Below are 60948 nucleotides of genomic sequence, written 5' to 3'. Positions count from 1 at the left end.
TATAAAGAGGCCTGCTAAACTTCAAGAAATTGTCAGACTCTGAAACCAGCCTGGTGAATGACTCTGACCCTACTCAGCTGAATAGTATTGCATGACTCTGTCTGTTTGATTGTCAGCCCATTTGTTGGCCTGTATAATTGTTGACTGAACCTGTTCCTCATTAAATCATTTTAAACTCAGTCGACTTATATGTTTATTTCTCACCAGGAAAGTGTTCATTAAATTTCCACCACAGTAACGTGGGACGGAGAACATTTGGAGCTGTCCAATCAGCGTTGGTTTTGAGGCGGGTTTAACTGTGACGCAATGAGAGGCGACTATTCGGTGTAAACAACATGGGAGCTTCCATGGATAAGATGAGTGCAGCTATCCAGCAGTTTTATCAGAATTAGAGAGTATTCCCTCTCTAAAAGAAGAGCAAAGGGTTAGGGTTAGCAAGACTGTGGAACTATAACAATGGCAATCTCTTCCTGGCGGAATCTCAGCAGAACACCAATCAGTGAGGTGGTTAAGTCGGGCCCTTGTAGGAGTTCATTATTAAGTTATGTTCCCTTTAGGATGTACAGTCAAACCACAACTTTGAGCGTCTTTTTCCGTACTGGAGGCTTTTCTCTGTAGAAAAGATGGAAATATCCTTTACTGACATGTTGTTTACTTTTTGAGCTTTGCCTCGACACTCTGTTAGTAGTTCATACACTTCATCGATCTGATTGGATCTGCTGAGCAAATGTGAATCATGCACATCAATCCATCTGGCAGAGTGAGGTTAAAAAGCCACTATTATCAGAGCAGAACGCGACGTGTACTATCCTTGAATTGTTGTAGGCATGCTTGTGCAGCAAGTGCTAATTATATACATTTTAAATTCTCCTCAGAATAAAAGGGCTGTGGCGTGACGTGTGGTTAGCAGTCACCTGAAAATACGATGACACTTTATTTTGGAAGAACAGCGACTGATTGACCTGTCAGATGAGAGGCATCTCTTTTGTATGCATTGTGTGTTTCTCCCACACCTGAAGTCTGACCTGAAGTGCTTTCTGGGTAGCTGGAACAATCAACCTATCAGAACTGAAGGAAATTTCTCCCCTGAGCAGCTTTGGCACATTGGGATGCTCCAAACACCTGTGACTGAACCAGATGTTGAGGTACACTTGAAGTAATTTGCAAAGCACTGTACACTGTTATTGTTGGGTCTATGTAAATCATTAATAAGTCATAGAGTGTGGTCTTTACCTACTCTGTAAAGTGTCCTGAGATAACTTTTTTTATGATTTGACACTATAAATAAAATGTAATTGAATTGAACTCTCTTTAAAGTTCTGTCTCAAGCAAGTTTAATCTAAAATATTCACCAAGAATTTGGCAGGAATTATATTAAAGTGAAGGTCTAACAAAAAGCACTTCATTACTGGTGACCGATGGCAGGGGCCATGAGAATTCATAGGTTAACTGGGTTTTATTTATTTCACAGTATACAACTAATGCACTTTAATAATGGCACTTTACACTCTGATAGCAATATTTGCATTTATTAGAAAACTTTGCACAGAACAATGGCACATTGCATATTTGCGCATTTTACAGAAACTATTCATGACTATTTATGGTGTGTATTTATTTATTTTGAGAATAATAACCCGTGGTTGGTTGTGTTGTCCTCGGACAGATGCGGAGAGTGTCGCGCTATGCCTGGAAGAGAGAGCCCAGAAAACACTGTTCATGCGTCTGATGAATCCACAATTGAGAGAACAGTCGGTTATTAGTGCAAATATGTAACAAGTTAAAATGTTGTTGAAACTTGTGTGCCAGTTAAAAAGATGTATTGTTAAAGTTGTTATATCAATTTCCTGTTTTCTTTAGTGTTCGCGCCAGGGTGTTCAGCCAAAAGAGCCCCAGGTGGTTCAAGGACCGCTATAAAGGTTTCAGGCGGAACCAAGCAGCAGGATGGGGATAGGGGTGTTTGTGTTTGTTGTTTTAGCTTACTATCCGGGTGATTATATTATTTGGGTTACTTTCAAGTTAAACAGCAGTGTATTTATTCTAATTAACATATGTCAAAATATATATAAATTATTTGGTAGAGAATAGTTTAGCATGTAGTGATATAAATAATTGGTGAACCCGGTCTATAGTAGCATCCAGGTTTTCCTGCCTTATGCGGCAGCTTGTAGCCACAGCTCCCGTCGTGATTGTTATTTGTTGGTTTCAGTCTTGTGGTGTTTTTGAGGAATAATCACAATCCATGCAGAAATGTTGAGACAATGCCTGGACTAAGTATTGTTATTGTTCTTCGTGTTCTTCTGTAACTTTTTTTACTTTTTGGAACAGAGAACCTTGACGGTAGTAGTGGGGGCATTGTTTACACGCGTGAACAGCTGATTGTGCTGTGTAAGCCTGTGTTGCTGCCCAGAGACAGACCGGTGGGCCCAGCAGGAGTTACAGGGGAGACTCCCTGGTTGCAGGGCTTAAACCAAACAGAGAGAGAAAAGGAGAAGACACAAGCCAGCGGTCGCAGCGATTATAATGGGGAATATGTGGTCTTAGAACATAAATAAGGTGGACGAACTTTCAGTGCTGGTGAAGACCCAGAGGGAGTACAGTGAGTGTAGCTTATTTTGCTTCAGTAAAATTTGGCTGCACTCGCACATCCCGGACTGCAGCATTGAAGTTGCCGGTTACTGTTTGGTACCTGGAGACAGAGACTGTTCCAAAAGTTGGAAGAAGAAAAGGTGGTGGGCTTTCACTTTATGTGAGTGAGAGGTGGTGCAATCCTGGACATGTCTATGTGAAGGAATGTCTCTATACCCCGGACATTGAACTATTGACTATGGGAATGCGTCCGTATTATTTGCAGAGGGAATTCACGTCCACCATTGTTATCACTGTCTACACCCCCCCATCAGCTGATGCAGTGGTGGCCTGTGAAGTTATCAGCTCCGCCACCGTAAAACTGGAGACTGAACATCCGGATGCGTTCATGGTTATTACAGGTGATTTTAATCATGCCTCACTGACCAACACCTTAAAGAATTTCAGTATATCAGTATGTTGACTACCCCAAAGGAGACAATAAAACACTGAGGTCAGACCACAACCTGGTCATGATAACTCCCAAGTATGTCCTTCTTGGGAGAAGGCAGCCTGTGCACACCAGGACAGTGAGGAGGTGGACACGCTGAGGCACTGCAGTACTGCTTCAAGTCAACTGACTGGGATGTACTCTGTGAGCCACATGGGGAGGACATTGATAAGGTGACTGACTGCATTACAGATTATATATATAATATAATACATTCTGCGAGGACACCACCATGCCAGCCCGGACCGTTCACTACTTCTCCAATAACAAGCCCTGGATTACAGAGAGGAGCAGAGAAAGTGCAGTACGAACTCAGAGAGAAAGGCAGAGACCTGTAAAGACAACTACAGGAGGAAGCTGGAGGCCAAACTCCAACAGAACAGTGTGAGGGATGTGTGGGCAGGAATGAAGCACATCACAGGGATGAAGGGGAAAGACAGGCAGACATCTGGGAGTCTGATACAGCTAACCAGTAAAACAACTTTTTTAACAGGTTCAGCTCACCTCCTGCTTCCCCTTCAACATCCTAAGCCCCTACACACTCTTACGCTATCCCAAATGGCTCGACCCTCCCCCCAGCATTCTCCTATACAAAACCTGTACACCATCTGCCCCCCATCTTCCTCCTCCACTGATGAACTCCGCACCAACCCCCGCCAGACTGTGACTACAGGCGAGGTAAAGAGGCAGCTGGAAAGACCTCAATCAGCGAAAGGCTGCAGGCCCTGGTGGCATCTCACCCATGATCCTGAAGAACTGTGCCAGCCAGCTGTCGCCTGTACTTGGACAACTGTACAACCTGAGCCTCAGTCAGGAGAAAGTCCCGTTGCTGTGGAAGACCTCTCGCTTGGTCCCTGTCCCCAAGAAGTCGAGGCCATCCGACCCAGCAGCTTTTGATCCAACAGCTAAAGATGGAGAACCATTCTTGGATGGAAATTTTAACAGTGGATCAAAACCATGGGATGCATTGTTTGATACATAGTGTCCAACGATTATTCTGTTTTTCTTTATAGATGGTTCTGCGAGGAATCCATCTAACTGCTCTTTCTGTGTTTGCCTTTGAACTAAACTGCCAAATAACTCGTCTGCTAAGGCGACAGAGTTATTTGTATTAATCTGTGGTTTTCTTTCTAGGCGCAACAGATGATACAGTGTCAGAGTCACAATATGCTCTAATATTGTCCATAACTTTCACACTCTCGGAACAACTGTGGCATTCTCACTCCTACAGGAAACCCTTGTCCTTAACCTTTTGTCTCCAACACTTTTACCTGTTTACAGTTAAAAGAGTTCACGCTGACAACTGTAACAACTCAGTTTTCACAGGGCAACGCCATAGCAGATGATGGTGCTAAAGAAGAAAATAAATGAGACAGTGGTAAAGACTGGTTTCCGACGGTGTGTTAAGTGCTGGTAACCTCTGACACCAGAAGGACATGGAAGAGAGAAGAAAATAGCATCGAATGAGGCAAAATAAGGCAAAGAAACCTATATAGTTGCTTAGTTGATGATACGGTGTAAATAGAATTGTGTTTGTTTTAATGTTTTTCGTTGTTTTTATTTTTCCTTGTCATATTCGGAGAGTTAAAAGTGAACCTCTACTAATGTTTGCAGTGTGTAGTCAAAGAAGGAGTTAGTTGATGATATTGTGTTATTTCAAAAAAATTATTTGACACTTTGTGTCAAAAGGGGGGAATGTGAGAAATAAATAAAGAGTTACAAAAAAAGTTAGGTCAATCTTTGGTTATCTATGATGTAAATCCCTGTATGTTGATTAACATAACAGTCAAGCTGTGAATGAGTGCTGGGGGGGATTGTGGATAGGAGTCACATGGGTTGCAAATGGTGACATTTGTGGGTCGTAAAACACTGATAACATCCAATGGGGTCATATACATTGGGTAGTGTGATTTGGTTACTTTGATGTCCTTGTGTCTGTAAGGAGCTTTGATGTAACTGTATAAATGTTGAAGTGACTTGAAGACAGGGAGAGATGGTTTGAGACCCGGCGGTTGTGGTAGCATCTCTCCTGTATGCATGCAGTATTTAGTAAAGACATGATTTGAGAAACACTGAGGACTCCAGAGAATTTCTTTCACACTGTGGAGAGGGCTTTGAGGTTTGTACTGGAACATTAAAAAGGACACGTTCGGATTCCAGATGTCTCCTAAAACTACCAAACGTGCTGAGGAGGAGACCCAGGGGCTGCAAGGCCTGGGCTAAGCTAAAGGCAGAGCGAGCAGTGAATCAGAGGCCACCAATTCCCTCCGTAATCATGGGGAACGTGAATTAGCTACCGAACAAGATCGACGAGCTGTCCGCGTTGAACAACCAGCGAATCTACCGTTAGAGCAGCTTGTTCATCTTTACAGAGCCATGGCTAAACCACCTTGTACCAGGTGCTAACGTGGACCTGCCAGGATTCACTGTCGTGAGAGCTGACAGAGACACAAAAGCAAGCTGGTCCAAAAACAGCCGGTGACAACTCGCACCATCTGGCGGTGGTGTCGTGGAAACTTTTCTAGACTGGTCAGGATTACCGTTTCCACTGGTTCTTTTGCTGCACAACGAGAAATCTTCTTCGGAACAGAACTCCTTGAGACCTTGATGCAAGCACAATACTTCATTTACTGGGTATACCGCAGGGCATCATCCGCTTACATGTGCACAGGCAATGTTAGGTTATGGCGCACAGAGTACAAGAACAGGGCGTTTTTATAGGATTCTCATACATTGGTGTCTATGTGGAGTACACTTCAGATGTTCATGCGTTGTCAACATAACACCTTAAAGAGGAACTATGCTAGCAGGCGTATAACTGAACAGAATGTGGTTTTCATCTCTGCATATGCATATGTGCCTGGAACTGGAGAAGTGCAAAAACAGTTCATAAAGTCACAGTTTCATAAGTACAAGTCAAAGGTCATGCTATACGCACCTTTGTTCCATAGGATGTTCCACAGACATAACCATAAGGAAACATGGTTATTAGTTATTTTACCTTGCAACAAGCATCATATCTAGTAATAATTTTACCATGACATACAGTGCCTTGCGAAAGTATTCGGCCCCCTTGAACCTTTCAACATTTCGCCACATTTCAGGCTTCAAACAAAGATATAAAAGTGTAATTTTTTGTCAAGAATCAACAACAAGTAGGACACAATCGTGAAGTGGAACGAAATTTATTGGATACTTTAAACTTTTTTAAATAAAAAACTGAAAAGTGGGGCGTGCAATATTATTCGGCCCCCTTGCGCTTTTGTGAACAGCAGTCTTCAGCTCTTTCCACAGATTCTCGATTGGATTCAGGTCTGGACTTTGACTTGGCCATTCTAACACCTGGATATGTCTGTTTGTGAACCATTCCATTGTAGATTTGGCTTTATGTTTTGGATCATTGTCCTGTTGGAAGATAAATCTCCGTCCCAGTCTCAGGTCTTTTGCAGACTCCAACAGGTTTTCTTCCAGAATGGTCCTGTATTTGGCTCCATCCATCTTCCCATCAATTGTAGCCATCTTCCCTGTCTGTGCTGAAGAAAAGCAGGCCCAAACCATGATGCTGCCACCACCATGTTTGACAGTGGGGATGGTGTGTTCAGGGTGATGAGCTGTGTTGCTTTTACGCCAAACATATCGTTTTGCATTGTGGCCAAAAAGTTCGACTTTGGTTTCATCTGACCAGAGCACCTTCTTCCACATGTTTGGTGTGTCTCCCAGGTGGCTTGTGGCAAACTTTAAACGAGACTTTTTATGGATATCTTTGAGAAATGGCTTTCTTCTTGCCACTCTTCCATAAAGGCCAGATTTGTGCAGTGCACGACTGATTGTTGTCCTATGGACAGACTCTCCCACCTCAGCTGTAGTTATCTGCAGTTCATCCAGAGTGATCATGGGCCTCTTGGCTGCATCTCAAATCAGTCTTCTCCTTGTTTGAGATGAAAGTTTGGAGGGACGGCCGGGTCTTGGTAGATTTGCAGTGGTCTGATACTCCTTCCATTTCAATATAATTGCTTGCACAGTGCTCCTAGAGATGTTTAAAGCTTGGGAAATCTTTTTGTATCCAAATCCGGCTTTAAACTTCTCCACAACAGTATCTCGGACCTGCCTGGTGTGTTCCTTTGTCTTCATGGTTCTCTCTGCGCTTTAAACAGAACCCTGAGACTATCAAAGAGCAGGTGCATTTATACGGAGACTTGATTACACACAGGTGCATTCTATTTATCATCATCAGTCATTTAGGACAACATTGGATCATTCAAAGATCCTCACTGAACTTCTGGAGTGAGTTTGCTGCACTGAAAGTAAAGGGGCCGAATAATATTGCACGCCCCACTTTTCAGTTTTTTATTTGTTAAAAAAGTTTAAAGTATCCAATAAATTTCGTTCCACTTCACGATTGTGTCCTACTTGTTGTTGACTCTTGACAAAAAATTAAACTTTTATATCTTTATGTTTGAAGCCTGAAATGTGGCAAAATGTTGAAAGGTTAGAGGGGGCCGAATACTTTCGCAAGGCACTGTACCCCCCCTTTTGATCCTCTAGGATCAACTAAGTATAAAAACAAGTATCCCAGTTAATCAAGCATCAAGACTGAAACAGTTGTTTTTCAACACTTCACCAGGTATCAGCCAGTCAGTTTGTATTGAGTTCACCCGAGCAACTGACCCGTATGATGGAGTGATTTGTTTATGTTATCATCTAGGTTTCCACAAATCACTTACCACATCAGAGACACTGATACCAGTTAGACAAACATCAGACTTCAATCATAGGTTAACCGGACCAAATATAATGACTAGCGTGATTACAAGCCCTGCGACAAGGATCATAACAATATGACTTAATACATAACAGGTATAGTCTTTTTACTTCAGCAATTCATTTTCTTCCTTGTGGTGTCTGTGAGATAGGTGTGTTATAAAAGAGATGGTATGTGTTCTCTTGTGGACATCACATCCAACATCCTCTGCACTCGATGTCTTCTCCCTATAGCAGAGATGTGTTGAGAGCAGTGTAACTGTGTGCGCCAACTGGCGCTCGTGATGTCACAGGTGTGCTAGTCACAGATGTTAGTCACGACAGTCTCTGTGATTCTTTAGGAGCTTGTCACTGGTTCAGTTGGAGCTGGGACTTTCTTGCAGTGGTTCACGTGGATCCAGGTTGCTCTCGCAGGGACCTTCAGTGCTTACTCCACAAAGCAGTCCAAATGTTTTATAAGTTAAAAGAGGTAGATCACATTGAGCAGCTCTCACCTCCTTCACGTCTGTTAGTAAGATAATGCAAACAGATCTGCTCAGATATCAGTAGGGACAATTCTGTCCTCCCTACCATCCATATGCAGAGCTACTCCTTCATCTTCTGCGTCTTTCCACTGTCGACTTGGTAAGACATTCAAAGTTCCAACTGTGCCCCGCCCACCTCAAGCTTGTTAAAAAAAGCCTGATTACAGAAATCTCCCATGTGAAATAACCAAAATGGGTTTTTGAACTAAGTAACTACCTTTTGCAAACATGCAATAGGTTTGTTATGTCTTGTGTGATAATTGAATAAAATTAACAGAAAGATGGTTTCAAAGACTGAGTGCATCTGAAGTGGCTTCTGTAAGGTGAGGGTCGAGACCCATTTTTATTCGTCACCAATAAGCAGAGTAAAAAGCATAACAATGCTATGATAAGTAAATTATTGTTTTTTCTGGCTGAGGTAACATTAAGTGTGCTTTTATTATTCCCTCTCTTTTGATTGCATGAATGCATAGTGTATTTTTCCTGTGGAGACACCAAATTTTCTCTTGAGTCTCAAGTTGAAAAAGTTTGGGAACCCACGCTCTACAGTATCAACAGAGTCACTCAAAGCTACTAATCCTCTTCTTCTTCTCACTCACTCCATCTGCTGGTCTGTCATGGAAGCCCACTGTCTGGCCTGCATCAGTTGCTTGGTGAGAAGAAGGTGATTCTTGGAAGCTCTGCCCAGGCCCCAGAACCTGTCTGACAGTCACATTTACTCTGGAGCCCTGGGTGTACCTGGAGCACACCTCCCAGTCTTCCTCTGACACTGACTCCATCGCAGTGGTGTCCTGTAGAGATGAAGCCATGCTACAACCTTCCACCTCTAAAGCTGTATGTCCCTGGGGTGCTGAAATGATACGTGGGACAGCATGGTAAAGAAGGCGGCTCCGTCCTGACATCACCATCACGTCCCCACTGTGCATGTACATAGCAATAGGGGGGTCCTGTCTGTGGATTCCTCCCAGGAGGAAGATGGCTGACTGCCCAAAACTATCAAAAAAAGAAAGGAAGATATACAGTGAGGGTATTGGAATAGGTTTCTGTAGTTAACTTGGCAATGAGGTATTTTTATTTGCCATATTGCAACATCCTGAATTGCTGGCACGATAAAACAATTAAAAAATAAAGCTTCAAGCAGCAATAATCGGTGAGCAAGCAGATAGAACTCATAAGCACTTGAAACCATACCACATGCATGAATTGGTGACTTACTGGCTGCGCCACTGGTTTTCCTAACACCTTCTCACGTTGAGTCAATGATATTGGAGTATTTTTGTTTATTTAAACTTAAAACTCTTAGATCAGTCAAAATTTTTGTGATAAAATCATAAAAATAATCGCATATCATGCTGCTGATTTCTAGCCTCGTGAGACCATCCTGATCTTGTGAGCTCCATTGTATTTTACTCGCAGATCAGTCTGGTAATGTCCGGCGGAGAAAATCTGGATAAGTTTACCAAGTGACCGAACCAATCAGCGTTGGTTTTGAGGCGGATTTAAGTCTGGCAAAACGAGAAGCGAAGGTTCAGCTTTTTCCTCTGTGATCCTTCTGTTGGAATATGGACCAGGCACCTGAAATTGTGCCTTTTATCCATAAATTTGCATTACACAAATGGCAAATATCCTTTACCAACATGTTGTTCACTTTCTGAGTTTTGCCTCAACAGTGTTAGTACATCATACTTTTGTTACGTTGATCTGATTGGTTGATTTATTAGTGATAGACATATGGTTTATCCAATCAGCAACCAGTATTTTCGCCCCCGCTCCAAACGAGAACCCCCAGATGGATATGCTAAGCAAATGCAAATCATGTGAATTGATCCATCTTGGAAAGTCAGGTTTCAGGTATATTGTTAAACACTTTGTTGAAGTTTGATCAAACATTTGGTGAATTCAACAGTTTAGTTTAAGATGTTCTTCATACACTGGCTTCTGATTTATTTGATGTTTTTAAAGTTTAGATTGTGAGAATGTATGCATTGACTGAGACATGACCCTCACCGTTACAACCCATTGGCGTCACTTTTTAATGGTCTGGGAGTGGTTCCTAATGCCGTCAAATCGGCTGTTACCTCAAAGGGTGCATGAGTTTTATAAATTACCTATTTGTGATCAAAATTGCTTGTATCTTGTATTAGAACCCTAATAACTGCAAAGGCATTCTGAAACCCTACATGAGCAGAAGAATTCCTTCCTCTCAGCAGTGTTCTCCCCTCTTACCTGAATGACAGCAGCGGTTGGCTGTGATCCAGTTCGGATTCATCCACATGGATTCCCAAAGATGAATCAGACCGATAGTAGTTGAGGATTCCTGCCTCTGCATTGAACCCCGGAAACCCACAGGCAGCTGTTATTTGGGAGGACAGCAAGTGAAGATCAGCTGGGAAAGGAGTGTAATGGTTGGCTGAGTAATTCTGTGAATGGAACAACAAAGGAAACAATTTGAGCTTTGCACAGGAAGAGATATGTTGTTACAGGCCTGGGCCAAGACCGGGCCATATGGTCTAGAGATTTATTTTCTAGAAAACAAACTGACAAAATAATAAATGACAATAAAATGATTAACAAAAGCAAACAAAGATCCTTTTTTCGTATTGGGATTCACAGGATGCAAACCCAACTTTTCACCAAACTTTATTCCATACATTCCAGCATTCCTACACATCCTCAGGATATGGTTACAGATGATATCAGAAAGACTCTCTCCATATGTTTTAAAATAACTGTTAAATGAAGTGTAAACTGTATAATAATGTGAGTATTGTTAATCTGTAAAGAAATATGTTTGTTTCATGACTGATTGTCCTGAGATGAATGATTGCCCAAGTACAGAAATGCTTTAATGCTGTATTTTTTAATATAGGGTCACAGAAATTGTAGCAAGAGGAATCTGAGTATGGTATAAATACATACTTGGTGTCACATCATGAAGAAATGTAAAATCTCAAATAATGATTTTATTTCAAATTCTATGCTGTTTGAATGTGGTCATGTCATCATATTATCATAGAATGATTTTTAACATACTATCATGTATAAATTAGGTAACTATCACTGAAAATGATTCGACCATATTAATGTGTTGTTATTGTGTCATTGACAACTACTTCCACAGGCTATTTATTTAAGAGAAGATAGATGTTTTACATGTGCTTAACCTTTTAATTCATATTTTTCGATCTTTGTAGGTCAAATTTGCTCTATTCATCTGGATTTTGTTATTGGTTGTTTAATGAAAAATGGCAAAACCCCAAAAGTTTTATTAAGTTTCTGTTTTAGAACACACTAAGAAATATTATCTTTGAATTAGCGGTTTACCAGAGGGAACTCAAATAAAGCCTGACACAGGAGTGCCCGCACTTGCCTCTGCTAGAGACCTCCCGTGTCAGTCTCTACCCTCTAATAAATCCACTACCCGTTACAAAATGTTAATAAAATGACTCCCATTTCATCCCGTTACCGGAAAAAAATGTCAACATTGACCCCCCCTGCCGTTTATCTAGTAGCGTGTGCTGTTAGCCTAGCCCTGATATCATGGTATTCGCCATTGTGGCAGGGTCCCGTCAAACGCATTCTTTGTTTTTGTTGGCAGAGGCAGAACTCATTCACCTTGTATTCACAATGTTAATGGCTTTAGCCCAACAAGAACATTTACATCTTGCTCTGTCTCACACTCAGGGGTGAAAGTAAGCCGGTACTGGCCGGTATGGCGTACCGGAAAGAAAAATATACTGTTTCTGAAAAAAATTGCCAACACACCTGCTAACGTCAAATTACCAGGAGCAACACGTTTTCCCTAGTATAAATTGCATGTTACTCATTGTAAACTGTCTCTGAATTGTGTCTGAACCTTCCGTGCAGCGTTTCTCTCAACAGTCAGCGAGATAGTGCGCTTAACCATCCTGCGCCAACATGCGCAGCTGGTATCCAAAAGTGTTTTAGTAGACAGACATTCAGTGGTCAGTGGATTCTGATTCTGTCTCAGCCTATATTTTACAGTGTTGTGTGTTACCTAAAAACTATACAGCTATCCATGTTTAACATACTGGCAATTTAACTCAAGCTTTATTAATGATTTAGATAAAACATTTCCAGCTATCGTGTTGCTGCATTCGCTGTTTGACGAGCAGCGAACATGTTAGGGATGTTCCCAAAGCGAGGCTGATGCCAGACTGTCTCTTGTTTACTTTCAGCTTTCATCCATATCCATATCCACGTTCATTGAACTTTGACCCATTTTAACTAACTCAAAAGACTTCAACCATTCAGATGTGGACAAACCTCTAAACAACGTAGCAGTTAGTAATTTGTGTGCATATGTATAAAACATCCATGCATTATCATTATTTTAATTTAAAAATACTTATTTGAATTTAAAATAATGATAATGCACTGATTTCGCTCAGTGAGTAATGATGTTGATGTTGATTAAAATATGAAACTAATTATTTATTTGGTTTGATCTACTTTTAGTCCTAGTTTAGTAGTGTCTTGTGCAGGCCCTGCATCTTAAAATGTAGGCTATGAATCAGAAGGGATTTAGGATTTGCCAACGTCCAGTAGGTCACCCTAAAATGCAGGAAACCAAATCAAAGAAATTAAAAATTAACACCCCCCCCCCCCCCCCAGGGCTAAGCCCCAGAGGGTCACAATGTCTGGCTCCGCCCCTGGTGTAAAACACTTCCCTTTCCAATAATGATGCTCTGGTATTGCTTTTGGCATAATCGGAGGGGACAATGTCTTCACCCCCATGTAGTGGTAGTTGATCCTACGCATGCGCAGAGTTGCTAGATTTCACTGGATTTCCCGTCACTTCAGCTCCAGAAAATGTTTTTAACACAGATTCTCGTTTTTATCTTTGGAATCACTCGGGCCAAGCTTTTAACATAGACCAAAGCTTTTAACCATCAGGTCTGTGGTTGCCTCTGATTACACCAGAGAAGTAAAACACAGAAGTTGTGACGCCGAATCGCACTAGCGAGGCGCCACTTTTAAAATAACTTTTTGAACTCAGTGGAATCTAAAAGCAACTGGTGACATGGGCTGCTGGCGGATGGAGGACTGCCACTCAAAAGCCTCCTGGATCTCTCCACCATCGCCACGACCCAGGCGATCGCGCTCTTAAGTCCTAGACCCTGGCGAAGCTCGTCGCTCATCTTAGGGAGCCAAAGCCAAATTATCGGCACCCCTCACCTCCTGCCTTCGCCCTGCAGAGTTGCAGTTCTGCATCCTCCTGGATGGCGGATGGAGAACTGCCACTCAAAATCCTCCTGGATCTCTCCACCATCTCCATGACCCAGGCGATCGTGCTCTTAAGTCCCAGACCCAGGCGAAGCTCGTCGCTCATCTTAGGGAGCCAAAGCCAAGTCATCGGCACCCCTCACCTCCTGCCTTCGCCCTGCAGAGTGGGAGGATGGGGACCACCACCCTGCCGTGGACTGGCTTCATCACCACCGGATCGCTGGAATCAGCACACACGTGAGGGTACGCGGCGGCCAGACCTTCTGCCGCCCTTGAACCAGTGTCAGGGAGTTTGAGTCCTCTGCCCTCCAGCTGTGTTCACAGCATAGCTCGGCCTCCACACTACTCCTGTAGGCCGGTACCAACGATTTAAAGAATTGCCAGTCCGAGGTCCATGGTGAACCGCCGAAATGGTCCCTGGCACTGAAAGTGCGAGGAAAACTATTATTTTGGATGACATTTTTATTATTATTCTACTGCGCCATCACATTTTTGAGGGGCTAAGGATGCACGTTGGCTTACAGAAATTGGCACACAGGTCAGAAGTGGCGTAAATTGCAAAGTAAAAAAAATCATTGGGGTCGGAGTGGCCAGCGGGCTCCATAGCGCCCCCAAACGCACGCCATGGTCAGGATAAAGTTCTTTTGATGTTCATTAAATTTGGTGGGATCATTGCTCTCATCTTAAATAGCACATGTACAGTTTTGGAATTTTTGGAAGTCGGCCATTTTGGATTTTGGCGTCAATTTTCATTTTACACATGTTTAAGGACTTTAGGATGCACAAAACTAACAAAATGTTTCACCCACATTCATCACTTCAATTTGATGCCACAATTGGGCTTGGTCGTGGCACGTCGGCTCTATAGCGCCCCCTAATTACTTTTAGCATTTATGAGGTCCCCAGCTTTAAATGTGATGTAGATGAATGAAATTTGATAAGCAGATGTTAAGTATGGAGACTTTTAAAAAAGCCTCTTGGAGCCATACCCTAAGTCCAACAGAAAGTCAGCATGCAGTAAGTCAGGATGCTTTCTATGGAGCAACGATAGAATGACACCAAAAGTTCCGATTGTTATTCCTGAGATCTTTCAGGAAGTACAGTCACTGTTGTGCTTTCTTGATGGGGGATGAGGTGTTAATGTTCCAAGTTAAGTGCTCCAGTATGTGCACACCGAGAAACCGGAAATCCGTTACCCTTTCCACTTGTTTCCCCCGATGAATAGGGGTTGAGTGTCTGTTTTGGCTTTCCTCCTGAAGTCTATGACCGTCTCCTTGGTCCTGGAGGTGTTCAGGACGAGGTTATTGTCTGAACACCACATTGATAGCTGCTCCACCTCGTCCCGGTAAGCCAACTCAACTCCCCCAGAGATGAGCCCCAAAATTCAATTCAATTCAATTCAATTTTATTTATAGTGCCAAATCATAACAAAAGTTATCTCAGGACACTTTACAGACTGGGTATAGACCACACTCTATGACTTATTTATGATTTACATAGACCCAACAATTCCCCCGGAGAGTATGGCACCAGCACTCGCAAACTTGATGATGGTGTTGCTTGAGTGTGTAGGGGTGCAGTCATGCGTGTAGAGGGTGTAGAGTAGGGGGCTCAGCACACAGCCCTGAGGCGAGCCGATGTTTAGGCTAAGGGCTGTGGGGGCCTACCTTCACCCTTTGGGAGCGTACCGACAGGAAGTCCTTGATCCAAAGGCAGATGGAGTTGTATATTCCCAGTTCTAAAAGTTTGGTCATTAGTCTGTTGGGGAGTATGGTGTTAAATGCTGAGCTGAAATCCACAAATAGGAGCCGCGCAGAAAGTCAGCTTTATGTGTCAAACTTAGTCACATTTTGAGGGGCTTGGGATTCTCGAAAACTCACCAAAACTGGCACACAGGTCAGCAGGAGCAAAAATTGCAAAGTTCTGCAGTAATTGGACTTGTGGGTGGGCCAGTGGTATCCATAGCGCCCCAAAATGCATGCCATGGTTGGGAAAAAGTTATTTTGATGTTCATGGAATTTGGTGGGAACATTTCTCATCTTGAAGAATATATTGACATTTTTTTTGCCTAACAGAAAGTCGGATTTTGTGCATTCATTTAAATTTTTAATGAACACATATTTGAGGCCTTTATGATCAAAAAATGCACAAAAATGCACAAAACTGTGGACACATGTTCAAACCAATTATATCCTTTTTTATATGTTATAATTTGACCTGGGTGTGGCATGTCCGGTCTAAAGCGCCCCCCTAATTACTTTGAGCACATGAATGCATTTCTGGTGCACTTGTTATACTCAAAAGCGCTCAAAGCTTGGCAGACACATGAGAACCCTTAAACATTGTGAAAATATACAGGGATTGGGTCCATGTGTGTTAAGCTGGCGCAATGGCACCCCCTAAGGCCTGGAAGGCCTCAGTTGAAACAAAATTGCTCTGATATTCACAAAAATTTGGTAACCACATAGCTTTAATAATTTCAAATGTCATCAGAATCACAAGACCTTCACAATGACAAAATTTAAAGCTTTTGTGTTTTACTGTGTTTTTACTTTTCTGCCAGCGTCCTATTGTAATGGTATTGATGATGATTATTATTGTTACTACTATTATTATTATTATTATTATTATTATTATTATTATTAACAGGAACAGGAAAAATGACAAATAACCGATTTACATGAAACATATCGTGGGTTCTACACTTGATGTAGGGAAACACAATGCATGTTTTGTGTATGTTAGGTAATGGCATGGCAGGCATTTTGTGCCGCCCGCCATAAACAGGAAGTTGCTCTAACTTTAGCGTGAATTGCCCAAACTGCACCACATTTCCCAGAGATGATTGGTGTCGAGGCCTGAAGACAACTACATGCCAATATTGACAGACACAGCGCCATCTATTGGCAACAGGAAATGTGAGTTATATGAAAAAATGAATCAGAATTACATGAAATTCTCAATATCTAAAGCACACTGCGACCAGCCACCTCCCCGACATGCACCGGGTGCGAGGGCCCGTTCATCGCTGCTTGAAGCTTTAATTATTATTATTATTATTATTTTTCCTCCTCTTAAGTCGCGTTTTTGAGGGCCTAAACATGTTTAATTTACTTCTTTTTTTTTTTAAACTTTGCACACTGACTAGAAGTGGTGAAAAATTTGATATCTTATGGGTCTCAGTCTAGGGCGTGGCAAATTAGCTCAATATCACCCCCTTGAATATTGCCAAAGTCGAGGCCCTCAATGTGCTTTCACCTACATGTATGAAAATTGGAAGGCATGTGAAGAATGCAGAGACACACAAAAATCCTCTTGGAGGTATGCCCTAAACACAACAGGAAGTCCGCCATTTTGATTGGAACATGCATGTACTTGAACAAACTCCTCCTACAGATATCAACGGAATGACATCATAGTTGGTATGTACACCTTCAAGACATGGGCAACGCTATATTGCATACGCGTTTTCATCATTAACATGATCATACATTGTCCAATTTGCACCAAACGTATCAGGAATGATTGAAACTGCACAACAGGTGTTCAGATCTTTTCCAAACTTCACATGTTTAATAAGTCCGCCCTGAACACATATGTAGGACACATTTGAATCATAGTAATAGCGCCCCCTACTGGCAACAGGAAGTTACATTTTATATATTTTGATGTCCTGTTCCTAGCCGGTTGAAAACATCCACATCAAATCCGGTCAGCACAGACTTAAGACCTTCATGATACTTGATCATGTAGCTTTTGGCTTTTCATCGAATTCTGTTGTCGTGGTGACCATCCTTCGTCATGAAACAGGAAGTGGTTGTAACGTCAACATACATAGTCCAATATGCCCAAAATTTCTCATGATTCCGATTCATTACAGTCCAGGCCTGAACACATCTGCATCTCACCATTTAGTCATATGCATAGCGCCCCCTACTGGCAACAGGAAAAGTGACAAATATGTACCGATTTACATGAAACTTACATTGTGGGTTCTACACTTGATGTATAGAAACAAGATGCATGTTTTGTGTATGTTGGGCAATGGTATGGTACCCTTTTGTGCCCACCATCAACAGGAAGTCGCTCTAACTTTAGCATGAATTGCCCAAACTGCAACAAATTTCCAAGAGATGGTAAGAGTCACGGCTTGAGGACAACTACATGCCAATATCGTCTAACAGGCACAGCACCACCTACTAGCAACATGAAATCAGACTTATATGACAAAATTAATCAGATTTACATGAAATTCTCAATATAAAGCACACTGCCATGAGTGCCAGCAACCAGTCACCTCCCCGACATGCACCGGGTGCAAGGGCCAGTTCACTGCTGCTTGCAGCTTTAATTCACATTTACTTATGTAAACTGAATGTAATCTAACAAATACCTGAATTTCCCCTCTGGGTATGAAAAAAGGCTGATTTTATCTTATCTTAATACAGCAAATCTACACAACTCTTTTGGACATGCCCCTCATCTTCTTTTATTCAGTGAAATAACTGACAGCAATTAACCGATCCATTATTCATTAACATCCCTAGGATAAATCTTCATTTTGTTTAGTGTGGGTAGTCCCATGATAGATGAAGCAAGATATTTAAACAGTCTTTAAAATTTTAATGTTTAAGGTTTATTGAGTGTCACTGACAAGTAGCATCAGTGTATACCTCCATCCTACCCACAGGATCCTCAAGTAAAGCAGAACGTGTAGCATGTTGCTGCTTACCTTGGTATTCCAGTTGTAATGATATCCCAGAGTTACCCAGCGTAGCTTGTCTAGTAAAGTCTTTGGTTTTCTCTTTCCAGAGAGATGCAAACTGTGGAGGAAATCAAACACAGCTCACTTACAAAGGCAGGCTGTTGGGAAACTGGACCAGTATAATATCACTAATGCCAAGTTCCCACTATAAGTGTTAAACTACACAACTTGCTGTCTTGTGTCGAGAGTCACCAACTCCAAGATCTTTCACCAGAAGAAATCCCTGATGTCTTCAGCTCCAGATATTAAAACAGGAGAAATGAGAAACAGTGACACCAACGGCAGAAGGATGACACGCGAGAAACGGTGAGTAACTGAGACCTTTGTGTAAAATAAATCAAAATATTTCCTATCATTAATCATATCAAGAATTCATAAAAGCAATTCTTACAATGAATACACACAAAGCTGTTTGATGGATTCTCTCTACGGTACAAAAAAACTAAACAAGATGTGTAGTATCATAAATTCAAATGAAGTTATCTTTTTAATATGTTCTGTAATTATTAGGCCGCCCCTAAATAGAAATAAAAAATATATCATTACCGGAGACCAAACCCATCGGTTTTCGTTTTATTTTTTGCTAATGGAAAAACCCTCTAATCCGAGGTGGCAAGCCATTGACATGAGGCAGACAGCGGTGGGTGCAAGAGTGCGTGTCAGGCAGAGGGTTACTGAGAGATCTGATATCTGATAGGTTATAACAACTAATAGGATGCTCTTAAATGTGTTTTGTTTGTATCTTTCTTTGACAATAGCTGACAGTATATTCAGAACTGTGGTTTCACTTTCACGGCACTGTGTCGGATTGAACGTCTATAATGAAAAACAACAAATGTGCTAATATTCAAATGAAATGATGCTGATGAATAAACAGGAGCAGACTGTTGTATTTCTGACGCCCAGATAGATCTAAAGCCCAGCCAAGATGCCCTCTGACGGTGCCAGATCCTGAACTTAGTCTAAGAGGTGGAGGGGGTTATTCCTGCACACTAAGAGCCTACTCACACTGTCCTTTTGGCCGCGGCCAAAACCGTTTTTTCAGCTAAAAGAGGCCAAAGAGGTGGGGCGGCCAAAGAGGTGGGCTTTAGTGGAGCCGTTTGCACATGTACGAGCACGAGCGTGCGCACGTGTACGAGCACGAGCACGAGCACGAGCCCTACGGCAGTATCGTTATGTCCGCCTGTTCGGACATGTAAATAGGAGGACGGACCATGCGCGGACATTTAACAACAACAACAATGGCGGTGAAAGGTTCACGTTGGTGTGGTGCGGGGGTGGAGTGTTTAGTGCAGATTTGGTCGGATGAAAATATTCAAAAACAGTCGACAAGACGCACAAAAACTCCGAGGTCTATGGAAAGATTTGTAAACAAAGCCACACACACGCGATCAATGCGTGTGACGTGTTACGGTGTGATGGCGTATGGACAGCAAGAAGCATTGGCCGGCCCTGGCAGTGTGAGTACAAACGGGGCTGGGGCGCGGGGGGAGAGGGAGGGGGGACAAGTACCCTAAAGTCCGGGTCGCGGTCCGGGAGGACAGTGTGAGTACGCTCTAAGGACATAGATTAAAAGCACATGAGTTATTTTCACATTTTAAGCAACAGTATTTATTAATAGGCTTATATTTATACCCAAATAGGCCATTTATCACTGTTTATTGGGAGAAACCAAGCATCTATATGGTAAAATCAGACATTCAGCACCCCCATAGCCAGAATGGAATAATCAATTGTTTCGTAACCAATTTGGGTATATATATATATATATATATATATATATATATATATATGAACATGTATAGTTATTAATAAACCATATTTCTATTGCACCTTTCAAAACGTTTTTAAAACAAAAATAAAACTAAAGCTATAAAAATAAACACTGTATAAAAACCTATGATATAGCCTATGATAACCATATTAAAAAGATGTGCTCCTAACAATATCAGTGTAAACATTATTTGAGAATTATTTTTTGAGAATAAATTCCGACCAAGGATTTTCTTGCTCAACCAGTGGTCGTCATATGGAGCGATTAGTCGACTAATCAATGTATATAGTATGAACACTGACAGTGAGTCAGTGTCACGACTTCCTGTATCTGGCCCTTTAAATTAAAAGCCCTCCAGCCTTTTAGGCCGAATACTTACCGCCAGTCAATATAGATTTTCAGTTAACTTTTACAAGACAGGGCTCCAAATGTTTTTGTTCTTTTCCCTTCGACCAATCGACCAATGAAATTTTGGTCTCCGGTAATGATATATTTTTTATTTCTATTTAGGGGCGGCCTAATAATTACAGAACATATTAAAAAGATAACTTCATTTGAATTTATGATACTACACATCTTGTTTAGTTTTTTTGTACCGCAGAGAGAATCCATCAAACAGCTTTGTGTGTATTCATTGTAAGAATTGCATTTATGAATTCTTGATATGATTAATGAGAGGAAATATTTTGATTTATTTTACACAAAGGTCTCAGTTACTCACCGTTTATCGCGTGTCATCCTTCTGCCGTTGGTGTCACTGTTTCTCATTTCTCCTGTTTTAATATCTGGAGCTGAAGACATCAGGGATTCCTTCTGGTGAAAGATCTTGGAGTTGGTGACTCTCGACACAAGACAGCAAGTTGTGTAGTTTAACACTTGCAGTGGGAACTTGGCATTAGTGATATTATACTGGTCCAGTGAATGGATTCAGAATCTCCCACGTCCGCATCGCGATTCATCTAAGAATCAATATTTCCCCCATCCCTAATAAAAACGCTTGCCATCACAATGTGTAACGGGAGCAGGGGGAGGCAGCCGAGCAGGTTCTCTCACCAGATTAATTAATAGGCGTGTTTCCATTAGCCCTATAGAGTGGCCTCCCGGAAAGTTTCAGGGCACGCCCTCTCATATGGCCTTTCACTGGTATCATTTCCATTACAGAAAAAAGGCTGGAGAGGTATTTACAAGACTCCGGAGGTGACTTATCACTCTGAATAGGTTTGGGTCGCCGGTCATCAGCTGATCAGTGATACAGCGGCGCGTTCTTCCTCAAGAGAAATACAAAATAGTTGTAGTATGATTTAAAGTGGGCCGTATTATCCGACAGGGCCATTTTCTACCCGGTCAAACAGCCTCCTGAGCTACTCACATGCAAATTAGGGGCGTTTTTGGCGAGATAGACGCGCTACATTTTGGGTAGTCGACCATAGTGGAAATGCACCTAATGTGTAGTCCATACAGGACAGGGACATGTTAAGGAGGGGGCTCTGGCCCTGATCCTTGATGAAAGACATGTTCAGCCAAAAGGACTGCTGCCAGAATTCTCTTACCTAAGGGTATGAACACTCTTTCCCCAGATGTCCTGGGTGTCAGAGGGAGACATGTGCGTGTCCAGGTTGCAGACATTGGGCTTCTGAGGGTACGTCTTCAGACACTGCCTGACCCAGAAGGGTTGGGAGCCGAGCAGGAATGGATTGGAGATGAAGATGAACCCTGAGCAACACAAAGTACAGTAGTGGGTCATGAAAACAAAAATGAAAAGTCTTCTTTAAAATTTAACCTACTGTTTATTACCTATTTACCTAGTGCTTATTCTCAATCAAAACAGTCACATTTAGCCTTTAAGGATTAGGGCGCACTCGCACTGTCCATCAGTACCGGGCCCCAGCACGTTTCAAGGCTTAAGTCTAGTTCGTTTGACCAGTGTGAGTGCAACCGTACCGTGCCTAGGAGAGGTCCACAGCCTCCTCGTTTGGGAGAGGTGGGCTTTTGTAAAGCACGTTTGCAAATGTACGAGCACGAGCACGAGGCCAACGGCGGTTCTGACGTCATTTTATGTGCACCTGTTCGGACATTGAAAAAAGAGGGATGAACCATGTGCGGACATTTAAAACAATGGCGGCGAAAGGTTCACGTTTGTGCGATGCGGAGGTGGAGTGTTTACTGCAGATTTGGTTAGATGAAAATATTCCAAAACAGTTGGACGAGACGCACAAATACTCTGAGGTCTATGGAAAGATTTGTAAACAAAGTGACGCATCGCGATGACGTCAATCGCAATGACGTCAATCAATATATACATATACATATATACATATAGGCAGCAAGAAGCATTCCGCCGAGGCCCAGGCAGTGTGAGTACAAATGAGCCTGACCCGCAGGGGGAGAGGGAGGGGGGGACAAGTACCCTAAAGTACGGGGCACGGTAGGGATGGACAGTGTGAGTGCGCCCTAAATCCTTGTTCCCATTCTGTTAATGATCAGTCCTGCTGTGGAGAACAGGTGCTCCGCTGACAGACACAGAGGTGGCAGGTCTCAGCAGCTGCTTTGACACAACACTCAGTTTTTTGGACCAGTGGCTTGGACTTTCACCACTCCAATGGGTTTTGCTGAGGACTAATGCATGGCTCACTGAAACAAGCGACGTTGTGGCCCAGAGCATCACTACTTTCCCCCTCCATGTTATCTGGGCCTTGCACAGTAACCCCGTCATGTAGTTAACAGAACTTCTCTCAGATGGTGAGGCAAAGAGCTGGTTCCAAATATCAAAGGTGTTTGTGTCTCAGGTCGAGCGCAAAAGCAAGAGGTGCTACATGCGCATGCACAAAAAGTTTTGAGTGCCGTTGCGTACCAATGGAGTTAATTTGAAGCTACTCGATAAATAGTACACTGTTTTTGGTTGTCCTAACATTGAGCGATGCAGCTGAACTTTTATTTTCTTAATTTTTACAACAAAACCTAAAATATTTTTTTTGTAGCTCAACAGACCAGCTAGAGACTCGGAGGAAATGTGTGGCACTTGTGTGTGCCTGACTGTGTATATGTGACTGTATGAGTGTGTGTAACTGTGTGTATGGAAGGGGAGAGTCTGCGGTGCATGGGACATACCTGTTTTCCAGTCCCATATTTGACAGCTTGGTCCACACTATAGATAGAGCTTCATTGAGACGCGAGGTCTGGCGCTCATGTGCTGTTAGGACCTCTCCTTTTTAATTCAATAAAATAAGTATTTATGATTATAATAATTCAGCAGCAGCAATTCAATTCCTGAAGCAGCGCACCTCCGCTGCTGGACGCAGGAAACCCTGAGTTTTCCTTTCAATTGTCATCTTTATTTTTCGCAGTGTCAGTTTTCTCTCCAAGTAAATACTGCATTTTATTTTGGTATTTGAGTCTGGTTTTGGTAAATAACTATTGGTCCCTCCATATGTCATGCATTTACTGTACCTGGGCAGCCCTGCAAGCTGAATGATCTCCAGTGTCTGACAGGCTGTAATCCAACTCTGGCAGCCTCCACATCACTCACTGAGGAAGGGTCCAGTAAACCTGGAACTATCTATTAATCATACAGACACAGACAATATTTCTTGTTAAAATTAATAACATTACATCAGCTGAGGAGAAGAATACAAAGGACTTGTAGAGCCCTATTCTAAGTACTCAAAGACACTTGAAAACAATGGAATTAAAAAGAAAATGGCAGAAGCTCAGTCCATAGGTGACTTGGCTGGGAACCGGAGGGTCGCTGGTTCGAGTCCCTGTGTGGACCATGGACTGGTGGCTGGAGAGGTGCCAGTTCATCTCCTGGGCACTGCCGAGGTGCTGTTGAGCAAGGCTCCGAATCCCCAACTACTCGGGGCGCCGGTCACTGGCAGCCCCCTCGCTCTAACATCTCTCCATTAGTTGCATGTATATAGGTCCTTTCTGTGCATGTGTGTGTGTGTGTGTGTGTGTGTGTGTGTGTGTGTGTGTGTGTGTGTGTGTGTGTGTGTGTGTGTGTGTGTGTGTGTGTGTGTGTGTGTGTGTGTGTGTGTGTGTGTGTAAAATGAAAAAATAGAGTGAAAATTGAATTTCCCCATTGCGGAATAAAGTAATTCTTCTTCAAACAAACTTAGGCTTGGCCCATGTTCCTACAGTAGTTTGGAAATGACATGTTTTTTAAGTGATAAGCATATCTATATTTTCAGGAGCAGAGATCTCTGCACATTCACAAATGAGTGCGTTTACATGGACGTACATATCCAGTTTATGAGGCTTATGATCTTATTCAGGATGGTGTTTACATGAGCAGAGAGAATGCAGGTTATTCATATTCCCCTTACACTATAAATACCATTCTGTTTGCCGAGTTCAACCGCTGTCTCTTTTCACCTGCACATACCATCTAATGCAATCTACTGAGCTATCCTGAAATGAGCTACATAATAACTTCCTCTGCACAGCTGCCAGTCATTTCCAAAAGACAAAACTGAGTAAGTACCTCTGAGAAAGCTGGCCAGTGTGTCCTGCTGCTGCTGCCGCCATCTTTGAACCGCTGTCTTATGAGGCGAGGGATGCAGAACATCAACAAAGTCAAAAGTAGATAGCGCCATCCTATTCATTTTGGCAATGGCAAAGGCTCGGTCCCCCAGGGTGCAATATTTGGTTTTGGTGATGGGGTAAGAAGGTTGGCGTCAGCAGAGCGGAGGCGGCGAGTGGGGGAGTGGCGATGGGGGAGATCAGTCAGGTATGAGGGTGCAAGGTTGTTGAGGGCTTTGTAGGTGATCTTGAAGTTGATACGTTGTTGTATGGGAAGCCAGTGAAGTTCACGGAGGATGGGAGTGATGTGTGCTTTGAAGGGGGAGTGAGTGAGCAGTCGAGTTTTGTACATATTGCAGTTTTTGCAGTGGAGGGGAGGCCATAAAGGATGCTATTGCATTAGTAGAGTCTGGAGGTGATGATGGCATGGATAAGTGTTTCAGCGGCTGAGGAGGAGAGTGGAGCGAAGGTGTGCAATGTAGCAATGTCAAAAAACAGAAAACAATCTCAACTTGCCCAAATATTATTTTTACTTGCCACAGGCAAGCAGACAACCGTTAGTTGCCTGCATTGCCTTACGCTGTGGGCCACACAATCTCACACTATGCATTGTCTCAGGTCAAATATGTATTGACTAGCATCCAGGTAACATCCAGGTTGTTTTGATTTGATCTGAAATAATTGGTTACTTTGATCTCATCTTTAAAAATACCCAAACTATATTAAGATATGTTCTCCAAATGCTGCGGTAATATTGACCTCTACATTACGATTCCATAAATTTCAACACATTCTACACGCTCTGTTGTGAGTGAAGTGGTTGACATGTACAATTGCAGACCATATTTAGGCTCTTATAAACATTTTAAGTAATGCATATGTTGTCTTATGTATTAATCTTTACATTATATATAGTAGTATTTAGGTTTTTTTATTCGTTTCAGGTCCTGATTTCTGAGATCCATACACTGCGGTCCAACCAGGAGGAGACAGACAGCCGCATTGTCCTGTACCTCCACCAGGCTGTCAAATGAGAGTACAAGTCCTGTGTGGTGAGGACACCTCACACAAACATTTTGATGATCCTCCTCTAACATGCCAGCTCAGATCAACCTCTCAATGTACCTTGAGCAAGCATCTGGCAGACATTGCATACTCATCATATAAATGTGACAGAATTGTCTGAAATCAGTGGGCCCTGGCTACTTTAGCCACCTGCTGGGATTCTATGTCTTTACTGGGGAGGACTGTACCAGTTTTAAAAGCAAAGGAAAGGTGAATCCCCTGAAGAAACTACAGCAGACTCCTAAACTCCACAATGCTTTCAGGCAGCTTAGGTCGCGCTCACACTGTCCATCCGTACCATGCCCCAGGAGGTTTCACGGTTAAAGTCTAGTTCGTTTGACCAGTGTGAGTGCAACCGTCCACGGCCCGACTAAATAGACTTAGAAGATCTCTTCAGTGAAGATGAGTAGTTTAGGTCAACTTTTATTATTTATTTATCAATTATTTTAGTATTGATATGAAAAAAAAACATTTGCCAAATTATCGATTTATCGACAAATTTTCAAGAAGTCAATTTGTTGTCAAATGTTAAAAATAACCATTCCGTTAAATCCCTGGGGTCAGAATTCTAAATAAAAATGTGTCAATTTTTGTCTGTAAGTTGTTTACATCAAAAGTAATGCCACTTTTTTATCATATTTAGGTTTTTTAGGGGTTTGGTGTAAAGCAGGGGTGCTCAATACGTCGATCGCGATCTACCGGTCGATCGCAAAGGTAGTATTGGTAGATTGCGTGACATTAAAAAAAATTGACGTCAGCCTATCATCCATCCTGTCTTTTGATTGATATACAGGGCAGCCAGTCAGGTGACATCTGAATTTTGTCTGACACTTAGGTCACTGCGCATGAGCAAACAACTGCGCTAAGTGCTAACTAACTAGCAAGCTTGTCAGCGAGTCACCGCCAGTTTTCAGCCTTCAGTTTTTACTCTTAAACCTAAGAAAGGGTATAAAAATGAGTGCGGAAGCTGGACCAAGTAAGAAGAAAAAAACGTATCACTTTCATACGGAATGGGAGGAGGACTTTTTTTTCACGATGACATTTTCCAAGTGCGTTTGCCTCATCTGTCAGTCTACCATCGCAATACCAAAGAAGGGGAATGTGGAGCGGCATTTTCGGACTGTTCATGGAAAATACGACACCAACTTCCTGCCGAAAAGCGAGCTGAGAAAGAGAAAAGTGAAGGAACTGAAATCCCAGTTGTCCGGACAGCAGTCATTTTTCACGCAACAAACTTCGAAAGCGAAAACTGCCACCGAAGCATCGTTCCGGGTGAGTCACATCATCGTTAATAACAAGAAGTCCTTCCAAGACGGAGAGATGGTAAAAGAGGCATTCGTTGAAGCCGCTGACTCATTGTTCCGAGACTTTAAAAATAAGGCAGAAATATTATCTTCGATCAAAGCTCTCCAGCTGTCGAGAAGTACAGTTACACGGCGCTGTGAAGCCATGGCGGAAGATTTAACCCAGCAACTTTGGAAGGACATCGGAGATTGCGAGTGTTTCTCACTGGAGTTGGACGAATCTACGGACGTGAGTGACACAGCCCAGATGTGCATTTTCATTCATATGGTGTTTAGTGATATCTCTACAAAAGAAGAGCTATTAACAGTACTGCCCATGAAAGAACAGACGCGAGGGGAGGACATATTTCAGGCTTTTAAAAACTTTGTCGGGAAAACTCAGCTCCCAGTGTACAAATTGATGTCCATCACCACGGATGGAGCACCCGCAATGGTTGGCCGCTTGCATGGATTTATTGCAAAGTGCAGGCAGGACGATGCTTTCCCAGACTTCCTAAATTACCATTGCATAATCCACCAACAAGCGTTATGCGCTAAAATGCTCAACATGAAAGAGATCATGGATGTTGCAACGAAGATCGCCTGTTCTATTTGCGCCAGATCTCTTCAAAGAAGGCTATTCCGTGCACATCTGGAGAATGCTGACTGCGACCACTCTGAGTTGTTGCTACACACTGACGTCAGATGGCTTAGTCGAGGGAAATTCCTGCAAAGATTTCGAGAGCTTTGTCCGGAGATTAAGGAGTTCTTCCGTGTAGCTGGACATGCAGAATACACGCAACTAAATGACGGTCAGTGGCTGTTAGATTTGGCATTTTTAACCGATCTGACCAACTTGTTGAATGACCTTAATCTAGAGCTGCAAGGAAAAGACAAAACAGTGACCAATATGATCAGCTCAGTTAATGCTTTCAAACGAAAAATGCAACATCTCTCCTCAAAGCTGCAGCGCCATGATTTGGCAAACTTCCAGAACCTGGCGTCAGAGCTGGAGATGCAAGGGAAGGCCTGTGTGCAACTTGACAGTGCACGCTACCCAGAGCAGATTGACAATTGTCTGTCAGAGTTTGACAAACGCTTTCAAGACTTTTCTTTGCTCGAGCCAATTGCTACATTCATGTGCTATCCTTTTCGGGAAGATGCTGAGGTTGATTCACTCGCATCAAAAATTGCATCACTGTTTCACCTGAACTCTTCTGGAGTGGAAGATGAGATTTTGACACTACAAGCCGACATTGAGCTGAAGTCTAGAGCTCATGGACAGTTCTGGAACTTACTCACAGAGGTAAAGTACCCCAACATGAGGAAATGTGCTACCTCATTGACAGCATTATTCGGCTCCACTGATTTATGTGAGTCAGCCTTTTCCCACATGAAGATCATAAAGTCCAAGTACCGTTCTGCCATGACTGATGAACATTTGGAAGTGTGCTTGAGGCTGGCTGTCAGTAGTTACTGTCCGGACTATGCATCCCTGGCTGATTCAATTCAGTGCAAGTCATCAGAGTAAACTCGGGTAATGACAAAAAATGTACATAGTTAATTGTGTTGTGTTGTGTTATGCAATATTGGCTCATGCGGTTATGCATGTACATCAACATACATTGTAGATATAAAGAATCCTCATTATATTTATAAATAAATATATGTTTTGCATTTTTGTAGTAGGTAGATCATTTTGACTTGATCATTTTATAAGTAGCTCGTATGCTGAAAAAGTGTGAGCACCCCTCGTGTAAAGGGTTAAAAATAAAGCATTTTAGTCATTATTTTAGCTTGGTACAAAATATAATCTTAAAATAGACACTTTAATGATAAAGAAATAACAGGCTGTGAAAATAAAAACACCCTGCGCGCTTAAGAAAAACAAAGAGAATTGTTGGTCCTCAACACATCTTCATCTTTGACCATCCAGAAATAGGGTTAATGTGTTGTCAAATGTAAAAAATAACCCATCCATTAAATTTCTGGGGTCAGAATTGTATGGGAAAATGTATTCATTTGTCTCTGTATGTTGTTTACTCCAAATGTTATGCCACTTTCTGTATCATTTTTTTATTTTTCGGGTTCTGGACGGGTGCAGCAAAGGGTTAAGAATAAATCCTTTGAGACAATAGTTCAGCTTGGTACCTGGCAGATTTGGAAAATAGACACATTAAGGATTAAGAAAATTTGATGGCATAAAAAAAGCCAGGGGGGGGACGCACTTGGACACCATTTTTCTATCCAGAATATTGGAGGTACCTGACAAATTACCCAAGAAAATCGAGACAGTTTTCGATTTATATGGAAAAATAAATATCATTATATAAGAAGAAGTGAATTCTGCTGAGACAGGGGGTCTAAATACAATTGACTTTGATCCAATGAACTGTACCTTCATATTAAAACGGTTACAAAATTTCCTTGGAAAAGGTGAAATTTTTTGGTCTGATAATCCTTCTAAAATCGTCAGGAATTTTTCGTAGTATAGATTTTTAATTAAGATGTGACTTTGATATTTCCAAACTACCTATCAAGTTAAATTTCACCAATAAGTTCTCCATTAGTGGAAACTCATATACAAACACAACTTTACTCCACACACAGTCCCAATATGGAATAATGACAGCATACTAATTAAAAGAAAATCTTTTTTTAATTTATCCAATTCCACCTAAAGCTAAAAAAGTTCATTTTAAACTTATGAATGAGATTTACCGGTGAAACTTCTTACATCGAAGGTATAACTTGGATTAGAATATTTGTACCTTTTGTAACTCAGATATGGAAACTATGTAACATTTGTTTGTTTTCTATTGAAGATTAACTAAAACCTTTTGAAATGCTTTTCAGTATTGGATGATTTACTGTATAATGATCAAATAATTCCAGTTTTGACATATGAAAATATAAAGTTTGGTCTCCAACTGGAGGACAAAAAAGTAGAATTTGGATACAATAATCTCATTATCTTGGCGAAATGCTTCATACACAAATGCCGTTTCTATTTTTGACATATTTGTAAATGTGATGAAACTATATAAAAAATATGTAAAATGTAAAACTGCAAAAGCCCTACACAAGGTTTCAGACTAACTTTTTTCACTAGGAGCACTGTGGGCCCAAACTGAACATTTGAGGGGCGCAACCAGAAGTTTTAGGGGCATGCACGTTAAATCAATAATAGATGCAAAAATTACAATATGCTGTTTCAAATTCAGTGTCACATTTTTATTGTGCTCTTTTGAAGATCAAACATAGAAGGTAAACCGACAGCACCATCACTGTCATGACAGTACAATATTAAAAAATACACCATACATTCGGAATAAGGGGTGTGACGATATTAATAACCCACCATCACCACGCAGCAGGGTAAGACCTGCTAACTTAAAACCACAGAGAAAGATAACAAGAGGGCCTGAAAATCTGATTGTGGGTGACTTTTCTGTAAAAGATATGAAAAGCAATAACAACACCAAGTACTCTGCTTGCCGAAGGACACGGTGTCTGACTTGGAAAAAAGAATCCTGGAAATTGTGGCTGCACACCCAAATGTGAAAAATATCATTCTGCACATTGGTTTTAATGACATTGAAAAACAACAATCAAGGGAGCTGAGAGAGCACCTCAAACTCTTTGAAACAGTCAGCGCTGTGAATGCTGAGGGATCGGGAGAGGAGCTGAGAGATTCAGTCGACTTTACTCGCTGAATGAGTGGCTCTCCAGCGCTTTTCTTGCTCGTTCAATGCATTTTATTGACAATTTTAGCTTTTTCTGGGACCGCAGGCATCTTTTTAAGGCAGACGGACTTTGTCTAAATAAGCTGGGAGTAAAGCTTTTCATGACCAACATGTCTTACTTCCTGCGTCATCCATCTATCATCACTGCCAAGGACAAGAGACAAGAGGAACCAACGAAAAAGGAAGACACAACACAGCTTATCATGAACGTCGAAAGAGGACCGCCATTGCAAAAGGAGAGCGCTGACCATGAGAGACACCAGAGCAAAGAGGAGAGGTGTCCATCCCCCTCTACCGCCCCCTTCATTTCAAATGCGCGTGAAGATCCCTCCCCCACACCCTCCAAGCCTCCATCCAGGTCTCCATCCTTCTCCCTTCCTAAAGTAAGCCTTTCTCCCCCCTTGGAGTTCCGGGAGCTATCCCCACCCACTCCCTGCCCTACTTCTATTTTTACCCCCCTTGACCGACCTCAGCAATCCCCCCCCCCCCTCAGCGTCATCTCAGTGCCACCCCTCTCTCACCTCCTCCCTGCCCTCCACAAAGGCGTGCTTCACAAACCCACAACCCTACTTCGCCCCTCTCACGTCATCCCCTCTACGCCCTCAACGTCCACCTTCAGTAGTTCGTTCCAGCTTTGACGCTGCTCACTCCTCCTCCCCCTCATGGCCACCCCCGCCCCACCCTGACAGCAGTCCTGAATATTACTGATACAGAAAAGGGTTCAGCAGTAGACCACATTATCAGCTGGGCCCAAGGTTGCCTACGTCAAAGCTTGGCACCTTCTTTATTCCTGTTGTGACTACCAAGAGAGTGAACATTGGGAAACTTAGACACCCTGCTAACCTAAACAATCTCATTCCTATTCTCTCCAAATCAAAGTCAACATTGAAGCCTGTCAATAACACCATCAGGATGGGTCTGCTCAATGTTAGGTCTCTAAATAACAAATCATTTTTAGTCAATTTTATTACCACTTCCAAACTTGATTTTATGTTTTTATGTATGTAGATCTGGGAAAAGTGGGGGAGGGGTTGCTGCTATATTTAAAAACATATTTCAGGGGAAACAGATGTCACTTGGTGATTCTACATCATTCGAATACCTGTGTGCTGTGTTGAAATGCTCTCCCAAAATTCTCCTGGTAATTATTTACAGGCCACCTAAATACTCAGCAAATTTTTTCGATGATTTTACCGAATTATTGTCTAGCATCTCCACTGACTTTGACTGCCTAGTTATAACTGGTGACTTTAATTTTCATATTGACGATTTGAATGACAAGGGTGCAAAGGAACTTTTTACAATTTTAGATAGATCTGAACTGTCTCAACATGTGAAAGAGGCTACTCATTGTAAAGGACACACCCTGGACCTGATTATCACAAATGGTCTCAAGGTTTCTGATGTTCTTGTGACTGATCTTTCATTGTCTGATCACTTCTGTGTTTTCTTTAATATATCTTTAATTCCAGAGACACAAACAGAATCAAAGAATGTCAAAAAGCGCTACATCAATGAACATGCAAATGTACTCTTTAAAAATGCCATCTCCTCACTACCACCTCTGAACCCATTAATTCCAGAGACACAAACAGAATCAAAGAATGTCAAAAAGCGCTACATCAATGAACATGCAAATGTACTCTTTAAAAATGCCATCTCCTCACTACCACCTCTAAACCCATGCCATGTTGATGATCTTGTAGACAACCTTAATTCCAAAATTGTGAATATTATAGATGTCATTGCACCTGTTACAGTTAAAACGATTTCTGGTAAGCAAAAGGCACCCTGGAGAAAAGCTGCTGTTGTAACAGCCCAGAGAAGAGAGTGCAGGAAGGCTGAACGAATCTGGCGAAATACAAAACTTCATATTCACCATGACATCTATAAAGAGAGCCTCCAGGCCTACAACTTAGTCCTAAAAAATGCTAGAGAAACATTCTTCTCCAATATCATAAACAGCAACACTAATAAGGCCAAAACCCTATTTGCAACTGTCGACAGACTGACCAACCCCCCAACACAAATACCAGCCGAACTCCATTCCACACAGAAATGCAATGAGTTTGCATTCTTTCATACTGATAAAATTGAAGGCATCAGACGTGCCATCAATATCTCAAACAAAAAAGTTGGATCACCACCCCGTTTAGGCCAAAATCACACAGCAATGATGGCAAGCTTTAATGCCATAGACTCTAAAACTCTAGTGGAAACAGTGACAGATCTAAAGCCAACCACCTGCTGTCTTGATGCTTTACCTACCAACTTCTTTAAGAATGTTTTTGACTGCCTATCAACAAACGTATTGGAAATAGTTAATAACTCTATTCAATCGGGAAATTTCCCAAAGGCCTTCAAAACTGCAGTCATTAAACCTCTTCTAAAAAAGCGGAGCCTAGATGCCTCTATTATCAACAACTACAGACCAATTGCAAATCTACCATTCATAAGTAAAATAACTGAGAAAGTTGTACTCCAACAACAACTAAATCACTTCTTGGCTTCTACTGGCTGCCACAACAACCTCCAGTCAGGATTTCGACCTTTTCATAGCAACGAGATGGCCCTTATTAAAGTTATAAATTACATCCGTCTTAACAGAGACTCTGGCAAAACTTCAGTACTAATGCTATTGGACCTCAGTGCTGCATTTGACACTGTCGACCCCTCAATACTTTTAGACAGGTTGGAAAACTGGGTGGGGCTCTCAGGCACAGTCTGAAACTGGTTCAAGTCATATCTACAAGATAGGAACTATTTTGTTTCCATTGGCGACTTTGTATCAGAACAAACCAACGTAACGTGTGGAGTCCCCCAAGGTTCAATCTTGGGGCCAACTTTATTTAACATCTATATGCTCCCACTAGGACAAATCATGCAAAATAATAACATTGACCACCATTGTTATGCCGATGACACCCAAATCTATGTAGCGCTATCACCAAATGACTATCGCCCCCATAGATCTTCTGTGCCACTGCATAGAGCAAGTCAAACACTGGATGTGCCAAAATTTCCTTCAACTAAATAAGGATAAAACTGAGATAATTGTTTTTGGTGCTAAAAAAGAAAGGTTTAAACTCATCCAACACCTTCAATTACTGTCCCTGAAAACCTCAAATAAAGCAAGAAATCTTGGGGTTATTATGGATTCTGATTTACATTTCGACAGTCACATCAAATCAGTTACAAAATCAGCCTACTATCACCTTAAAAATGTAACAAGACTTGGGCTCATGTCAGCTCAAGACTTAGAAAAACTTGTCCATGCCTTTATTACCAGTAGGCTAGACCACTGTAATGGTCTTCTTGCAGGTCTTCCGAAAAAAACTGTCAGGCAGTTACAGCTTGTTCAGAACGCTGCTGCTAGAGTTCCAACAAAGACCAAAAAATGTGAGCACATCACACCAATTCTTAAATCATTACACTTGCTTCCTGTACGTCAGAGAATTGATTTCAAAATCCTCCTGCTCACATATAAATCACTACATGGTCTAGGGCCGAAGTATATCACTGATATGCTCCCACTACATAAGCCTTCTAGATCACTAAGGGCGCACTCACACTGTTCTTCCGTACCGGGCCAAAACCGTTTTTTCAGCTAAAGCCTAGTGCGTTTGAGCAGTGTGAGTGCACCCGCTCCGCGCATAACTGCGGACAGCGGGCCGTCCACGGCCCGCCTGAGATAGGTGGGCTTTTGTAGAGCCCGTTTGCACATGTACGAGCACTAGCGCGCGCACGTGCACAAGCACGATGCCTACAGCGGTTCTGACGTCATTTATGTGCGCCTGTTCGGACATAGAAGTTAGAAGGACGGACCATGCGCGGACATTTAACAACAACAACAACAATGGCGGCAAAAGGTTCACGTTGGTGTGATGCGGAGGTGGAGTGTTTACTGCAGATTTGGTCGGATGAAAATATTCAAAAACAGTCGGACAAGACGCACTAAAACTCTGAGGTCTATGGGAAGATTTGTAAACAAAGATACGCATCGCAATGACGTCAATCAATGCGTGTGACGTGTTACGGCGTGATGACGTATGGACAGCGAGAAGCATTTGCGCGAGGCCCAGGCAGTGTGAGTACAAACGGCCTAGGGCGCGGGGGGAGAGGGAGGGGGGACAAGTACCCTAAAGCCCGGGGCGCGGTGCGGAAGGACAGTGTGAGTGCGCCCTAAGAACCTCTGAGGCCATTCTGTTAGTGGTTCGCAGAGTAAACTCAAATCAAGGGAAAGCATCTTTCAGTCATTATGCAACAAACAGCTGGAATAAACTTCCTGAAGATGTAAGATTTTCACCCACTCCGACTACTTTTAAAACTAGACTGAAAACTTTTATGTTCACCTTAGCTTTCTGCTTAATCTTTGCACTTTTAACGTCCGCACTGTTTTTATTATTGTCTGTTTTTATTCTCTTTGTCTTTCTGTAATGCATTTTAATTCATGACATGTTGTGCTGTGAAGCACTTTGAGTCTGCCTTGTGTATGAAAAGTGCTATACAAATAAAGTTGCCTTGCCCTTGCCTTGCCTATTAAGTCCACGAAAAATGAGACGCATCAAGATTTTAACACAAAATGTCGGTACTTTCTTTACAGGAGGGTTTATTTTAGCAGAGAGCTGTGGTGGGGCTGCAGGTGTCTTTGCATAGTACCTGTGTTAGCGGTAAACTAAATAAAAGTAAAGTATAGTATTTTAAAAAAAAATTTAAAATATGAACCGTATCTACACTGACTGTTCAGATCAGTCTGTGTGTCACCTGCTGCCTCACTCACTGTGCTGGGCGGAGAAACAAAGTTAATAATTCAGTTAAACACTGTTGATTTCTTCTCATAGAGCAGACATGAAAACTATTTAGATTTTTTTTTGCTGTCACTCGGCTTAGCAGCTCGTTACATATGAGGCTTCGGGTCCGTCAGGTCCCGACACTGTGACTAGCTGCTTGAGCTCACGTGTTACTTGTTTGTGTGACTGTGCTGACGGCACTATCTTCTTACACTGCTTACATATTGTTCCTGTCTGTCACTATGTTGCTGTGTGGGGGCGCTACTCTGTGTGAGCGACTCCTGACATGGCTCAGCGTTTGCGTGTTTTACCGTGAAGTTTTTACCGTTCTACTGTATGTCATCTTTTACGTTTTGTTTGTCGAGATGTTGAGTGAAAACGCTTTCTACCTAGCCTATTTATGGCTAATGATCGCTAATCTAAAGCTTGTAAATGGACTTTGCATATAACCAGTGCAGTCTCTCACCGCAGCTCCAGATAGGCGCACCTACGCACGGAACTACCTAATGGAGCTGAGACACCAGCCGGGAACCGATGGATCCCTCCATACAAACAGCATTCCACTTGAAATACTCCGGGGGCACAAGCTAAAGCGGATACGAAGGAAAAGAGGCTCGAGAGGTGGGATACGGAACAGATTAAGGAGGAAAGGCAGTCGGCTACCGTTACCAGCCATAACCCTTTCGAACGTCAGATCACTACGGAACAAAGCCAAGGAACTTTGCACACTCATCAGATACGACCAAGATTATCGGCAAACCAGTCTCTTTTGCTTTACCGAGACATGGCTTACTGAGGATACAAGCTTCGAGCCAGATGGTTTTACCACCATCATTCGCTTTGACAGAGATGCGGTAAAAACACGGAAGTCAATTGGGGGCGGGCTCTGCATGGCTGTCAATGACAAGTGGGCGACAAACACTACGTTGCGGGAGACCTGCAAACACTACGAGACAATGACTGTGTCTTTTAGACCACACTATCTACCCCGGGAATTTTCCCAGATCACTGTCATCTTAGTATATGTTCCAGGGCACGACTTCAATCTAGCCGCTGAACACATAGTTGAGAGCTATAACAGAGCTGTCAATCAGACTGGAGACCAACCAGTGTTTATTCTGGATGACTTTAACAGGTGCGATATCACCTCCTACCTGCCAAATTTAGAGCAACATGTCACAATCCCCACCAGAATGCAGAATATACTAGATTTATGCTTCAGTAATATCCCAGACGCCTATTTTTCAAAATCACGCCCACCCCTTGGCCGTTCTGATCACAATGTTATTTTGTTACTGCCAAGATACAGGTCACGATTAAAAACAGGGGAACCCATAACACAACACGTTAGAGTCTGGAATAAAGAGGCAGCTGAATCCCTAAGGGGCTGTTTTGAATTAACAGACTGGGATTTGTTTTTTAACGACAGTGACAATGATTTTAACTTTTTAACAGACCTACTTACCTCCTACATTCTATTTTGTGAGGATACTGTAACACCCATCAAACAAATAAGCATCTTCCCAAACAATAAAAAATGAGTTAACAAGGACATGAAAATCTGCCTGGTCCAGAAGAAGAAGGCCTTCCTAGAAGGAGATAAACCCAGGGTGAGGGAACTGGAGAAGGAGTTTAGGAGGAAGGCCTAGTTGGCTAAAATTGACTATAAAAACAAGGTGGAGCAGAAATTAATTTCTGGGAATGCGAGGGAAGCATGGCAAGGCTTGAACATCATGATGGGCAGAACACCCAAACCTGCAGAGACTGCCTGCCCGGATCCAACTCTGGCAGAGAAATTAAATGTCTTCTTCACCCGCTTCAATGGGGACAGCACAACATCCACCCGGGCCCCCCTAGCCACTAGCGCCAGTCTCCAATCCCTCCTTATTGATGAAGAGCTGGTGACCTCCACACTGCACAGAGTCAACCCACACAAGGCCTCTGGCCCTGACAGGCTTAGAGGTAGGGCACTAAAGGAATGCCCCACTCAGTTAATTGGCGTTCTCACCAGGCTGTTCCAACACCTACTGGACTCTGGCTGTGTCCCTGACCAGTGGAGGGAAACCACCATCATTCCCATCCCCAAGCACTTGCTAAGGCCCTAAAGGACTACAGACCAGTGGCACTAACATCTGTGCTGTGCAAATGTATGGAAAAGGTGGTCTGTAACCTCCTATCAGGCATGGTGTCAGACAAGCTAGACCCATTCCAATTTGCCTACAGGGCAAGACGCTGGTGTGGAGGATGCAAGCCTCACACTTTTAGACACTGTCACCAAAAACCTGGACTCAGCACACCCACACACCAGGATTTTATTCATGGACTTTTCCTAAGCTTTTAACACAGTGAGCATCGACAAACTTTTCCATCACCTATCAGATCTTCAGGTTCACCCAACACTGACCCTGTGGATAAAACATTTTCTGCTGGACAGACCACAACAGGTGTCTTTTAATGGGGTTAAATCAACAAAGCTCATTTTAAACTCTGGACTCCCCCAAGGCTGTGTTTTATCCCCAATTCTCTTTTCGGTGTACACGGACAACATCCAGTGTAACAGTGAGGGTATGGCACTTTTTAAATATGCAGATGACATTACCTTGGTTGCACACATGTCCCACATTGATGCCCTAGCCCGATACCAGCAGGCAGTGGACAAGCTGTCTGATACTTTGTTGAGCTCTCCTTAGAGCTCAACATAGCAAAAACAAAGGAGCTATGCTGTGGGGGCAGAGACAAGGCATCACAGCTAGTGGAACAAGTGCAGGTATTTAGGTACCTGGGCACAGAAATAGACAGCTCCCTGTCCTTTTCACAACACACCAATACAATATTCAAGAAAGCACAACAACGTCTTCATCTGATCAGGAAACTCAGGACATTTCAGGTCAGCAAGGACGTGCTAACTTTGGTCTACCGCTCCCTCATTGAATTAGTACTCACTTTTAATATACCTTCCTGGTACAACCAACTCACCATCAAGCACAAAACAAGACTCTCCCAGATAGTAAACCATGCTGCCAAAATAACTGGTTCCCCCCATACCCCCCTATCTGAGCTGTACAGTCGCTCAGTGATCAGGAAAGCCAACCTGATCACAGAGGACCACTCTCACCCCCTCCATCACTCCTTCCAGCTACTACCATCAGGCAGGCGTTTCAATGTACCACTGGCCTGGAAGAACATTTACAAGAAATCCTTCATCCCTTCTGCAATAGCCATACTGAACAACACAAAATGACTACCACAGCTGATACCTCAACACCCCATGTCTTGTCCTTATATGTCTGTGTGAATGTTTCTTGTGATTGAAGCCTTGTCTAAGAACATTTTCTGTAACCCTTGTGTAACAGACAATAAAGTATTATCTTATCTTATCTTATCTAGTCACTTACATATTAATATGTGAAGACATCTGGTTGCGCATGTGGGACTAGACGTAAAATTCAGTCGCACACTCAAATTTTAGTCGCAGTCCAGAGCCCTGCTACATCTGTATGAATATCTATGTACCATATTTCCTAAATTACCTTGTTTAATTTGACTGATTTCTATTTAATCTTATTTTAGTATGGCATTTTTATTTATTTAGCCCTATTATTATTATTTATTTAGGCTTTCCGTAGTATTTCATTTATTACCATTTTCTCTATCCGTTAGCGATGTCACTTGCTTGGTTATTTATCTGTATATAACTTGTAATAACTTGAATATAATGTACTCTATGCCTGGTTGATTGTGAAATGAAAATAAAAATGTTGGTTACACCGGTTGACAATTCAGAAAATTAGCCTGACTGACAGGTTCCCCAAATTATTCAGATAAATACTAAAAAATAATGATTATAATTTATATGCTTACAATAACCTCTAATTCAGGGTCATGCCACAGTAGAAATTCACCAAAAACTTTAGTATAGTGTCTCTGTATCTATAAAAGAATGTAAACAAGTAAGGTTTTTCAACTTTTAACATTTTTAAATTTAACCCTATAGACACAAAAAATGGGAGTCACATAATTGAACCAGATATAGTGGTACAATTAATTAATGCATCATTTATGTGTATTTCGAATTTTCTGTCAAATTAATTTGATTCGGAAACATCTTGTCTTTGATCCTTTAATCTCTGGTGATTTTTCAGGCTATTCAAAAATGCTGCTGCTGTAATAGTTTTTTTCTTCCTGCAGCTGTCCATATGAGTAAAATACATATACACAATAAACTAAAGTTCAGACAGGTGAGGAAACGCTGAAAATTATTTCCAGTGCTCATAATGTTTGTTTTTTTAATTACGTTATTTCTGTAGGCTACTTTTACCTGCGCACAATGCCGTCTTGTCTTCAGACTTCACTAGCTCACTTCACTAGCAACAGAGTATTTTTTATATTGGGGTTTTACTACTTTGACTTAAGTCAAGGGTGTGCGTAACCTTTAGCCTATTTTTTCCACCACCGTCAACTCTATATTTAACCTCAAATTCCAGGTGGTTTCAGGTTTCTCAAGTCCATTTTTTATCGACCACGTTCTGACGTTTCCCTCACCTTGTCACTCGGTAAATCGCTGGAGAAGTCAATGACATTACTGAAATCTGGCGGAGGGTTTCTTCTCTTGTAAAACTTGAAGATTTTTCGAAATGCATCTTCTCCACCTTCAACCACGGAGGCTGCCATCTTGGCCATGACACAATCGATTTCTTCTTCTTCTTCTTCTTCTTCTTCTTCTGGATTTGATTGGCGGCTGGCATCCAGCTTATAGGTGCATTGCCGCCACCTACCGAACTGGAGTGTGGAACATTAGATGACAGAGAAAAAATAAATAAATAAATAAATAAAATAAAATAAAATAATAATAATAATAATAATAATAATAATAATAATTAAAAAATTAAAAAATTAAACCCTATCCATTAAGCCTGTTTCCCTCAAGTATTTACACACATACCTCCTAATGTTTCTGATCTTTGCAACATGTTCTCTACCGTAAAGCTCACTTTTTCCCTTTGCAGTGCAGATTTTAGATCTCTCCTCTCTCTCTCATATCCCTTGCATTCCATAAGAACATGCTGCACAGTTTCAGTATGATCACATAGTCTACATTTACCAGTAGGATGTTTTTTTCTTGTTAACCCATGTATTATGTGCCAGAATAGTGCTCCTATGCTGTTTAGCCTCTGCTGATAGATTCCCTGAACTATGAACTTTGATTAGTGTTTCAGCCAATAGCCTTGCCTTTTCTAATCCACTAACAGCTGTTCTGCTGTTACTTGTCAGTATTGGTATTTTTGTATTTCTTCTTATTCCACTCATTTTCCTGATCATTCCCCAAACATCTGATAGCTGTACCTCCCGACCTATCTCACTACAATATTGCCTCCAGCAAGCACGCTTAGCTGTTCTGACCGTCCTTCTAGCCACTGCTTGTGACCTTTTATACTGAATTAGCGACTCCATAGAATGATGTTTCTTTAACAGCCTAAATGCCCTATTTCGTTCTTTAATTGCTTGTCTGCAGTTTTCATCCCACCACGGCACATTCTTTTTGTTTCTGTATCCCAATGCTTTTGCTCAAATCTTTTCCTACTCAGTTCTTGAAAGAGTTCCCAGTTAGCTTTATCAATTTTCCATCTTGGCAATCTCATGTCTTCCTCCAGTTGTACCTCTACTCCAATCTTAACATTGATTGGATAGTGGTCACTACCCATTAATGTCTTATCTAGCACCTCCCAAGCAGTGATACTTGCCATTTCATTTGATGTCATAGTCAAATCAATCACACTCTCCTTATTTTGTACACAGTCATACCTTGTGACACTCCCATCATTCACACATACTAATCCTTTATCTTCTATAAATTCTTCTACTATTAAGCCATTTGCATCAGTTCTCCCACTACCCCATAGAGTCCTATGTGCATTAAAATCACCACACCACACTATTTTCCCCTGCACTATCCCCATCACCATATTCAGTATATTTACACTTAATCTGTTGCATGGATTGTAGTAATTTATTATTGCTAGCTCATATTTGCCTGTCCAAATCTTTATTGTTATGGACTGACATTCTCTTCCTATTTGAACAGTACTGAACCTTATTTTGACAAATGTGGCCGCCCCACCACCTTTCCCCACCTTCCTGTCATTCCTTATAGCAGTGTATCCTTGTATTATGAAATCCCATTGCACTCTCAGCCATGTTTCCTGCACACAAATTATACTGGGTTTATCCTGCTGATCTGAGACAAACTTCTTAAGCTCTTGTCCATTGGCTACAAGACTTCTTGCATTCCACTGCAATATACTTATGACCCTGATGATCCACCACCCCATACTGATGTCTGTGACGATGTCTGTGACGATGTCTGCGAACTGGGTGAGCCTCCTTTCAACACTTCCTCCACTTCCTCCCAACCAATGGCCTCAACTCCCAAATATCTCTCTGCTGCTTTTACTACTATTTTGACTTTTTCTGTTTTCTTGTCTGTTTGCGCAGTACAGTTAATTACATCAACCATGAACAGTATAAACTGCCTTTTCTCCACAATCAGTGTGTCCTCTTTAACTCTGCTGCATCCCTCACACGCTCTCACTTCATGCCTGTCTGCCATCTTAACACTACTGCCGTTTGGCTGCATCCCCACCTTTCTGACCGCTTCCGCATATGTGATCCCTTGGGATGTTTTCACTCGCTGCACCTCTTCTGCTCTCTTACTTACTTCACACCCTCTATATGCGGAGGTATGCTCCCCTCCGCAGTTGCAGCACTTGAGTTTAGCTCCTCTTTCACATTTTCCATACTCATGCTCCCCTGCACACCTCCCACATCTTTGCTTTCCCTTGCATACTGCCGCTACATGCCCATATTTTTGACACTTGAAGCACCTAAGCGGCGGGGGAACATAGAGCGTCACATCATAACTCATGTAGCCGATAAACACTTTATCAGGGATTCGATCTTCATCATATGTAAGCAGCACTGACAGACTGTCACATTTTTGGCCCTCTCGAGTAGTTTGCAGGCGTCTGACTTCCCTCACTCTTGCACCTTTTAAGTTCTCTTTTATTTGTTCAGTGGACACTCTAAGGGGAATCCCAAAAATCACTCCTCGAGTGAGACCCCCACCAGTAGCTATCGTTGCTTTAACTTTCTTCCCCTCGATCTTATTCAGTCTAACCGCTTTCCCCAGTTGTGTGCTGTCCCTGCAAAAAATCAGTAGTGCCCCACTGCGCAGAACTTTGGCACTCTTTATCTCTCCCACAAGACTGTTTATCCCCTTGGTAAGGAGAACCGGGTTCCACTCACCGAACGAAGCACCTTCTTGCTCCAGTCTGATAATTACCTTGTGCTCTTCCTCATTCCCTCTCGCTTGCTCATTATCTGTTTCTTCTGACATTGAGCTCCTTCCTTTCTGCCCCAATTTCTTGCGTTTTCGCCTGGCTTTCCCCATTTTCACTTCACTCCAACTTTCACTTCTCCCGCCACCTTGCTCCATTCCTATCTCAATCCCTGATCCGTCACTTCCTTCTGCCATCTCCTGTCCATTCCAGTCCGGCGTACCAGCTCACCAACCAATCCGTCCGTCCCAGTCTCTTCTTCTTCTTCTTCCTCTTCTTTTTGTTTATTGGCAGGTTGCAACCAGGTCCCCAGGACCGGTGCACTCGCCGTATGCCACCACGGGCTTAGCGGCTAAGCGCGGTACCGCAGCACTCTCCTGTTGTGGCGGTCCTGTGCCAGGAAGCATATTCGCCCATTCACTCTCATACATGTGGGGAAGAGGAGATCTCAACCGATTTTTTTTTAGATACCAATCTAAAAGTTCATAATTTTCTTCAGACCCTCTACTAAAAAAAAATATGTTTTCATAATTTAAGACCCGACCAAAATGGAGTTATGGGCAGGAAAGGGAGGGTGCGTGGCTAAAAAAAAAGCCGTAGTGAAACACCTCGAGTCAGCTTAGTTCCCGTGTCCGTAGAGCCCAGTGAAAGGCTCCGGCAGAGACACAACTCTGCTGCTCACACTGCTCTAGTTTATCCCATGGACACAGGGAAAGCTTTTTCTAGCAGCATGACCTACATGAAATTGGTACATGTCGTTTTAGGCACGGACGTATTGATCATAGGGGATGATGGTACGTAATTTACTGACATTGTTAGTAGGCTAATATAAACATTATAACTTGATAGCTACACTTGTTTGTTTGTTTTTAGCTATGTAGCCTATAAATAGGCCTACTTGTGGTATTTTATTTAGTTAGTACTTGGTAGACGTACTATTTCTAATAAATATATGAATAAAAAAATATATAAATATAATAGTTACAGTTATATTCAAGATAGTGCTTAAGACAGGGAAATCAAACTATTTTATTTAGATGGTATTTTGCCACATTTTAGTCAGGGGATTGAAATTTAAAAATGCTCACTAAATAATACAAACATTACTTTGCTTGATTCAAACCATTAATACAGTATATATACTATTGTTATTTCGTCTAATTTAAATACATATATAAACATATGCCAATTATAGTATATGGACGACATTTACTCAGTTTTCTAACTACTGAGCCATAGACAGACAGAAAAAAGAATATGAAACTAGACCTGCAAGCAGGTATCAACGGGGTCCAAGCAACCCGATAAAGCGATGCAATTCGGACCCGTAGGTCCATGGGCAGGACGCAAGTTTAAGCTTGAACGCAGCACAGATCATGGTTTGAAAAAGTAAGTGTAGGTATTTTAGTTAGTAGATATTGTGTTTGTTCACAAAATGCATGCATTACTCAATTTTGCATAACAGCACCAGCTTGTGGCCGATTGATGTCCGATTTTGTACAGACCCTCAGTGCGGCTCGGGAAATAACTAGTTGTGTGATAATCAGAGAAACTACTTCAAAGTAACGCACCACTTCCTGTTTTGACTACAGTGTACCAAGTCTTTCCTCTATAACTTTCATATTGTTTGGATATGAAAATGATTTTGATAACTTTTGATCAAAGCATTAGAAAGATAATTTGTGCAAAATTTCATGCTGATGAGACTCTTGACCTAGGACAAGTTTGCAAAAGTAGGTTTTGAATATTTTTCACATGTTTTGTATTTTTCAATTTTGTGTAATAGCGCCAACTAATGCCTGATTGACCTCAGATTTGCACAGAGCCTGAAGTTTCCATGGAGAACTATCAGTCCGAGTTTGATGTTATTTGGACTAGTTATTGCGAAGATATACAATACTTCCGGTTATGAGTACAATTAAGTTGTTTCTTCATAAAATACACATGTTTTTGACTATTTGAATTCTTTTGATAACTTTTCATCAAGATGATTAAAGGATAATTCCTGCAAAGTTTCGTGGCGATCGGACTCTTAGCCTAGGAGGAGGCATTTCTCCATCCTGTAAGTCCTCCCTTGTTCACGAGAAGCAGAAATGGCGGCATGCTTAGGGGAGCCTGCACCACTGAGCAGCTTTCCAAAGAAAACACTATCATCTATGTCTTTTTACATAACAAGAAAGAGGAAATAAAATTAATAAATAATCATGACCAAATAAAAAAAAAGGGGGGATAGGTTATATAAATACTAACTACTTTAAATAATCCTGTCTCCTTTAAATACTTGATGACTGCCTTCTGTGTAAGTGACAAACCCTCTCCTGTTGTTCCAGTATGCCACTCAGACTTGCACTCTCCCTGCTCTCTGCACTTTACCAGCCAACCTTTTTCTCTCCTCCGTGTATCTCTCACACTCCATCAATACATATTCTACACTTTCTGTTTGTCCCCACATTCACCCGTTCCTTTTTACTATCAAAAATAAAGTTTGATTCACTCCTGTTGGTCCTTTTCTCATTCTTGTAAGCACTGTTTCCTCCCTTCTATTTTTCCTTTTAACACCATGTGCACTCACTTTTTTGTATATTATAATAATTTCTTCCGGTTATGTCTCTGTCCCACATAGCGTGCCACTTTTTTATTACTTCTTTTTTTAATATTGCTTGAAGTTCTGCTTTTCCAAAAGGCAAATCTATCGCATTATTCATTTTGTTGAAATGCAACGAGGAATGCAAAGATCTCTTCATTGGAGAAACAAAAGAACCACTGCATAAACGCATGGCCCAACACAGAAGAGCTAACTCCTCAGGCCTGTCCACTTACATCTCAAGGAGAAATCCCACTCCTTTGAGGACAACAATGTCCACATCCTGGACAGAGAGGGCAGATTGTTTGAAAGAGGAGTAAAAGAAGCCATCTATGTAAAAGTAGTGAAACCATCCCTAAACAGAGGAGGAGGTCTAGGACACCGCTTATCTCCAATTTACAATGCTGCCCTTTCATCCCTCCCCAGGAGATTCAACAATCTAACCTCAAAGAACAACTGTTCACAAATGGCCTCCTGTGACTCCAACTACTGTCGTTAAGACTCAGTAGAGCACTAAAAAAGTCAAAACCAACTTCCCACAAAGGATTGTCACTCCAACAACTGTCATTGGCAGTTGGAGCAAAAAGGGTTCCAGGGACATCATTGGCCTTCTGCACACCCCCAAATTGGATGTGGCAGGTCTGCCCTGTAAACCAATACAAGTCAAGTACCCCTGACCATAAACATATGTGTTTTTTTTTATAGAAATCTCTATTTCACATCAAGAACAAGCATACAATCAGCAGAAACAGATATTCATACAAATAAGATCTGCGTGTGTGTCTTCCCTGTGTGTTTGTTGGTCCGGTCCCAGCTGTATCCAGTTCTGCCGATCACCTCCCTCTGTATAGGAAGCCGGAGGTGACACACATTCGGCGGCGGACCATTGTTTTCATTTACGTGGTAACTTCTCGTTGGTTGGCTCCCGTTTCCTGTTGTAATTGCATTTTCGCTCCATGTTATTTGTTTATTGATTATTGTTTCTTTGTTCTTTTCCTCCGTAGTTTCCCAATATCCCGTTCCCTTGTCCAGATCCCCGACTTTCCGTCTGTTACCCATTCCTGTTACCCTCAACCGTCTTGTCCGTGTTGTACTTTCCCTCGGAAATTGGTTCCCCTTGTTTTTGTTATTAAATATTTGTTTAGTACCAGTGTGTCAATACATATGAAACATATAGTAGACCATAGCTATAAAATAATAAATTAGCTATATTTATTACATACATATACTGTATATATATACATACACATATATATATATATATATATATATATATATATATATATATATATGTATGTGTGTGTGTGTATATATTAGGGCTGGGACTTTAAGGCGTTTAATTAATTACAGAAGAAATAATGCGACAAAACAATAACGCAATTAATTGCAATTTATTTTTGCACTCAGTGCGGAACGTTGCTCATTGCACGAGTTCCCGCCCGGCCCGTAATACTGACGCACATGACACAACACGAAAGAAATGAAACCGATGAGAAGCAAGATGATGAGTTGTTGCTGGGTTCTGTGGGCGTACATTTGAGTTCTAAAAAACGACCAAGTGAAAACATGGATAATAGCACGGCTGTGTAAAAATTGTGCAAGAAATAATTCACCTCCCACCAGAGCTCTTTCAGGGAGAAAAAGCACTTTATGTTTAACTGTTTATTTTATGCCAAAGATAGTATTCTAAATATTTTTGCAATGTTAGGTCCACTTTTCTTGAATATACCGTATTAAGCAGTTTTATTTTTATAAACCAAAACAAATGTGTTTCAGACGTAAAGGTTCACAAAAAGTTAGTGTTCACTGATAAAAATAAACATGTTGTTGTTTTGTTGCTTCTTAAGTCAAATATTGATATGGGATCAATCGCGATTAATTAATTGCAAAGCCTCTAATTAATCAGATACATTTTTTAAATAGGCTTATATATATAAGCTTATATATACACACTGGAGATCAAAATTAGAGGACAAATTATTACTTGACTTATTCTGAAATAAATTTGATAGAATATAAGCTGTGGCTATACCACTGCTGTCCAAGCATGTTTTTTTTTAAATAATCAAGCCACTTCAACAAAAACCTTTATTTTCTGAAAAAAAGCAGTGAGCAAAATTAGAGAACGCTTTCAGATACTTCCCAGTCATTGGTGTTAATCTGACACCTGGTGACAGTTGACTTAATTGTTGGACACACCCTCCTTATCTGCAGCTCTCCTGGTTACTTTTCAAGATGACAAACTGCTCTAAGGGCCTACTCACACTGTCCTTCCGGACCGCGACCCGGACTTTAGGGTACTTGTCCCCCCTCCCTCTCCCCCCCGCGCCCCAGCCCCGTTTGTACTCACACTGCCAGGCCGGCCAATGCTTCTTGCTGTCCATACGCCATCACGCCGTAACACGTCACACGCATTGATCGCGTGTGTGTGGCTTTGTTTACAAATCTTTCCACAGACCTCTGAGTTTTTGTGCGTCTTGTCGACTGTTTTTGAATATTTTCATCCGACCAAATCTGCAGTAAACACTCCACCTCCGCATCACACCAACGTGAACCTTTCACTGCCATTGTTGTTGTTGTTAAATGTCCGCGCATGGTCCGTCCTTCTATTTACATGTCCAAACAGGCGGACATAACACTACTGCCGTAGGGCTCGTGCTCGTGCTCGCACACGTGCTAGCACACGTGCATGTGCAAACGGCTCCGCTAAAGCCCACCTCTTTCAAGCGGGCCGTGGACAGCCCGCTGGCCTCAGTTGTGCGCGGAGCGGGTGCAGTCACACTGCTTAAAGGTACTAGGCTTTAGCTGAAAAACCGGTTTTGACCCCGGCCAGAAGGACAGTGTGAGTAGGCCCTAAGGTGACTGAAACCCTGAGACAGCAGGTTGTCCAGATGAAGGCCAAAGGGATGACCCTGTCAGCCATCAGAGAGAGGTTGGACGTTCCAACTCTGTGATTTCAAAAATATTCGGTTTAACACTGCAACTGGAGTTGCTTGTCAGTTCAGTGCTGAACAGGGCAAGGGTCTGTCTCGGCACACAGTGTCTCATCGTTTAAGACTTTTTTTTTAAAGATTATTTTTTGGGCAGTTTTTCAAGCTTTTATTACAAAGGAGAGACAGGATATGGGGTGAGCAGAAAGAATAAAAAGACCAGACTTGCCTTTGCTGAGGAGCATGTTGTGTGGACAGAGGAGAACTGGACTTCAGTGATGAGAGCGTGTTGAATTTATTTGTGTCTGATGGGAAACATTATGTTCTGCGTAGGACTGGGGAAAGACTGAGCCCAAAGTGTGTAAAGAAGTCAGTTACATTTGGAGGAGGAAGTGTCATGGTTTGGGGGATGTTTTCTGCAGCAGGAGTTGGATCTCTTGTACAGCTACATTGCAGGGTGAATGCAAATATTCATGTGAACCTCCTGCTATACCTCAACTGCAATTGTCTCCCAATCCGCCTCCAATTTTCATACAAGACAATGCCCCCTGTCACACTGCAAAACACGTTAAGGAGTTCCTTGAAGCTAAGAATATTGAAACAATGAAATGGCCAGCCCAGAGTCCAGATCTAAACCCCATTGTGAATCTCTCGAAAATCCTTGGCAACAAAGTAATGTCTAAGAAACCCACTACAGTTACTTAACTGTGGAAGAGACTGTAAAAAGAACGTACCAATATCAAACCAGAGCAGTGTGAGAAACTAGGGATGTCCTGTGGGCGCAGGTGTGCTGAAGTCATTCAAAGCAAGGGCCTCCACACTTCTTATTCATTTTTGAATTCTATAGCCCTAAGAAAACATTGTTTTATGTTTTATTATGTATTAAACGAAACATCAATGGGCTCCTTCCTTTTTGGATTGCATTTACTAATCGATTTGAATGGACCTTGCTACGAGAGGAGCTGATACCGGGGCCAGTAGGTAAGTCTTTCAAAACACTCTTCCAATAAACTTTGGGTTCACTAACTACGTTGTTGGTGCTTTGTTTTATGTGTAAGGACTCTCATCATGCTACTGCAGAGGATTATTGTTATTTTAAACAAAATTAGTGGTTAAAAAAGCCGTTTTAACGTCTTCACCGTACTACCCCGAGCTATTCAGTGTTAGCCACGTCCGGCTGTCTCCCAGATTTCTCCGTTAATAGTTGTTACACGAAAACAACTGTCTCAATGACTTATTTGATGTATGTGCCGGAAAAGACCATGGGAGGATTTTGCGCCGGAATTATACTTTAACACACACAAGCCCAAGGCCCATATCAGGCATTAAGTTTAGACACTTATGATGCATGTGCAACTTTTTGTGCACTTAAGGGTGCACTCACACTGTCCTTCTGTCCCGGGCCAAAACCGTTTTTTCAGCTAAAGCCTAGTACATTTAGGCAGTGTGAGTGCACCCGTTCCGCGCATAACTGCAGACTACGGCGGTAGCATTATGTGCGCCTGTTCCGACATAGAAAATAGAAGGACGGACCATGCGCGGACATTTAACAACAACAACAATGGCGGTGAAAGGTTCACGTTGGTGTGATGCGGAGGTGGAGTGTTTACTGCAGATTTGGTGGGATGAAAATATTCAAAAACAGTCGACAAGACGAACAAAAACTCCGAGGTCTACGGAAAGATTTGTAAACAAAGCCACACACACGCGATCAATGCGTGTGACATGTTACGGCGTGATGATGTATGGACAGCAAGAAGCATTGGCCGAGGCCCAGGCAGTGTGAGTACAAACGGGGCTGGGGCGCGGGGGGAGAGAGAGGGGGGACAAGTATGCGGTGCGGAAGGACAGTGTGAGTGCGCCCTAAGAGCACCAATAGCACCTCAAAAATGCTAATAGTTATTAGGGGGTGCTATAGATCCGACGTGCCACGCCTAAGCACAATTATAACATTCGAAGTAGCATCCTAAAGTCCTCAAATGTGTTTGTAACATGAAAAATTGACGCACAGAATCCAAGATGGCCGACTTCCTGTCCAGCAAACAAAAATTTAAATTAAAGCTGCAAGCTGCCATGAACAGGCCCTCGCACCCAGTGCATCTCGGGGGAACCAGCCAGAAAGCGTCAAACAGTACATGAAGTCTGCGTCCACTGTGTGGTGCTAGAGAGTGCCTACCAAACATATTGTGCCTTGCTGTACATCAAACGAAGAAAACACATTTAAAATTTGATGCAAATCGGATGAAGTTTGTCATATAAGGCTGACTTCCTGTTGCCAACAGGTGGCGCCGTTGCTGTTAGTTAATATGGAGATATTGATGTGTTCAGGATGGGGGTCTTGTCATGCCTCAGAATTTTGGTAAATATTGGACAATGTATGCTAAAGTTACAACAACTTCCTGTTTCATAACCTGCCCTACTTCCTGCGTCCACTGTCCACCAACAGGTGGCGCTGTGGCTGTGAGTAATTATTGATGTGTTGGTGTGTTCAGGCTCGGGGTCACTCCTCAGAAATCTTGTAAAGATTGGACAATGTGTGCTAAAGTTTCAGCAACTTCCTGATGATGCGCCAGAAAAACGAAACAATATGGTAACTTTGATCACCAAGGTCTTTAGGCGGTCGATTTTGAAGGTGACGAGATTCAATCTCTTAGAGGAGTTCGTTAAAGTATGACACAATCAAAATGGTGGTGATGAATGATGGTTCGTAGCTGAGCAGAAGATCTGAAATGTATTTTGGTCCTGCACCATTTAGGGCTTTGTAAACCAACAGAAGTATTTTGTAATCAATTCTTCTACAGACAAGAAGCCAGTGTAAAGATCTGAGGACTGAGGCTGAAGGTCCTCGAGGCAGTCAATCAATCAATCAGTGTTCAAAAATGATGTTTCGGTTGATGACTTCTTCCCAGGTTGTCCAGCTTCCTTGTCGGACATGTGACACGGCCTTGATCTTATAGCGCTCTTCCTCCAACCTTGTCACCTCCGCCACCACTATCTCTTTCCTCTCTTTGCAGTTGGCCTTAAACAAGAACCTTGGTGCTTCTCCCCACCCTAGCACTGCCCTTCATGCCTGCTAACAATCTCTTGGTGTTGTAGGCGACTGATGGCTCTGTCGACCTCAGTTTGGGCATTCCACTTCCGGCCTGTCGGAATCTTGATGTTTGCATTCCTTACAGCCTGGTCGGTGGACTCTCTTAACTCGAGTATGACCCTGGTCATTTCCTGCTTGTAGCCCAAACTGATGGATTGGAGCGAATGTTGGAGGGTGTTCCTTCCGAAAAGGCCCGTTTCAGAGAGTCATCATGGCAGCCCCAACCACTTTCTGATGAATGAGTTGGCCTTTCCATTCATCTTACTTGTGGTGGATGAGGGGATTTCAATAATTTTCAGCGGCCACATGACTCTTCTGTAGAGTATGAACTGGTAGCACCAGACTTTGTACTTACCTGGGAGTTGGCTTTGGTCGATCTTTGCCAGGCCTTCTGAGAGCTGTTTCAACACGGTTCTCCCCATATGTTTGTCCAAAAGTTCTGCCGTGTACTGCCCCCAAGGCTTTTTATGGGTTGCTCAGAAAGGACTGGAATTTTCTCTCCCCCTATGATGAAGATGGTGCTGTCGATGCTGACTCCTCTTCTGAGAGACATGCTCCGTGATTTTGAGGGCTTGATCCTCATTTGAGCCCATGACATCAGCTCGTCCATCCTTTTCAGTAGTCTTGATGTTCATGCTACGGTCTGAAGGAGGCTTGTGACGTCGTCCATGTACGTCCTCAGTGGGGGTAGTCTCTTCCCAGCTGGGAGCCTGATCCCTCCGATCGTTTGTCTTGCACCGATGAGGATCCCCTCAAATGCTGCCACAAACAAGATAGAAGAAGATGGCACAGCCCATAGTGATACCTCCAGCTGTTGCCATCCGGTGGTGAAATCTTGGAGAGCAAAGCACATCTGCAGGTCGTTGAAGTAGGATGCAACCATAGTCTTGATGCAGAAGGGCATGTGAAAGAACTCTATGGCATAGTTGATCAACTGGTGTGGGACTGATCCATATGCGTTTGTTAGATCGAGCCAGACGACATGAAGGTCCATCTTCTCCTTTTTTGTCTTCTGGATCTGGTCCCAGATCATTGTGGAGTGCTCAACATACCCTGGGAAGCCTGGGACTCCTGCTTTCTGGCAGTTGGTGTCTATGTAGCCGTTTTTTCGAGCAGGTAGGTGGTCATCCTTTTGACCACCACGGAGAAAAATAATTTTCCTTCCACATTCGGCAGGGTGATGTTCCTGAACTGGCTGATGTCTTTAGAGTTTGCTTCCTTGGGAATGAAGACCGCTACAGCTCTTTGCCATTCAGACGGAATGTGTTGCTTTTTCCTGGCAGCTCTCATGAGGTACCAAAGCAACTATACTTACTATAACTATAGCTTGTAGGGGACTCCATTGTGGCCTAGTGCTGATGACGACCTTGCCTTCCTCAGGACCTGCCTAACTTCACTGAGCTTCGGGGGCATGATGTTGAACTCAGTAACTGGAGATGCAGGTTGGGGCACGTACCCTGTGGTTCCTAATGGGCCATTCTTTGTTAGATCACTGTACTGCTCTCTGATGTGCTATTCCAGTTGCTCCCTGGTGATTTTGAGCTTCCCGCTCTTCTTCTCCTCCAGCAGCTGTCTGGCATGCTTAAAGGGGTCTTTGAAGAAGCTGAGCTTCAGGGGCATGATGTTGAACTAAGTAACTGGAGGTGCAGGTTGCGGCACGTACCCTGGTGTTCCTAATGGGCCATTCTTTGTTAGATCACTGTACTGCTCTCTGATGTGCTATTCCAGTTGCTCCCTGTTGATATCGAGCTTCCCGCTCTTCTTCTCCTCCAGCAGCTGTCTGGCATGCTTAAAGAGGTCTTTGAAGAAGCTGGCTCGTTGATTCATTATTGTCTGTCAGTGTGATAACATTATTTTGCTAGCTTGCTAACTTTAAGCACAACCCATTTAGGCTAGTTTGGCTGTAAAAACGTCATTATTGTGTATGGACTAGGGCCAGATGGCGCTCAGTGGCATTAGCCAACATTTACATCATGGCTAAGCAACTAAGGGCGCACTCAAACTGTCCTTCAGTGCCCGGGCTTTAGGGTACTTGTCCCCCCCCCCCCTCTCCCCCCACTGGCCAGCCCGTTTGTACTCACACTGCCTGGGCCTCGCGCAAATGCTTCTTGCCTGTCCATACGTCATCACGCCTAACACGTCACACGCATTGATTGATGTCATCGCGATGCGTCGCTTTGTTTACAAATCTTTCCATAGACCTCTGAGTTTTTGTGCGTCTTGTCCGACTGTTGTTAAATATTTTCATCCGCCCAAATCTGCAGTAAACACTCCACCTCTGCATCACACCAACGTGAACCTTTCGCCGCCATTGTTGTTGTTGTTAAATGTCCGCGCAGGGTCCGTCTTTTTTTTTCCTTCTATGTCTGAACAGGCGCACATAAAATGACGTGAGAGCCGCCGTAGGCGTAATGCTCGTACACGTGTGCAAACGCGCTCTACAAAAGCCCACCTCTCTCAAACGGGCTGTGGACGGCCAGCTGGCCGCAGCTAGACGCGGAGCAGTTGCACTCACACTGGTCAAACGCACTAGGCTCTACCCGAAAAACCTGTTTTGGCCCGGTGCGGAAGGACAGTGTGAGTGCGCCCTAATGAAATAGCTGAGCAGAACATGTAATTGTGCTTGTCTGAGGCACAATAGGTTAATGTGTTTGACATTTTTCTATTTAACTTAAATGAAATTTAAACATTTATTTAACAGTAATATTCCTGTTTGAAACATACATATCAAACAACATGATGTTGGAGAATGTTCCTCAATACATTTAAGTAAATGTTGACATTACAAGTGCATTTACTATTTGTTAACAGTAGGGCTACAGAATAATATTTTTTCAATGTGTTCTCTTTTGACAATACTTGGAGGGTTTGGGATGAATTAAAGCCTCGTCCTTTTGAAGCATTTAAACAATGCCATCACAGCCTTTTACTACCTTTTGTTAAAACTGGTTTAGAGATGACTGTGTACTTGAGAATCAAACACATATAGTACATAACATTTATACTTGTGTCTACTTATCAGTTAAACCACAATTTTGTCAAATGTCTCTACTCATATCTCCTGCCAGGCTGAGCCACCATCCCAACAGAGGGAAAGAGTGGAAGAGAGCAGCCTGGTCACACTGATGATGGGGCGGCCGGTGGCTGAGTGGTTAGAGCAGTCGCCCCGTGTAAACAGGCTCAAGGTCCTCAAGGAAGCGGCCCTTTGCTGCATGTCTCCCCTTCTCTCTTTCACCCCGTTTCCTGTTTGTCCTATATAATAAAGGCCTGAAAAACTGCCAAAAAAAAAAAGAAAAAGATTTGAGGACTTGAGTGATATGATCTACTTTTTTGATCTTAGTGAGGACTCGAGCAGCAGTGTTCTGAATTAACTGCAGCTGTCTGATCGACTTTTTAGAGAGACCTGTAAAGACACTGTTACAGTAGTCGAGTCTGCTGAAGATAAATGCATGGACAAGTTTTTCCAGGTCCTGCTGACAGATCCAAGTCCTTTATTCCTTGATATATTCTTTAGGTGATGATAGGCTGACTTTGTAATTGTTTTAATGTGGCTGTTGAAGTTTAGGTCTAAATCTATGACTACACCTAACTTTCTGGCTTGGTTTGTGGTTTTTAGCATTACCAATTGAAGCTAGGTGCTAACTTTTGATCATTCTTCCTTGGCTCCAAAAACAATAATTTCAGGGTTTTTTTTGTTTAATTGGAGAAAATTCTGCTCCATCCAATCGTTGATTTGCCCGATGCATTGACTTAGTGCTTGTATTAGACTATAGTTGCCTGGTGAAAATGGTTATGTAAATTTGTGTAGTCTGCATAGATACAATATAAGCAATTGCTGATCATTTACAGCCAATTTTCAGCACTAATTTACTGTATTCATGTAATATGGTTGTGTACTGTAGTTAGAAATACATTGTGGCCAATTTGAAGCCACAGCACAAAGATCCATAACAGTATGCTAATGTTTTAAATTGCAGGACACAACAGTATTTGTGGAAAAGTGGGAGTTTTTCCAAAGGTGGATGCATTCAGGAGGACGCACTTTGTGGGACATGCCATCTGCATCAATTGGGCTGTGCATCTACTTAGTAGAAGGTAACATTAATTCATCATTATTCTGGTCAGTAACATTATCTTATTCAGATAATTGTGACCAAAAATAATGTTTGAAATCAAACTGATGTTCAGCAAGATTTCTAGCTAGGGCTAACAGGAGTGATTGTGAGTGTCACTTATCATTGAGGCTGAGATTTGAATAATGTTCGCTCAAATATCAATATATTAACAGTGAGTCATCTGTAAATTGTATCAAGATTAGCAGTTAAATTAGCTTGCGGCATGCTAGCAATGAGCTAGCACTTGCTAACATTAGCTATTGTTAGCTGCTTGCTTTCGCCCTTTGTTAACAGCGGCAAATGTCACAAAGTTAAAGTCAAAGTCTGGCAATCGTGTGGGCAACTTTATGTTTTTCCAGCATTGGCAGCAAAAATGTTTCCCTGTCAGGTCTGTGGTCATAATATTGGCTCATGTGAGGCACATGAGAATTCATAAAAATACACCTAATTTAACTGTTTAATTTGTATCGTCTGGTATGGCGTTGTACATTAACCATCTTGTTAAGGTAAATAAACAGTTCACCTATCTTGAGTTGAATCGGCGAATAAATCCGTTCAAGTATCTCGGAAAGGATGCTAATGACAAACTTTTTGAGGTTAAAACAGGGGTGGAAAACTTTGGGGACATGCTGTGCAAAATTGGTGTTTGCTTTGTTTAGAAAGGAAGTGGTCATGAAGATGAGGATCAATCCTTTCATATTGATCACAGATGGATCAAATTATACAGGTCATTTCCAGCACCCATTTTAGATATAACATATTAATCAGAGAACAGACACACACACACACACACACACACACACACAATTTCAGTCTGATGTGTGCCTTTAATCTGACATATATGATATATGTACCTATCGTTACAGGACGTGAGAAGATACACATGCTCAATGTGCGGGTATATGTCATTGACCTCAACAAAGTTATCCACAGGTTCCTGGATATGGGCCCAAACACCGGGCCAAACTGCTGCAAGACTGAAGTTATCTATAAGAAGATGGATGAGGCCTTGCAGAAAAATACAGTACCATGGAGAAACTGTGTCAGTCTGTCTGTTGATAATGCTTCTGTCAATAGAGAAGGAAGGAATTCCGTTGCATCCAGAATTCATTAAGAAGGTGCCAGCATCTACATCCATGGGTGCCCTTGTCAAATCATCCACAACCAAGCCAAACAGGCTGGCCAAGCCTTTTTGGAGCAGAGTTGAATCATGTGTGCTTACGACCTACCGTATCTGTAGCCTATGTCAAGTCATACAGGTTGTTATTCTTTGCGATGTGTGACTGACTATATTGTTTGCATTTCTGTCTAATAAACTATTTAATCAATCACCGATATGATTAAATCCTGTGGGCCCACCACTCGCAGGAGGAACCGCTTGGGTCGGGTGCGCTGCTGCACAGGTGGCAGTGAAGGTAAGGGGCCTCAACGAACCATACACAGGCAGCAGAGGCTGGCTCCGGTGATGTGGAATCTCACCTCTCTGTGGGGGAAGGAGCTGGAGTTTGTGCGGAAGGTGGAGCGCTACTAGTTAGATCTTATGGGGCTTACCTCCACACACAGTCTCGGTTCTGGAACTGTACTCCTGGATAGGGGTTGGACCCTATTCTTCTCTGGAGTTGCCCAGGGTGTGAGGCGTTAGGTGGGTGTGGGGATACACACAAACCCCCGGTTGAGCGCCGCGGTGTTGGAGTTTACCCCGCTGGACGAGAGGGTCGCCTCCTTCAACCTGCGGGTGGTAGGGGGGAAACTCTGACTGTTGTTTGAGCGCTCTGTGCTAGTCACAGATTGTCTATAACGAACACCATGTTCGAACATAAGGATGCTCATAAGTGTACGTGGTACCAGAGCACCCTAAGCCAAAGGTCAATGATCGATTTTGTGATCGTCTCATCTGATCTGAGGCCGTATGTTTTGGACACTCGAGTGAAGAAAGGGGCGGAGCTGTCAACTGATCACCATCATGATTCTGGACAGACTAGGTAAGCCCGAACAAGTAGTGCGGGTGAACTGGGAACGTCTGGAGGAGGCTCCTGTCCGAGAGATCTTCAACTCACACCTCCGGTGGAGCTTTTCTGGCATCCCTGTGGAGGTTGGGGGCATTCAACTGGGGTGAGAAATGTTCAAAGTTTCCATTGCTGAAGCTGCAGCGGTGAGCTGTGGCCTCAAGATCTTAGTTGCCTCAAGGGGCGGTAACCCTCGAACACCGTGGTGGACTACAGTGGTCAGGGAAGCTGTCCGACTGAAGAAGGATGCCTTCCGGCATATGTTATCCCAGAAGACTCCAGAGGCAGATGCAAGGTACCGACCGGCCAGAAGGGCTGCAGCCTCTGCTGTGTCAGAGGCAAAGCAGCGGGTGTGGGAGGAGTGCGGAGAAGTCATGGAGAAGGACTTTCGGGCGGCACCAAGGTGCTTCTTGAAAACCATTCGACACCTCAGTGAACTGTCCAAGCTGTTTACAGTAAGGACGGGACACTGGTGACCTCAGCTGATGAGGTAATCGGGAAGTTGAAGGAGCACTTTGAGGAACTCCTTAATCCGACTGACACACCCTCTTTTGTAGAGGCAGAGCTGGAGGCTGATGGGGAATCCTTGTCAATATTTCTGGCGGAGGTCACTGAGGTAGTCAAACAACTCCACAGTGGCAAAGCCCTAGGCATTGATGAGATTCGTCCTGAAATGCTGTAAGCTCTGGTTTGGGAGGGGCTGTCTTGGTTGACACGTCTCTTCAACATTGCGTGGAAGTCTGGGACAGTGCCAACGGAGTGGCAGACTGGTTCCCCTAATTAAAAAGGGGGACCAGAAGGTGAATGCCAATTACAGGGGTATCACACTACTCAGCCTCCCTGGTGAAGTCTACTCCAAGGTGCTGGAAAGGAGGGTTTGTCCTATAGTCGAACCTCAGATTGAAGAGGAACAATGCGGAGTCCGTCCTGGACGTGGTACAACGGACCGCTCTTGCAAGGATCCTGGAGGGGGCCTGGGAGTATGCCCATCCAGTCTACATGTGCTTTGTGGATCTGAAGAAGGCATATGACCGGGTCCCCCAGAAGATACTGTGGGAGGTGCTGCAGGAGTACGGAGTGAGGGAGTCACTTTTGTGGGCAATCCAATATCTCTACACTCAAAGCGAGAGCTGTGTCCGGATCCTCGGCAGCAGGTCGGATTCATTCCCGGTGGGGGTTGGCCTCCGCCAGGGGTGCACTTTGTCACTAATCCTGTTCGTGATTTTCAGTGGTGGGGAGGGGTTGCAATTCAGTGAGCTGAGGATCTCATCTCTGCTCTTTGCAGATGATGTGGTCCTGATGGCATCATCGGTCAGTGACCTTCAGCACTCACTGGATCGGTTCGCAGCTAAGTGTGAAATGGCTGGGATGAGGATCAGCACCTCTAAATCTCCATGGCCTCCATGGCTCTCAGCAGGAAACCGGTGGATTGCTTACTCCAGGTAGAGAATGAGTCCTTACCCCAAGTGAAGGAGTTCAAGTACCTCAGGATCTTGTTCACGAGTGAGGGGAAGATGGAGTGTGAGTTTGGCCGGAGAATCGGATTAGCGGATGCGGTATTGCAGTTGCTCTACCGCACCGTTGTGATGAAAAAAGAGCTGAGACAGAAGGAAAAGCTCTCGATCTACAGGTCAATCTTCGTTCCTACCCTCACCTATGGTCATGAAAGCTGGGGCATGACCGAAAGAAAGAGGTTGCGGGAGCAAGCGGCCGAAATGGGTTTTCTCAGGAGGGTGGCTGGAATCTCCCTTAGAGATAGGATGAGAAGTTCAGCCATCCGTGAGGAACTCGGAGTAGAGCCGCTGCTCCTTTGCATTGAAAGGAGCCAGTTGAAGTGGTTCAGGCATCTAGTAAGGATGCCCCCTGGGCGCCTCCTTAGGGAGGTGTTCCAGGCACGTCCAGCTGGGAGGAGGCCTCTGGGAATACCCAGGACTAGTTGGAGAGATTATATCTCCACACTGGCCTGGGAGCGCCTTGGGATCTCCCACTTGGAGCTGGTTAATGGTGCCTGGGAAATGGAAGTTTGGGGCCCCTGCTAGAGCTACTGCCCCCGCGACCTGACCCTGGATAAGCGGTTGAAGATGAGATGAGAGATGAGACTAATATGATTAAGATACTTTAAGGGGTGCTTTCAAGCTAGCTATTGTGGTTTTTGACAGTGACTGAAGTGACTCAACACAGTCTTATTCCCATCTCATACTGACATATTGGTACTTACAGCATCATTAAGGAACTCTGAAGTTGTTGATTTGTGTCTCTTGTAGGAGAAAAGTTTATGATTGGCTTCACTACTCGAGCTACACTCCATAGGCTGCTTGAAGCAGGAGACATTACACCGCAGCAAGTGCAGAGGTTCCAGCAGGCAGCAGTGGCGTTTCTGGAAAGGGTTGTGGAGTATGCCATCAAGAAACTTCCCATGAAAGAGCCTCTGATAAAACATGCCATGTTTCTGGTTGTCCAGCAGAGAGCAGAGTGTGGCATGGAAGATGCCTTCTACTTTGTCGACAGGTTAGTGGGGGTATCAAGTAAAGTACATTTTATTTATAGTGCCAAATCCTAAGTGGGAGCCCCCTGCCTCTATCATCAAATCATCCAAATCTGCAACAAACACCTACAACACAAGACATGTCCCCAGCTAAATGATGGAGCATTGTTTAAAATGAAATATTGACAAATAAATGTATTTTTGTCAAAATTCTTTTTACGATTTTCATTTCTAATTTCTGGTAACTTAAGACTAGTATTAGGAGGCCACAGTGCAGGGAGAGCAGCTGGCATGGAGGTGAGGATATCAGTGTTAAGGTTCAAATGTGCCTTCTTAACTTTTATTCCTTTTTGTTCGTTCTGTTTCTTCACCTAACTTCTGTGAAGTTCTGCCGTCTACATGAGGTTACTTTCGCAAGTTTACATGTTTCTTTTCATGGTGTTTTTATCAATGCCGCTTCCACCAGGACACACTGTCTTTGTCAACTCCGGAGAACATAAAAACACACTGGGGATGCAGAGTTCGGGAGCAACGTCGGGGCAATAGAGGAGGGTCGAGATGGGATGGGCTTATGGAGAGGAGAAGATTTAAGCCGTGCCTCCCCTCAGTTGTTATGGGCAATGTACGGTCTCTCTACAATAATATCGATGAACTGACGGCGCTAACGTGGAGCAACCCGGAGTACCATGAGTGCAGTCTGATGTGTTTCACGGAGACGTGGCTGCACAGGGACATTATGGACCAGAACATCTCCGTGGATGGCTGCCACACCATCGAGCTGACCAGGATTGCACCGAGAGCAGTATGCGGAAAGGAGGGGGGCTTGTCATTCTAGTAAACAGCAGATGGTG

General features: G+C 42.8%; 1 protein-coding gene across 1 annotated transcript; it reads right to left on the bottom strand.

The window, feature by feature from the left end:
- Positions 1-7496: 7496 nt before the first annotated feature.
- Positions 7497-40232, bottom strand: alkbh1 (alkB homolog 1, histone H2A dioxygenase; the record flags this gene model as incomplete). The annotated part of the gene is made up of 6 exons (XM_083924063.1): positions 7497-9357; positions 10591-10784; positions 18344-18434; positions 21701-21863; positions 23598-23706; positions 40095-40232. The coding sequence occupies 6 exons, from the start codon at positions 40230-40232 to the stop codon at positions 8925-8927; spliced, it is 1128 nt and encodes a 375-aa protein (XP_083780189.1). The 3' UTR covers positions 7497-8924.
- Positions 40233-60948: the final 20716 nt, after the last annotated feature.

This window comes from Echiichthys vipera, assembly GCF_963691815.1.
Source record: "Echiichthys vipera genome assembly, chromosome: 12".
NCBI classification, from domain to species: domain Eukaryota; kingdom Metazoa; phylum Chordata; class Actinopteri; order Perciformes; family Trachinidae; genus Echiichthys; species Echiichthys vipera.
This window is presented reverse-complemented; position numbering and strand designations above follow the sequence as displayed.